The sequence below is a fragment of the Aphis gossypii genome, chromosome 1 (genome assembly GCF_020184175.1).
Source record: "Aphis gossypii isolate Hap1 chromosome 1, ASM2018417v2, whole genome shotgun sequence".
NCBI lineage: Eukaryota > Metazoa > Arthropoda > Insecta > Hemiptera > Aphididae > Aphis > Aphis gossypii.
In genome coordinates this window covers 13,429,783-13,501,871 of record NC_065530.1, presented here as the reverse complement: position 1 = coordinate 13,501,871, position 72,089 = coordinate 13,429,783, and the positions used below count along the sequence as shown (strand labels likewise).

The 72,089-nt window shown below is 28.3% G+C and overlaps 5 protein-coding genes and 1 pseudogene across 5 annotated transcripts; 2 read left to right on the top strand and 4 right to left on the bottom strand.

Annotated features, from left to right (window-relative positions):
- Positions 1–32,155: 32,155 nt before the first annotated feature.
- LOC114126774 (uncharacterized) lies at positions 32,156–34,204 on the top strand. Its single transcript, XM_050198047.1, has 3 exons — positions 32,156–32,168; positions 32,291–33,492; positions 34,121–34,204. The coding sequence occupies exons 1-3, from the start codon at positions 32,156–32,158 to the stop codon at positions 34,202–34,204; spliced, it is 1,299 nt and encodes a 432-aa protein (XP_050054004.1).
- Positions 34,205–40,922: 6,718 nt separating this feature from the next.
- Positions 40,923–41,489, top strand: LOC126549297 (uncharacterized). Its single transcript, XM_050198038.1, has one exon. The coding sequence runs from the start codon at positions 40,923–40,925 to the stop codon at positions 41,487–41,489; it is 567 nt and encodes a 188-aa protein (XP_050053995.1).
- A 2,663-nt stretch (positions 41,490–44,152) lies between these two features.
- On the bottom strand, positions 44,153–45,139 carry LOC126549298 (uncharacterized; annotated as a pseudogene).
- A 4,076-nt stretch (positions 45,140–49,215) lies between these two features.
- LOC126549301 (uncharacterized) lies at positions 49,216–50,022 on the bottom strand. The gene is made up of 3 exons (XM_050198043.1): positions 49,840–50,022; positions 49,617–49,776; positions 49,216–49,470 (listed from the first exon to the last, which is right to left on the bottom strand). Exons 1-3 carry the CDS (start codon positions 50,011–50,013, stop codon positions 49,337–49,339), a joined length of 468 nt encoding a protein of 155 aa, XP_050054000.1. The 5' UTR covers positions 50,014–50,022; the 3' UTR covers positions 49,216–49,336.
- A 3,692-nt stretch (positions 50,023–53,714) lies between these two features.
- On the bottom strand, positions 53,715–59,139 carry LOC126549299 (uncharacterized). The gene is made up of 9 exons (XM_050198041.1): positions 55,416–59,139; positions 55,212–55,334; positions 54,818–54,997; positions 54,649–54,729; positions 54,514–54,555; positions 54,350–54,430; positions 54,204–54,272; positions 53,985–54,053; positions 53,715–53,904 (listed from the first exon to the last, which is right to left on the bottom strand). The coding sequence occupies exons 1-9, from the start codon at positions 55,429–55,431 to the stop codon at positions 53,825–53,827; spliced, it is 741 nt and encodes a 246-aa protein (XP_050053998.1). The 5' UTR covers positions 55,432–59,139; the 3' UTR covers positions 53,715–53,824.
- An 11,345-nt stretch (positions 59,140–70,484) lies between these two features.
- Positions 70,485–71,620, bottom strand: LOC126549300 (uncharacterized). Its single transcript, XM_050198042.1, has 3 exons — positions 71,033–71,620; positions 70,865–70,975; positions 70,485–70,807 (listed from the first exon to the last, which is right to left on the bottom strand). Exons 1-3 carry the CDS (start codon positions 71,100–71,102, stop codon positions 70,485–70,487), a joined length of 504 nt encoding a protein of 167 aa, XP_050053999.1. The 5' UTR covers positions 71,103–71,620.
- Between the last annotated feature and the right edge of the window lie 469 nt (positions 71,621–72,089).

The following is a 72,089-nucleotide window of genomic DNA, read 5'->3' as shown; positions in this document are numbered from 1 at the left end:
TACAAAATGCAATGCTTATAGTAATATAATTTTTTTTCAACTATGACTTTGTTTTCAAACTGTGTTATGAAAAAATAAATTTTACAAAAGTACGAAATTTGCAATATTGCAATGTCAAATGTTATTTAATTTCTATACTCAATTAAAGTGAGTATAATTTAGATTTAGTTAGATTTGTGTAAAATAATTTGTGTGTTTACCAATAATTATTACATTAAATTTAAAGAAAATATTTCAAAACCTAAAAAGACCAGCGGACACTGCAACAACGTATAATAAGTAAATATATAACATGTTGTTCGTCGTATTTGAGATGAAAACGTTAAATGGAAAACATTATGACAGCAAATTTCAGACAGCCATTTAATGTGTTTCATGACTGCTGGAGACTAAAATTAATATTGTAAACTTCTGCGGGATTTATATCTATTTCCGTATGTGTACGACGATATGCAACATTAAAGAAAATAGTTGTTGAGGCAATTCTTGGAGTTTTATACTAAGCTAATTTAAAAAATATATATTTAAATAGATTTTTTTTTAACTAATGGATTTTTATTTTATAATTTAATTAGGCACATGTTCTTTACACTATACATTTTTATTATATTAGATATCTACCTATTTAAGCATTTAGTTTTATCTAAAGTTTAGTTTGAAGATAATTTGCTCATATTATAGGTAGATCAACTTTTTAAGATATAATTTAATATCCAAAGAGTCAACATAAATAAAACATGTATATTATATATATATATATATAATTAGTAATTACCATGCATTACACAGAATAAGTAAATAACTTAATTAAAATTATTATATTAATCTAATAGTATAATTCATAGAAGTTTAATTTTAATGTTATAAATTGTAATAACAGTTAATATAGTAATATAATTGTATAAAATATTATACAACGATTATAAATTATACATTATTAAAAATCAACTAGTTCCAATTTGATATACAATTTTATTGTTAAATATGAGATAGTAACTTTAATTTATGCTGTAATATAAATAAATTTACCTCAAACTTAAAAATTCTAATTTGTGGTAAAATCTTAAGATATGCGTAATAAAAGTAATGTGTAATATACTTTAAATAGGTACCTATTTATCATAAACAAAAATGATAAATATTTAAATTTAAAAATATTGTCTTTCAATTAAAATGCATATTTACTTTTTTATTTTTTAATAAATAGAGTTGTATAAAAGGCAAGTTTAATAATGTAACATTAAATCAGTTTTAAATTGATATAAGAATATTTACGATAAACGAATGGTCTAAAAACAGAATACTTGGAGACCTTGCAGATTCTAATAAAAGGGTGTCTAAAATTTAACATATATGTCTATACCTCTCCAATCAGCAATAAGACATGCACTTTAATTAGAGTCGACATGACCTTGTAAATTCCTTGTGAATCAGTACGTATACAGAGTAAAATACAAGAATTTAAACTTTTATGGAAGGGAATAGATATATTATATTTATAATTGAATTCAACCAGCCATTACCTACACTTTGATGTTGGTTATTTTTTTTTTCAAACTACGGCAATACGACTCATTTTTTTCTGTCGTAAAATATATATTATAATTTAGCTCTAAAATTAAAACTATAATTTTAAACCATGGACTGGAATTAACCTACTTAAATTTAATTCAAATTAATAATGAAATATTTTAGAACATTTATCTAACTTTAATTAAATTTACAATTTATGTATATAAAAAAAAACTATAATAATAAAAACTAGTTTCCATAATACTATGTAATTATGTTAATAATATCTACTTAAAATTGTATTCATGACTTGAAAAGAATCTTAACGATTAAATGTGCCTCTAAAAGTCTGAACTCAGACTGGCCAATTTCTTTGCACAATGGACCGTCAATATGAAATGATATCACAAATCACAATATATTATGCATTAAGTATAGTACCTAAATAGAAACCCTAGAAAAGAGTCAACTATATATATTAATATTATCTAGCTCATTAAACCGTTTCGATCTTATGCAACGGAATACTTGTAATAGAAGCCCTATAACCGTATTAAATAGTCCGACATTTTAATAAATTTACGGTTTAAAGCCGTCTAGAAATGCTTGAACAAACGCGGAATTTGCGAAATAAATTTAGCGCAGGCCACAAACGTACTAAAAATATATTTTACATTCCCGCTATAATAAGATAACTGACGTATTTGTTTTTAAATTACTGTCAAATATTTGATTTTGAATGCAGATAGGTATTGCATGTATAATATCATTAACAACACAATTGACAAAATCACCTCAAGTTACTATCTTACCCAGTCATTATACTGTAATAAAATTATAGGTATGGTTAATTATTTGAACTTTTAAACGTGTGAAATATATAATTTTGCGTTTAAAAGGACACAAAAGCTCGAAGTGAACGTTTGCGCTAGTGTGCGGTAGTTGAAATGGGCGCATATAATTGAAGCGTAAATAGTATTTTCAATTAGCTCATGAATCGAAAAACAGATTTTATGTAGGTACTGTACATAGATACAAATAAATCTCCGCGGTGACTTCAGGATTTGGACTGTTGCCGTACGCCACCGGAGAGGTGTCGCGGTCAATTATATTATAATCAAGATTTAATTGAACGTTATTAATAGTGGATTCCGATAAAAATCATCGGAGGTGGTATTCGGCTAAATCGTTGTCAGTGGGGCTGAAGGGAGGATTGATATAAGAGAGCGCGTCCGACCGACGCACCTGGGCGGCCGCCAGATTATCGTTCCGTGTAAACGCGTACATATTTGTTCGTAATTAATTCGATTTGTCTTGTTACCATACGATTTATTAGAGGGACAATCATTTTCATCAGTAAATTCTTGTTTGTTTTTATTTAAATATACAGTTCCATCGGTTAAAAAATATATTAGGTATAGTGTTTTTATTTTTCAATTTCCTCCACTAATAATATTTAGACTTTTAAATAATGTAGTTATCAGTAAATGTCAATATAGATAAACCGATATAGCAGTATATTATAATAATATGATGGTTAAAAGTTTTGTTAAGTGAAATATATAATAAAAAATAAGGGGTAACTCGCGATATTATCTCCATAATAATTAAATATATATAGGTATATATGTTCATCAAAACAAATAAAATGCTATCAAATATGTATACTGTTGGTTTAATGTACCATATTTTTGATTGGCTGTACAGAAAAATCATCAGTAAAATATTTAGAAAGTGAAATTAAAAATATATAAATCACTGATTAAAAGAAAATAATAATCATGACGAAAATGATTTTAATCATAAATGTAAATCTTATAAAAAAACAATTTTATCAATTTCGATTAGAACAAACTAATTAAAAAAAAAAAAAGTATAAGATAGAAAACGAGTGACATAGCACGTTCAAAAAGTTTAAAATTCATATAATTCGGCAGATTGGGTATAATAGATATACGGGGATAGCACCAGCTGTTGTCGCTGCCGCGCGATCATCTAATTTTATTCGTCGCCTCGATTAAATAATTTTCTCCCTCTCACTCACCCTCTCATGCTCACGCTCTCTCTCTTTAGCATTATTTTGTTCACTCTGAGCTGTCTAGTTGTAGATCGTATCAGAATGGCGACAATCGGAACGCGTTGCCAAAACGGCGCGCAGTTCGGGCGGTAACGAGTACCTACAGCGAAAAATAATAATATATTGCCAAGCACCTCCTAATAACCACATCATTATCCATAATCATATTATTATTATTATTATTATATTACCATGAAGCACCTCCTCAGAAGAAAACGATAATACGATCGGAAAAACATTTAACTTCCCTGGTTGCTGCAGCGCTAGCACTTTGGTCGACAACTTTTACAAAACACGCTGCCGGTTAGTATAGCAAATATTTATAATAATAAATTAAAATCCTTATAATATCACGATCAAGCTTAATAAAATAAATATTAATTAATATACGGGAATATTTATATATGAATTTCTTTGTAAATGTATAATTCGATAAAAGCCAATATAAGTGCTTATAATGTGTAGTTGAATTCATTATTATACACAAATTTAACCCGGTATGAAAAAAAACCAGGAAAGTTACTCCGATGTATTGTATACGTTTTGAATGTACCTCGTCATTGAGTAGGTCACTGTATAATGGTTGTGTTAATTATGAATTCAATGATTAATCAAAATATAATATGTTATTATTTATGCCGAAAATATCAAATTTATTATATTATTAATTATTAATTATTATAATATTATAATATAATTTTTATAATTATTAAATTGTTTAATGAACTGTATGAATAAGTTCAATGTTATATATATTTTGAAAATCATATTTTGTTTAGGTTTAGAAATTTATAATATATGTAATTTTGAAAAGTTCCAAGTCTTACAATTTTTAAACAAGATATTTTTAATTTTTTTTTTTATTTGGATATTTTGACCTAGATTCAAAAATGTATTTGTGTACATCGAAATTGATAACTCGAGTAATATTAAAATGTCTACCATTAATTTTATTTTTTGTATTACAATAAAATAACAACCATTGAATAATAATCATGTGTGAAGAATTCAATATTTTGCGTATGAATATATTATCACATTTAGTAAAATCAGTACATTTATCGCTCCATTAAAAATTTCTGATTAAAATCATTAAAAAGTCTTATCATTTTTTAAATTTTTATGTCATATTATGAGAGTGTTATTTTTTTTATGAAATTTTTACTAACTTTTTCTTTACAAAAATCACTTATACATCAATATAAAATATAAATACATATCAATATAAACTGTAAAATATAATTCAAAAATAAAAAACAATTTTAAAATTGCTTTTCAGACGTACCACAGTGTACACTTTAATCAGTTTAATCAAATCACGAACCGACCTCTCGAAGATCCGCTCTACATGCCCCTTACTAATTACTACCTCACCGCGACCCTTCCCTTCCTCTTCAATCACACGAGCTGTAAAATGTATTTTCACAAAACATCCGCCGCACGAGTATTATGACGCATCCAGGTTTAAATTTATGGTTGTGTTTATTCGACTGCCAGTGAGTTCTGAACCCGCACAGAAATTCGTTGCAAAAATAGCTGTCTAACTTTCGGGACAAAATAATATATAGTTCAGAAACTGGCCCGTTATTATTGGTTAGTTATACTTTAATATGAGATTATTGTACATTTTATACATATTATGACTCTCTCATTTTTAGGTTAAGAATAAAGTTAATAGGTGAATGGAAAACCTATCGTCACTTAAAGAACTACTAATAATTTGTAGAAAATAATATGTTTAATAAAACAAATGTAATATTTTAAAATAATATCCATATAATAAGAATCAAAATTACTTCAACCCTTGTAGAATAAATTTACCCGAATCCCTCATGCACTGAAAAATTATGCCTATCTAGCAATCTAATCTTTTCAATTTGTACATATACCTATTTACAATATAATCTTAACTTACTAGTTAATACAAATATATATTAACCTAATGGTTAATATTTATTAACTATAGTTATCACTAATTTTAAGATATGTAATAAAATATAACAGTCAATGATCATATAGCCGCCGTGATTTTCTTAAAAAAAAAAACAACAACAATATGGATTTAAAATTTAAAAAGTATAAGTTAGTTCAATATATATCTTTATTTATAATATTATATGATTATTCTAAAGGAAAAATAGTTAATATGAAGAAGTTGTCAATATTATATTATAAAATATATTTTAAATAGAAATTTAATTAAATGAAAATTTTTATCTATATTTTAAAAGTTTTAAAATTAAATAGTTGAGAGTACCTTTATAGCCAGAGCGAATACAGTATTATGACTTATGAGGGAAACCTAACTAAATATTAAAACGTCATTTTATGATAATACCTACTTAAAGAAAGGAGCCGCACTTGAGTTTTCTGCTTATATGTTGTGTAATTTTTAAATTGGCATTAAAACAATAACCATATCAAATTCGTAATAATATTTATAGCCTAAATATAATGTATAAATTACCTAAATGTACAACAAAATTAATAACACATATTGACTACTGATAAATGTTTTTAAAAGTGTTACATCTTTTGTATTCTAGGTCAATCGATCAATACATGGTAAACACAGTGCCTTGCGATTGCCAGAATAATCTTAAATTTTCAAATAATATTAACAAAACATTATACTGAAATTGGTTATAATAAACTTGAATAAGCAAATAGACTTTTACCAAGTAGTATCCGTGAAAACATAGGTGGCTAACCCATTATTTAAGGTTTCATATTTCGAATTGTTTTCGACAGTTTTTTTTCAAACGAATTATTTAAAACAATGCATCTTTAAAAATATGTTCGACGTTTTGAAGATATAATAAAAATTAAATAATAAATTTATAATTCAAAAGTAATTAAAGATTGTACAGTTGTACAAACTATTTTATTTAATGTCTTATATAATATTAGAACTAAACCGAAAATAAATAGGTGTCTACCCAAATACCTAATAGTGTAAATAGTGTCGATATAGTAAAATCTCTTGTTAAATCGGTCCATCAAACACCAAATTATGTGTAATCTATTCACATGAATTAAAATCTAATGTAAAATATTTTTGTGATATGTTTTGAATAGTTATGACCATGAATGCTACTACTTTACTAAATTTAACAATTCAATATCATTAGAATGAAAGTTGTGAAAAAGTATTAATAAATACATAATATGAAACTTATTGAAAAATACGCCGGTACCTAGTGTCCTAGTACTAATATAGTATATTAATGTTTGGCGTAACTATGAATGGATTTAGCTGCCAATAATTTACATAAAAATAAACGTTTCCATACATGAAAATATAAAATATGATTAGTCCTTTTTTTTGTTTGAGGAAAATTAAAACTTACATGAGATCGATGTCACAAAATTAATTCAGTTATCTAACCACAATATCAACATATTATGAAAAGAGAATAATATTTTATAATAGCCTGTTGACAATAAATTTATTCAAACTTGATTTACTGGGAATCGAACCTATATTACTCCATAACTAAAAAATCCTAAGTACACTCGCGTTAGCTTATATTTATAAATATGCAAGCATGGTACCTAGTTAATTGTTTTCGTAAAATAAAATATTTTAAAATTAGGATATTATTTATTAACATTTTTCAAAATTTAAATTTATACTAATTTTATCATAATCGTATTTATGTATACACTGTGTACATACGTAACATTAAGTAATTTAAATTTAATTTAACGCGTCGTATACACTTAATTTAATAACGCTATGAGATATATAATATAATAATAACTATTTATAATTTGTATTTAAATTAAAAACCATAGATCTATAGAATAATTTAACGGCATACGTCAACGCTTCACCTTCATCGACTAATCGTTATATAAAACCACATGTGCCTGATTCATTATCTTTAATAATCGCCAATCGCATTACGTAGTATTATGCCAACAAATAATAATTTCGAATTGTATATGCAATATTAATATATGATAATGCAAAATAATTATATATTTTAAAATAATATTTTTTATTCAGGTTTCGGTTTTGTTTCTTGTTATACTAGTACCTAGGATTTTTATCGGTCCGAAATTTGTAAAGTGGAAAATGTATCGAATCGTGCGTAATGAATAGCAAAAAAAAAATAATAATAATAATATAAAATAATTCTGTAGCTATAAACATTATACTTTACACAAAGTCGTATACATTATACATACAGGTGCCCAAATTAATTCGATTCCATTAATTAGTTTCCTTTCAAGTTATCGTCAGCACTGAGCAAACTTTCGGTTGAATAAAAACTATTTTGATAGATAGTTTATTATTTATGATGTATCTGAATTATAGTAATTAAATGATGAATATCTGTTCAAATATTTTAATGATGATAATATAATTAAAATACTGCGTACTTTTATTTATTAATTTATTAATTATAACTAAATATATATTTTATTTTAACTCCTGTAATAATGTATTTTATATACTTACCTAAATTAATAAATATTAATATCGAAAATTAGAATTTAATATATTCCATAAATAACAAAAAAAAGACAAAATGTATACCTAATTACCTAATATGAAATATTAGTGTCACCAATAGAGACCTATAATTGTTTATATTTTAATAATTTTATGTCTGTATCATTCATCCATTATTTGATATTAATTAGATTAATTTAGATTGAAATCTCATTTATTTTATTCCTACATACATCTAGTAAAATTTCCGTAATGGATATTATAATGGGATGATGTATAGTACAATTGGGAAGTATAATAAAATAAAGTTACCAAATCATATCATCGAATAACGAATAATACGTTATAGATAAGGTATTTTATCATAATATTAATTTAATCGACTTACAATCTGATTGTAATGATGATCATTATAGGGCTCGGATTTTAAAGCATAATAAGCAACTAAAAAAGCACACAATTGTTTTAAAAAGTAAAAAAGAAGCATGAACTAGTTATAAAAATAAATTAAAAAATGTCAAACATTCATTAAAAAAAGCGTGGTCAAGTGGATCCGCTCTGCTGTACATTGGTCATTATTATATTTTATGGGTCAAATTTGAATCCAATGATAGGTATCAATGTATCATTGTATACCGAAAACGATTCTAAACGGAGATGATTTGTCAGCCTAGGATATATTTTCCAGTGGGTGATGAAAAATGTGGCTTATGTTTAAATAACCTGAATACCTCAAAATTTAAGTTCTTTTATATAGCATATGTTTAAAAATCCGAGCCCTAATGATCAACAATGAAGAAAATAAACAATAAAATCACAAAAAAAATGAATACGAATGATTTCTGTAAAAAACCTGTTAGATACCAATTTTTATAGATAAAATTACTTCATAAACTATAAATGGTATGCATAGTAAATCGCAGATTATTTTTATATTTAAATATTTAATTGACTATAGAATTTAAAGTATAAAACCTACATAATATTTTAATCGACAATAGTTGTAATAAAATATCTAAGATAGCAAAATCAATCAATTGTTGAAAAATTCATAAAATTATAATTTCACTTTACTTAGGTTTAACAAACACTTATAGATATCATCATATTTAAAAAGTAAAAAAAAAAAAAATATATGAACATGAAAAAAGAAACAGAATGCATTTTTAATTCAAAATCATTTCAATTATTTCAAAAAATACTTTCAAATCAATACAACTATTTGTTTTTGTGAAAAATAAGTTTATTTATCCACTTTTTACAGCAAAAACCTTTATGAATACAGCTGATAAATTTTGCTTGACAAATAAATTCATATATAGAGTATTACGAGTGTAAAATAAGATGGTTTCTTGTACCGCTGGGAATACAATACAAGAGAAACCTTGCAATGTGCATTTTAATATACATTTTATGATATATTGTGTATTATTGATCACCTTGATAAGCTAAGTATCTAACTTTTAGAAAAAATAGAAACATTCGCTCGTCATGTTGAGTTTATAGTTCGATAAATCATATAGCGGACCGATGAAAATCAAATATTGGGATAATTAGGACTGATTACGACTATAATACAACTAAAAAATGTCATATAAAAACATCACTAGGTAATATAATAATATCAGTGCCTAATCAGTGGGATATTTTAGAAGTTATGAGAAGTCTTATAATCCTCCCAAATATTATTTTTAACCACAAATTTTTTGAGATATGTAATACATTATACAATATTATCCAACATCTAACGAATAATGATTATACAGCTACCTACCTATTATACATTCTGTTGTTGTAAATAAAGAAAAATACAAATTTATGTAATTTACTGGTAATAATCATAAACATTCTTTTTTAGTAAATTATTAAGTTAATCACCGGGAATTTACGATAAAAAATGGTACAAATGCGGTTATTGATACTTATATCTATATCATTATGTATAATATAATTAAATTGATTTGTAGTAGAGAGTTAAAAGCGTTATGTAAAGACATCAAGTTAGTTTCGAAATTAATCCTCTTTTCGGAGTGGATAATTTTTTTGACAGTTTACTCAAAGATTTAAATACACTATTATTGTTTCATTTATAACATTAACATTACAATATTTCATTTAAGGTCAGCGCTACTTCGATTTCTTCTACCGAGGTCAATTGCGGAATGAGTCAAATGGAGAATATCAAATAAATTATAGTTTGTCACTTAGTAAAGTACGGTATCATTAACTAGAGGTTTAATGAGTTTATCTTTTCCATTAACAGTTAAAATATCGAACTTAAGTTCCATTATATAATCGTTTATTATTTTATTTTTATCAATCGTATTTAAAGCCAAATTTGATGATCTTAATTGATCTACACGACAGTTTTATTTTACTTTATGATCGATTACTTGTACTTTTACTCTATGATTAAAGGATGTGTGTTCCACGAAAACTTATTTATAGATATTAGAAACTTACCAATATAAAAAAGTGCCATGGAAAAACAAAAAAAAATGTATTATAGTCGAATTTTATTATTATACGCCAATTTCTTTAGAGAATATCGCAATTAATCAATAAATATCGAAATTTTTCATTTTTCATACATGTTTAATATGACAATTTCTGGTTGATTACGTAATTTTCATGTTTTACGTAATTTACCGCAACAAATAATCTATAAAACCAATATCATACATACATTTTAATATACCATGACACTGGCCCATCTAAGGGAAGTGTGCATCCTGTGAAAGGAAAATTAATGTGCACTCTTCTCTAGTTTAGCCAATTTAGGTTAGGTATATAACAGCTATGGATTTTCTAGAGATAACTTTTAATTTTTTCTATACATTATTGTTGATAATTTGTCGTGAATTATTAAACAGAAAATTATTATCAAAAATTTAATATCTGAACTTGGTTGCCCACCTCGTCGACCCCTTAGAACAGCCCTGGATGATCCTATTTATAGATATTACTCATAGACTCAGACATGACTTATGGATCTAGCCAATTACTTTATCGGATGAAAACTGATAAGTAGTTGAAAAAAAATCACAATGCTTTTATTATCACCATCTAAAATGTGCATTATATCTCAAACGTTTATTCAAATATTTCGTTAATCTCAATAAAATATTATAATATTATTTTATATAATATTACTTGCTGTTGTTTTAATTAAGAATTATTGATGTGTGTAGATTCTACACAGTAAAACGATATAAGCTAAAAATAAGTTTGTGTTATAAATTGTTTAAATTAATTTAAATATTTTGAAAATTTATCGTGTACACTGTATAGTAAATCATAATACATTCAATAATGAAAAGTATCAAGTTTCTACCTTTCATATAATTTAAATTGCAAAAAAATAACTAAAATTGTTATTTTTCATTTAAATTACTAATTTCATACAAATGTGACTATGTGAGTAGTGTTGTGATACAATTGAAATCGTATTGTCTACCAAAAAAATTCACGTGACACTATATCTATACTATAATATAATAGTTATTAAAAATATTAGTTACGTTTTACCGAGAAGGATTATGAAATAGAAACTTATTTAAATGCATTTTTTTCCACCCCTACATTGTAACTGTATTATTGAATTTTATTTTATTTTTAAATCTGTTAAAAAATTACGATGTATTATTATTATTTATAAACACCTTTTTAAATTAATTTTTTTTCAAGTAGATATATCAAAAAATTTCCAAAAAAAATAAATAAAATATTTTAACAATCATTATTATTATACATACACTTTTTACAGCTCGTAGTAGACTTTAATGCGTTTTTCATGTTACTATTTAAAATGTTTAATTTATTCGTCTTTTTTATGTTATTCGTGACCCATTAAATTATTATTATTGGTTATATACTTCTATTTTGTATATACTACCCATAAGAGTACTATATCAAATGGAAACTCTATTATTTACTTGTAGTTTTACTCAACAAGTTTAAAATTCTAAGAATAGGTACGCTATTAAAATGCAAATAAAGAAACAAAACTCCGATGATGCTATTTACAGATTACAATATTACTGATACGAAAATACACATATCACTTTAAAACGGAGGTCTTGTAAAAACGTTATTTGTTTTCTAAAATGAACGACTCAGACTTAATAATTAACAAACAAAAATATTATTATTTATATAGAGAGTACCGTTTTATATAAGTCTATAAAAATCAAAGATTCAATTGAAGATAACACGGCGTGTTGTATAGGCAAAACAGGTAGCGGTTGTACCCTAACTAAAGAATATTACTAATATCAGATTTGGTTATACCCGTAGTGTGCGTCTTTAATCCATTTTCTAATTTAGAGTGCATTATTTTAAATTTATGTAACAAGCATATTATCTTAATTCTATTAATCGAATTTATTATTTTACTAATCAAATACATAAACCATGCTAAAACTATATCATATCAATAAAAATAAAAATTAATTAATCAATATTTAGGTAAAAGAAAAAAATGAGAATAATATCCCTTGAAAAAATTGTATATACTTTCTAGTTTCTATAGTTGAAAAACAAAAACTAATATGTAAAATAAAAAATCAAGAAATATTGTAAGAACACTTTATTTAATGCGCCTTTGCTTTATAGTATAATAACATAGCCTGTCGCCTTAACATTAACTGATTTTTAAATACAACAGTTATTGCCGTATTATTAATGCGTATTAAAATATTTAAAACATATAAAAATGTTTTTAAATTTGTATTTTTTTCAAGAGTTTTTATTTCAACGATTTGTATTGATTAATAAAATTATGTGTTGTAGTTTTGCATTATTTTTACGTTTATTTTTGCTTTTCCGTATTTTTTTATTGCATTTTTTATTTATTATTTTTTGTAATACATATTTATTTTTATTTATTAATAACTTACTAGAACTGAAGTTGCGTTTAATTAATATATTTTTTAGTTTTAATTTAATTGAGCTTATAATAGTTTAATAAAGATACAATTCAATTTAATTAAAATGTTAAATGAGTCTCTATTTTTAAGAGTGTAATACGTATCATGGTTTTATTGTGTGGATATACATACATAAATTACTGAACAAATTTTGTACAACTAAATTTCTGTATCCGTTTAGTGAAAAGTTATTCATGATATAATGATGTGTAATTATGCGATGTGTAAAAAATGAAGTTTAATCAGATGAAATGAATGAATTTTCTATCCAATTAATGATACAAAACAGGACGATAAATGAATGTAACATAATATATATAAAAATGTTACCACAATTATAAATTTATACTATACTATAAATATTAAATATATATATTATACATATGGGGAATCAATAGTCAATATAATATATATTTGAATATTATTATAGTATTTTTTTAATAAATTATCTCTTTTCTAAAATTACATAATATATAAATACATTTACATTAATTGCATGTTAGATTTAGAACCTACATTAATATGATTTTTAATTTGATCCGTGATTATTCTAAATATTACAATAGTAAGATTTCTTTTTTCATTTTTATTTGCTGTTACATTTTCAGTAGGTCTACCTACCCATACTCTCTTCAAAATTTAAAACTAAATTCAAACCTACTTTTCTCCTAAAAAATAAAGTTTGTTGCTAAATGATTGGTTAATTAATTGTTTCTGATTTTTAATTGTTATTATTATTTTTTTTTTAATAATTGAATTATTTTTACATAATTATTAGGTAATTTAGATAAGTAGGTAGATATATATGTATCTGTATATTGTATATTAAAACAAAAATAATATAACATATATTAATAAATTATGCAATAATAAATAAAACCTAGATAGTTAAAACATTACACTTGCTGCATAAATTATTTAATAATATGCTGCAAGTCAGTTAAAGATGCACACAATGGGATTTAACCAGATTCTGTGAATGTAGCTCAGTTAAGGTATGTAAATACTAAATACTCAACTGGGTAATCCATGGGTTTGAGTGAACCAACGGTGATAATTTTACAAATTTAACAAAATATTATTTTATAAGCATTTACTAAAATTGTTTTAACTTATTGGTTTGATGTTTGATTTCTCTGTTAACATTTTACTGACAAACATAATTGACTGTTATGACTTGGAACCTACGCACTCTAGTGTTATTTCCATGAATTGTAACAACAGGAACGATATTATTACCACCCATAGCGCATTATATGCACGCTACTTTGAGAACTTTGAAGTTCTTTCAGTGGGAGGATATTTCATTCCGTGAAACATACCTACTTTATATTTTTTTAGTATTTTTGCTTATACGATCTGCTACCACATATTTTTATATTTTATTGAAATATGAATAAATAATAAGAATATAATAATATAATATAACTAAATAATAGTATTTATAATTAAAAAAAGTATACACTTATATATATATATATATATAGTATAACACCATTAATAATATATAAAACTTTAACGCACACGCATATTTTTTACATTATTAATATTTACGTACTTAAAAAATATTATAGTTAAATAAAGTCATTCAAAAGCAGCTACTAAAGTATACCATAATTCGTCCAGTCATAGGTACACTGTATGACTTTACTCACAGTTAATTTTCCTATATAGTATTTTTTTTGTGGTATTCCTAGACTTTAATAATAAGCCAATTTTAACATTTGTGATAATGATAAGCCACTATAATATTACATTTACTTTTTTATCATTGTACAATGTACATGAACGTATAGTGGTATAGCTTTATGGATGGACTACGTTATTTGGGAAGCTTTTTTTGTATATCATATCACAGTTCGGTATTTTATCCATTCTTTGATTAATAAACTTTTTAAAATTTTGAATAATTTTAAATATATAAGTACGATTTAAGTATCGGGTACTAAAAAGAAATACGAACTAAAAAAGGTACCTATTATATAATAAGGTTATATTATCATACTATTAAATAAATTTAACATTATATTTTTATAAATACTATAAAACATTAAAAGTAGTTCCACAGTATAAATAAATAAAAATATCTTAAAATAAATCAAAACATTATCACGTACAGTAAAATTCATAGTAATATAATAAAAATAAAAGATGTTAAGTATAATGTTTTTAAGCTAAAAAAATAAAAAATAATACCTAAAATAATAAATATTTTAATATTTTAATTATACCTAACGGAATAATTAACATTTTCTTTATCGCTTAAATGTTATCTAAATTTTAATTTAAAAATGCCTATAAAAAATAGGTAACTATTTTTACATATTTATTAGATTTTATGATCTACATATAAATTACTTAAGAAGAATCGTATACTAACTTACTAAATATTGAAAATCTAGATACCAACGATAATGTTTATTGTTTTTAACTACAAAATAGTTAGATATTTTCTGTGATTTTAACGAATTTCAACACCAATGTATATTTAATATTTTTATACAAATATAAAAACTTATAATACATTGTTGATCTTGTATTAAATTTGCAAGTACTTTAATCCAGTGAATAAGTCTTTATCAACAATTATAGAAAATTAATCATTTCTATAAATAGCTCAAAAAAAGAAGAGGAAAGATTTTTGAAAATTGTATTATTTTAATTAAAATGATAATACAATCATTTGATAAAAATTTCAAGTACCTATCTAGAAGAATAACTTTTTATCGATGAATTATTTTTATAATAAATGAATAAATTTGTATAAATTTGGAGTTGAAATGGTCATAAAAAATTAATTTAGCTCTTCGATAGAATTTCTTTTTATGAATAGATTAAAAATCTTTTAAAGAATCTTATTCGATTAAAAATTATTTGTGAGGTAGAAATTTTTGATAATGTAATTTAAAGCTCCTCATAAGTTGTCAATTTTTAAATTAAATACTTTCAAAAATTTATAATCACGATATGTTTTTTATAAACCTTAAAAAGTTAGAATCTCGACAAAATTTATACAAATAGTGAAAATAATAATTCTTTTGTAGTTAGAAATTCATAAGCATTTTTTTAATATAATTAAGATTTACAAATTAATTTGAGGTTCTTGATTATAGTTTTCAAACAATACATGGATAAAAAATTCTACCGAAAAGCCAAATTAATTTTTAATAAGCATTTATTTTTAATTCAAATATAAGAGTACATGACATTCAATATTATTAACCTGTTAAATAATTATTTCTCCTCAAACAATTTTTGATATTTTCTTGTAATTCAAATAAAAATTTAAAAGCATGGTCAAGTGGGTACCGTTTTGCAGTACATTAGGTATCATGTAGATCACTTTTATATATAAGAGTGTTAAATTTGAATCCAATGATTCTGAACAGAGATGATTTGTCAGCCAAGAATATATTATTATATATATTTTAAATTGGGTGATGAAAAAGATGTTTTATAATTTAATGAATAAGAGCAACTTATAAGGAACCTTGTATTTAATTTTCAAGTTATTTTATCGACGTTTCAGAAAGAAATCCTTAAAAATCGAAAATTTCAGTTATCTATAAATAACTCAAAAAAGTTAAAATATTTTGAAAATTTAACCATGTATAGATAACGCTAATATAAACATTTGGTTTTTAAAGTATTTACAGTAATTATTTTTTGAGTTACAAAAATATAAAATAAAGCGGGCAAGTGAGTACCACTCTGCTGTACATTAGGTGCCGTATGGATCATTATTATATATTATATGAGTGTTAAATTTGAATCCAATGATAGTTATCATTGTATACGAAAAACGATTCTGAACGAAGATGATTTGTCAGCCTAGGATATAATTTCTAGTGGTTGGTGAAAAAGGTGGTTTATGTTTTAATGGCCTGAATACAACAAAATTTAAGTTCTTTTATAAAAATTGTAAGCTAAACTTATGAAAAACCTTGTGTTAAATTTTCAACTCTTAGCTACTTATACAAAAATTTTTATGAAATATACCTACAAAATAATTTGCAAGTATTCATAGTTTTGACGAATTTTTGTCAATATTTGAACTTCAAATGCTAATAAAAAAAAATTGTGCCTATGTATTCTTATAATTTTTTAATCACTATAATAATAATTTATGAGGAACTTTGCATTAAATTTTCAAGTATTTTGATAGGGCCAAAAAGATTTTATCGACACTTCAAAAATATTTTTTCAGAAAAATTGAAAATTTCAGTTGTCTATAAATAGCTCAAAAAAAGTCAAAATATTTTGAAAATTAAATCACGTAAAGAAAACGTGAATCTTAATAACTGGTAAAATTTTCAAGTATCTACAACTTATACTTTTTGAATAATAACAAATATTTAAAATCGTTTGAGGATAAATCGTTATCGTTACGCTATTTCGTTAAAATTTAAAATTCAAACGCACTAAAAATTTTTCCTATAATGATGCTTCGAGTTTTCTCTATAGATACTTGAAGGTAAACTTATGAAAAACCTTATATTAAATTTTCAACTCTTACCTACTTATACAAAAATTTTTATGAAATATACTTACAAAATAATTTGCAAATATTCATGGTTTTGACGAATTTTTGTCAATATTTGAACTTCAAATGCTAATAAAAAAAAATTGTGCCTATGTATTCTTATAATTTTTTAATCACTATAAGAATAACATATGAGGAACTTTGTATTAAATTTTCAAGTATTTTGATAGGGCCAAAAAAATTTTATCGACACTTCAAAAATATTTTTTCAGAAAAATTGAAAATTTCAGTTGTCTATAAATAGCTCAAAAAAAGTCAAAATATTTTGAAATTTAAATCACGTAAAGAAAACGCGAATCTTAATAACTGGTAAAATTTTCAAGTATCTACGACTTATACTTTTTGAATAATAACAAATATCAAAAATCGTTTGAGGCTAAACTGTTATTTAACGCGGTTTTTGTAAAAATTTAAATTTCAAACACTCATAAAAATTTTTTGTCTGAATCCGGTAGTTTTTTTTACAGATATTCGAAGAAAAATGTATGGAGAACCTTGTACCAAATTTTCAAAACTTAGTTATAAAAGAAAAAAATTTTATGATTTTTCAACTTCAAAATTACTTGCAAATTTTCGCGTTTTCGACAGATTTCGTAAAAATTTGAACTAAAAACGCTTATAAAAAAAAATTGTGACTAACGATTTTTAATTTTTTTTATCTACATTAAAAACAACTCATAAGGAACCTTGTATTAAATTTTCAAAACTTTTTGGTCATCCAAAAATTTTTTATCGACACTTTAAAAAAAATTTCTCAAAAAAATCGAAAATTTCAGTGGTCTATAAATAACTCATAAAAAGTCAAAATTTTTTGAAAATTTTTGAAAACTGTTGGAAAATGTTAACTTTTTACCTCTATAATGCACCAAGGATATTCACTTTTACATCGGAAACCACCCCCATTGTTTGAAATTGGAGCATTATTTCGACTAGTTATGCTGTACACAGACACAAAAAAAAAAAAAAAAAACACACCATTGTAAAATCAATACATTCATCACTTCGTTCAGAATCTAAAAATCTATTGTGTTGAAAATTGGTTTTGCTTATAAATTCCAGTTTTTCCATCATCTTTTTTTATATTTTTCCCAATGTTTTTGAAAAATGTTGGAAAATTCTTACTTTTGATCTGTATAATGCACCAAGGATATTATTATCGGAAACCACCTGAAGTTTGAAATTGAAGCATTATTTCGACAAGTAATACTGTACAGACACAAAAAAAAAAAAATATTGTAAAATCAATACATTCATCACTTCGTTCATAATCTAAAAAAATAATAGATAATTTAAATTATCACCAAATGTTCATATTATCATTTCTATTATACGATAAAATTTTCAAAAAAGTTTTAACGCTTTTTGAGTTATTTATAGACATAAGAAATTTCAATTTTTTAGATTTCTTTATAAAATCGTCGAATAAACCTTATTTACTATAAATAAAAATGCTTGAAAATATAATACAAGATCCCATAAAAACTATTCTTATATCCATGTAAGTATATTAAAAATATATTGTGACACATTTTAGATTCCGAACGAAGTGAAGAATGTATTGATTTTACAATGGTGTGTGTTTTTTTTTTTTTTTTTTTTTTTTTTTGTGTCTGTGTACAGCATAACTAGTCGAAATAATGCTCCAATTTCAAACAATGGGGGTGGTTTCCGATGTAAAATTGAATATCTTTGTTGCATTAAAAGTTAACATTTTCAAACAATTTTCAAAAAAATCGAGAAAAACAAAAAAAAAAAAAACGGAAAAACGGCAATTTTTACGCAAAACCAGTTTTCGACCAAATCGATTTTTTTTTATGGTTGTAATTCAAAAACTAATCACTGAAAACACTTGAAATTTTCACCAAATGTTAATGTCAGTGGTATCCGTATATAGTTAAATTTTCAAAAAATTTTGACTTTTTTTGAGTTATTTATAGACCACTGAAATTTTCAATTTTTTTGAGAAATTTTTTTTAAAGTGTCGATAAAAAATTTTTGGATGACCAAAAAGTTTTGAAAATTTAATACAAGGTTTCTTATGAGTTGTTTTTAATGTAGCTAAAAAAAATTAAAAATCGTTAGTCACAATTTTTTTTTATAAGCGTTTTTAGTTCAAATTTTTACGAAATCTGTCGAAAACGCGAAAATTTGCAAGTAATTTTGAAGTTGAAAAATCATAAAATTTTTTTCTTTTATAACTAAGTTTTGAAAATTTGGTACAAGGTTCTCCATACATTTTTCTTCAAATATCTGTAAAAAAAACTCTACCGGATTCAGACAAAAAATTTTTATGAGTGTTTGAAATTTAAATTTTTACAAAACCGCGTTAAATTACGGTTTAGCGTCAAACGATTTTTGATATTTGTTATTATTCAAAAAGTATAAGTCGTAGATACTTGAAAATTTTACCAGTTATTAAGATTCGCGTTTTCTTTGCGTGATTTAAATTTCAAAATATTTTGACTTTTTTTGAGCTATTTATAGACAACTGAAATTTTCAATTTTTCTGAAAAAATATTTTTGAAGTGTCGATAAATTTTTTTTGGCCCTATCAAAATACTTGAAAATTTAATACAAAGTTCCTCATATGTTATTCTTATAGTGATTAAAAACTTATAAGAATACATAGGCACAATTTTTTTTTATTAGCATTTGAAGTTCAAATATATACAAAAATTCGTCAAAAGCATGAATATTTGCAAATTATTTGAAGTTAAAAAATCATAAAATTTTTTGTGTTTATAACTAAGGATTAAAAATACAACACTAAGTTTTCCATAAGTTTTCCTTCAAGTATCTATAGAGAAAACTCGAAGCATCATTATAGGAAAAATTTTAAGTGCGTTTGAATTTTAAATTTTAACGAAATCGCGTAACGATAACGATTTATCCTCAAACGATTTTAAATATTTGTTATTATTTAAAAAGTATAAGTTGTAGATACTTGAAAATTTTACCAGTTATTAAGATTCGCGTTTTCTTTACGTGATTTAATTTTCAAAATATTTTGACTTTTTTTGAGCTATTTATAGACAACTGAAATTTTCAATTTTTCTGAAAATTGTTTTTTTATGTGTCGATAAAATCTTTTTGGCCCTATCAAAATACTTGAAAATTTAATGCAAAGTTCCTCATAAGTTATTATTATAGTGATTAAAAAATTATAAGAATACATAGGCACAATTTTTTTTTATTAGCATTTGAAGTTCAAATATTGACAAAAATTCGTCAAAACCATGAATATTTGCAAATTATTTTGTAAGTATATTTCATAAAAATTTTTGTATAAGTAGGTAAGAGTTGAAAATTTAATATAAGGTTTTTCATAAGTTTAACTTACAATTATTATAAAAGAACTTAAATTTTGTTGTATTCAGGCCATTAAAACATAAACCACCTTTTTCACCAACCACTAGAAATTATATCCTAGGCTGACAAATCATCTTCGTTCAGAATCGTTTTTCGTATACAATGATAACTATCATTGGATTCAAATTTAACACTCCTATAATATATAATAATGATCCATACGGCACTTAATGTACAGCAGATCGGTACTCACTTGCCCGCTTATTTTTTTTTTTTTTTATATGCATTTTAACTTAGTGTTTTAATGAAATTCTTCAAAATCGAAAATAATTAAAAACTTTTTGTAATATAAAAATCATAAAAACTTTTTTTTTTGTGTCTAAGTTTTAAAAATTTAAAACGAAATTCCTTATAAGTTGTTTATATTAGAACCATAAAATCTAAAACATATTAAGGTCAATTATTTTTTATAGACATTTTAATTCACAATTTAGATGAAATTACTTATACAAACAATAAATAATGATAATGTTAATTATTTTGTTATAATTTAAAAGTATTATTCATGGAAATTTACACTTTTATGTATTTTATATGATTATAAATTTTACTATAGACAATATTTTTTTTAATTTTTTTTTTAAATATTATCTATTTTTATAGGTAGGTACTATTTATATATTTTTTCTATTTTACGGTATTTACAGAAAGATGTTGTTAAATTTTGAGTTCTATAAGTTTATATAATATAGTATAAATGTATATTATTATTATAATTAAGTACTTATATAATACAGGTAATTAACACATAATAATTTCGGTAAAAAAATTTTATTAACCTACTATAATATTAAAAGTAAAACAAATGATTTCAATAGGGTCGTATATCAAAAATTGTTATTACATGGCAACATAGGCTGGTTTAGATAGTTTCCGTTTAGAATTATTTTTCATATACAATGATATACCTTTCATTGAATTCAAATTTAACAGACCTATAATAATATAATAAAACCGAAGCATAGTACTTTATGAACTATTATTGTGTATACAAAAAAATTATATAATTGTAAAATCAATGCACGAATCGCTCCGTTAAGAATTAAAAATTAAGATTTTACACTAACATTAAAACAAAAATAAATTATTTTTATGCTTAAGTAAAATGTAAATAAATATCACAGATAATATTGTTAAAAATTGTTCATTCTTAATTAAATACCAATAAAATACAAAAATAATAAATTTAAATAGTGTAATACTATTTATTTTTTTCATAATATAAAATCTGTGTTATTTAAAAAACAAGAAACCTTAAAATTTATAATGATAAAAAATAATATATGTGATATGTATATATATTAAACGTAATGTTGTCATGATATTAAATTATGTAAAAATGTCATTAAATATTCATTAAGAATTTGCAGCTTAGCAATTAAAGAATTCCCATGTATACTTCACCTTCATATAGTTAGTTAGTTATTTTTTTTTAATATATTAAACAAATAGCTAATAAATAGGTTATAAAAATCGCAAAAAGATTCTCGTTTTTATACTCGTTATTATAATTTATATAGGATAAATATAAAAAATATAGGATCACCAATTGAAACAAATGGGTAAACTGCTGCAGTGTTTACAAATATACGAGTATTTAATTTTAAATTTAAATCGAGTCTAGTCCTCCTGCGGTCTCGATCGAATATCGAGATTCAAAAAAAGTAGACATTTTATCTTTATAGTATAGCATACTTTTAGTACTAATGATATACTATTCACTGATATGTTTATCTGCTTTTTTCCTACAACAATTCATTAAAGTTTTTTTTTAAATGATAAAAAAAATCTCCGTTTTACAAGACATAGATATAAACAATAAACAACTTTCCGAATAAACATAATTTAAATATTTAATATAAAGTTATATATATACAGTACCTATATTATATAAAATATGTGCCTATACTAACAGTTGTTTACCGTTTTAAGAGTGCGAATATCAATTAAGTGGTTATAAACGAATATACAATTTTTAATGTTTATAAAGTCAAAATTATTTTAAAATTAGAAAAAAAATACCGGGAAAGTATTTCTGCTGAATAATAATTAGTAAGTTTTGAGCATGTTTCGAACATTATTGTGTGAGTTACAGTAATGGATGTGTCAAATTTGAACTCAATGATAAATAATTGCACACAAAAACAATTCTGAGCGGAGACAGGCGTTCATTATTTTTAAAGGAATTTTATTATTTAGGTTTTATCTATTGTCATTGTACAGGTGTTATTTTAATACAATAATATTGTGTAACCACAAAAAAAAAACGTGTTTCTTTATTTTTATCATTCATTTTCACAATTTAAAATAATTTAAATACACAGATGTATCAACGAAAAAATCAATTATTTTAATAGTAATAATTATTTTTAATAACAATAAATGGCCATGATACTAATAAATTATTAATATTATTAAATTTAATATTTTTTTTTTTATATAGTAAGATCCTCTACTATCTCAGCTACTATATTACTAATATCAGTATGAACAGTATGATAGACTGGTTAACAAAATGATAATTTCATCTACTTTCAAAATAAATCAAATAATAAATTGACTCTTAGGCCTTTACTCTCAAATGAGCTCCATGAAATAATCAAAGTTGTAACTCTTTATAGCGAGAATGGTCAACTGTCGGCACGCGAGCGGCATGTAGCTCTCGTCATAGTCAGATGTGGTTTGTGTCTTGTTTTATGAAATCAAAATTTATTTATTATTATAACTATGAGTTTAAATTTTTTTGTAAATATTTGTAAAAATGTTTCAAATTATTTAAATTGTATTTAAACATTTTAACTCTTTACATCATTGTGTTTGACCATGTGGCTCAAGAACCCGTTAATGTTGACTACCCCTGCTCAATAGAATACTAAGATCACTTAAAGCATTCTCTAATAGTAAAATAGTTCAATAGGTAAATATAATTCTATATCGACATTTAATGTGAGCTCAAAAAATAAAACTTCAAAGATTTTTTAAATAACAATTAAGTAATATTGTAATAATGACCACTTTTTTTGTAAAAAACACTCAATTTGGATCTAAAAATGCAATCGTGGAGAATGCCAAAAAAAAAAAAGAAAAGATAAATAACTAGATAGTATAATTTCAATTTTAATCAATTAAGTACAATATATAATTTATAGGTATTATATACTATACAGTATACACATAGAGTCTATAGTAGACAGTCATTTTAAAATATTTTATAAACCATAAATTATAAACTAAGAATTATCTTAGTAAAATAAGTGATTAATATAAGCCACATTAAGCCAGGCAAATGAATCAAATGTGATAAAGTCGCAAAATTGTAATTATAATATAAAATATATGTCTGTTCCACCAGGATGTAGGTAGGAGTGTATCTGATGGTGTGAGAAGTGTGTCTTAATTTTAACAAAATGTTTTAGTGTATATTCATTATTTATTTCTAATTGCCGATTGATTTCAACTTAAAATAATACCTTTCTTACTATTTATTTGAAACCGATCTGACACAATTAATTACTGGTCTTTACTTTTTAGGAATTAAAAAAATAGTGAAGTAATCTTGTTATCGACCGTTTGAAACCTAACTGAACTTAACACTACACGTAGTTTTTTACTTTAGATTCTAAAGTAAATTAATTTACTTATTAAACTACTTTTTAGTTACAATAATAATTAATTTAAAAATAATAATTGTTTTATTACACTGGAAAAATTGTACTACATATTTTATTGTATAATAATTTAGACAGACAAGTGATCCAAATCTTTAAGGCATTAAGATTAAAAGAATTTAGTTTTTTTTTAATTTGGTAATTTTGGCTACAATAAATATACAATCTTAGTATCCCTAAAATTTATATAAATTGTCTACCCATGTTGAATAGGGGCGCCATTGATGGTATTAGAATGGTTCCTTTTTTTGGTTACCTCAAACGCTTAAAATGTCAAATACTTGTGTTTATTTATAAACGTTACGCCAATTAAGTAATTCTTAGAAGAACTTGACATTTTAAAAAGATCTCAACTATATGGTTATTGGAATCGTTATTATGATAAATATATGACGGAATGCATATAAAACTAGAAATTAAATTACCTTTGTAAGTTAATAACAAAATCAAAATTTAATAAATTACGTTTCACGAATTTATTACACATCTGAGTGACATAAATGAAAATATTTTGAAATTAAAAATTGTTTTAGGATTGGTTGGGTTATGTTTAACAATTTTTAATGCAGTTTTAACTACATATTATAATAAATTATGAAATACCCACTCATATTTATGATATAATATAATATTTTATTTTACTTTTTACTCCAATTGAATCAAACATTTCCAGGATAAGGACAAGTGTGGAATTTTGGCCTGAAGTCCTACTATCGCATATCATAAATTTCTATAATTTGGCTCATACAATTTACATTTTTAGTCAATTTTTGCAATTTTGCCAACACTTTCTCTCTTTTAATAACATTCTTTCATCTGCTATTTAACACAGGGTGTCTTTTTTTAATGTTTCAAACTAGTACCAGAGTACCTATACATTTCAAATAATATTTTTTATTTTTTTATATTTCATTTTGGAAACTAAACAGCTGAGTATTTATTTAATATCAAACTTGTTACGTATTAATTAAAATTAGTTGGTTTCTGAAGACTGACGAAACAGAAAATAATGGATAGATCTAATAAATTATTAAATTATTCTTCAATAGGTAGTAGTATCTAATTATACAACTAAGTAAACCTATACAGTGTATTCCTCCATAAAAATATTTTCTTTGAGAACTTGAAAGTTAAAGATTACGTTGACGCTTGAAAATTATTTCAATAAATAAACGAAAATATACCATATATTTTTGCCTTTTATATTACACAGATACAATGAAAATAAGTTATCAGAGTCATTATCTAAGATGAATAGTTAAATTACCTAGCTAGGCTAGATCAATTTATTTTGATACAATTTAATGGTATAAATATATGTATTTATATTATAAATAACTATTATATATCCGATCTTAAAATATACAATTTGAACATAATATTAATACAGATTAGGTTAGATTATTTTTAAGTTATGTTATATCATAATACCAAAAACTTGAAAAAATCTTAATGATACACTTCCTGCACACCTTTCGCGTTGATATAGAAGTAAGTGAATGTAATAAAATTCTAATTTTAACAATTATGAAGCCTCTAAGTTGTATATACTTACACGAATAAAATAGGTTTATTTTTTTTTAATCCTATAATATAGGCTATTAATAAACAAATTTTATATAGTAACACAAATTCTAATGGTATTTTCAAGATTTGAGCTCATGATTACTTTTTGGGTTAAAGTTTAAAAACAGTTTCAAACAAATAATTGTGTGGTAAGCATCAAAATCAATTTTTTAAATCACAGTAATAAATTAATATAATAACTATAAATATTGGAATATTTAATGTATATGATTATAGTTTATAAATTAAGTAGGTAGTAACATTATGTCCGATTTTAAATCCATGTAATATAATAATATATAATTATGCACCTATCATATCTGGTACAGTATTTAATATTTATGAACTTGTTTGACATATAATTAAAATAAAATAAATGCTTATCTATAAATTTAATTAAAAAGTTAAGCAGCATTTATTTTTATCTAGATTTAGATAGGCATTTTTTTTTATATTTATCTAGAGCTTTTAAAACGAACTTATCATTACCTATATTAAACTACTTGTAACTGATAAATTATACTTTATAAGTGTAATTTTTAGTTTCTGAGAAAAATTAAATTTAAATCATGAACATCGTTTTAAAAGTATCATCCTATACGTGATAATATGATAATGTTTATATACAATATACTATATTAACGAGAATATATTTCAAAAGCAGTCTTTTTTTAAATGTAAAATAATTTTTAATTGTCAACTAAAACACTTTTAGTCATGTTGTTGTTAACGATGTGATGAGAAATAGTAGGCAGTATAACACCTATCATTGCCCACAATTCAAATTTAAATTTAAAATTGACTTGAAAATGGTGTTGTTTAAACGATTATTATATATATTCCTACTTATATAATAACATCCAAACATTGAAAAAAAATATCCTCGTAATACTATGCATATATACATAATATACTTATAAGTTTTAATATTATTTTATATTATCATACTTGATAAATCACAATTATATATATTATATTATACAATATACCCCCCCTGTACATGTATATAGGTACTATAATTAAATAACACAAATTCAAGCACTGCAACATTTTAATAGACACAGGTGTGAACATACAAGTAGATCAAGGATTATAACCTATAAGTGAATATTAGATTAGTGGTCTATTAAATAATAATAGTTAAAGATTTAAGGTATATAGTTTTAACCGATGTTTCGCGGAACATGGATGTTCTGTCAACTTAGATAAAGTGTTGTAAATTTGAAAATCAGTGAAAAATTAAAAGTACTATAATACAATTATATTATTTTCTATTGAGTGATAAATATAAACTGTTATGTATGCTTTGTTTAAGATAGATTAAGCAATTCATAATATATATTATAATATATTAAGTTTACTATTTTAATACTTGGTAATCATTCGCAAAAAATCTTAAAAAAATATGTTCTGTGATTTTAAAAATATTGAGAGCCACTGCTTTATGTAGTGGGGCTAGTGGAGGATTTACACTAATTTTTCCATAATAATTAATAACTAGCCATTACGCCAAATGTTAACTGTTCACAATCATTCTCTGCATTGAAATTCAATTATTTCGATTGTAATATTTTAAACTTTTTATCACTCAATTGACTTTTACTCTATGATTATCATACGTGTGTATTATTTATTTCAGTTGATAAGATCATATTTTTAAAAGCCGTCGTGTACCTAATAAGTAATAATTAGTGAATAACTAATATCATTAAAACTGAACGACTTCCCATACATAAAAAAAAGTTATTGCTCAACTATTTGTTATCCAAATACATAATGATGTATTGAAATAAGTGGAAATTATGTTATAAATGCAAACATGATTTTAGGCTGTCATTACCATCGTCGACGACGGTCACCACTATGGTGTTTCGATAGAGATAATAACAACGTACCTACTAATATAATGTAATATTATTATTGCGCCCAATCACCCGAAGTTTTATAGTTATAGGTATACATACATCACACAATGCGTCTTCTAATAATATTATTTTGTATATAGGTCTGACCCATTGACATTTTCACGATCGAGCGTCGGTGGACGGTCGTATTATAATATACACGCATTACCCGGTAACACGATCACAGTTGACACGGTTTTTCGCGCCCGTTTATTTTTAAACGTCCGCGTTATTGGCAACGACCGGTACGCTGACAATTATATAGTGCGCCACGCTCGGCATATATGGAATATTACGATATATGATGTAGTGTGATGCATTACGCCATTAATACAAGTCATAATACATAATATTCATCATATACAGGTACATATTATATTTTTAATTATATAGGATTATTAGGCACTTATGCCGGTACAGTTGATATACAAACATAGTGTCTCTCTGTCCTAGATAAAAAAAAACAATCTACTTGATCAAAGTAAATAAGGACACTATATGCATCACAAACCGTGTCGAACAAAAAACTTTTGATTTGCAGTAATATGTACAATTGTAAGACAAAAATCAAAAATTCGTTGGTATTTTAAAAAAAAAAACTGACAGTTTAAACAATTCTAACTGTGCAAAACTCAATTTTTTCAATTTTTGGTTTAGGTACCCTTCTATCGCCTACTCGCCCGCGACCATCAATAATATGCTTATTCGTTCTTCGATAGTTAGGTTTACTTAAATATTATATTATTACATAATATAAACTAACTGTATACCTCCGGGACCTCCCATAGTACAATATTATAGACTATAATAATTAGTAATTATTACCAATTAGAAATTTTATGATATCAAACAATTTAAAAGCTAAAGACAGCAGATCAAAATTTAAAAAATGACAGATTTAGATTAAATTTCTTAGATTATGGTTTTTAAATGATTAACGTTTTGTAAAAAAAACATATTAAAATATATACAAAAGTATAGTGGGTTCGTTATTTGGATTCCTGTAAGTTCTAAGGGTTCTAATGTTCTAAGAAATAACTACAACGAACAGCCGCGTACGAACTATTAGGCGAACCGTGACAAACTGACAAATATTACAATCGAAATGTTGACTTGTAATAATGAGAAAATATCCCGAAATATTTATTACATATTTATAAATATGTTACACATGGTGGGGCAAAATCGTGTCAACCTTGTCAAAAAAACTGTGTCATCGTTATATTATTATTATTATTAAAACTGGCTTAAATAGTATACCCACGTCCCACTTTAACCAATAAACACAAAAATGAGGTTAGGTTTACAACTTTTTTTATATAAATGTGTACATAAATTATTTTTTAAGACCGATTATCTCTTGATTACAACTGTATCTTTCATATCATGAGGACGCCCACAATTTATGATGTTAATATTATAATAATATGATAAAATATGCTAATGCATTACTATATGTTTATTCTAGATTTCAGTCATATACCTATCACTGCAGTGCGATAACCTATGTGTATGTTATTGTCCGCACGGTACGGTTTTGGCAGACGAAATAAAAACTGTAAAAACGAAACTGCCCTTAAACGACGATTAGCAGTTATAGCGAAGTGCATGTGAATTAATGCTTTAAATTTAGTGTTAAAAATGTACTTTTAGTATCTACTTAAGTTCGAACACCGTTGTTTTATAATATTAGGTAGGTTATAATAATACTATAATAATATGCACTCGCCAAGCAATATGTATAAATTATTATGCAGACAACAATATTTAGGAAAAATACAGTATATGGCTGCGTCCTGTTGTATGCCGGAGATTTAGGCCGCCGTCGACGTAAAGATCTATTGTTAGCTTCCGCGACGAGAGCCAAGAATGCGGCGGCGGAACATTTCGATTGCCTTCCGGACGGACACTATAGATGCAGGGCGGGGACGAGTACGAGGACTTTTGCGTACAGTCCCACAAAATCTTCAACCCGATTTTTCACACGTCCCATGGTCACTAATGCCTACCCATTCCCTTTTTCATCTACAACTTAAGGCTATTTGGACGTTTAAAAAACTTAGTAACAATTTTCTTAAAACGCAAGCAAATACAATATCGACCTTCCTACAACGCACTAGTGATTTTTTTATTTTCATGGATTCGTATTATAGAGTGAAAATTCATATCGATATAATATTATTATGTATATTGTATATTCATAATATATTGTCACGGTTACGTCCTATTATTATATTATTATATTATTATTATTATATTCCTAGATTTAAATTTCCAGTGTTCTTATCATATACTACTACAGTATTATAGCACAGTAAACTGCTGTATTCATCAATATTTTTTTTTGCCTACATATTAATTTGTTGTCCATACTTAGTACTTACCTTATACTTTATAGCTTGTACTACTTTAATCTTATTGTAGATCCTTAAGAGGTGTTTTATTCGTATTTCTATTGTGGATAGCTTGATAGGTAATATTTAAGTGTAGGTATTGCTTGAACTTATTATTTTAATTTTAAAGCCACGCCAACCGATCGCTGTATCACATAAATAAAACAAACAACACAATTATAGTTTTCTTAAAATAAAAACAGATTTTTTTTTTTTTTTGGCTCGCAGCTGCAGGTATTTCTAGTTTGCCGTGGCCATCATCGCTGTTTGCGATATCCCACACCGTATAATAATCTATACTTATAAAATCCAAATACCACTCACTCACTGATCACTGTATCTCAAAAACTACTCAACGTACAGACTTGAAATTTAGAATAGGGGTTCTTCTCATATTTTCACCGTGCAATAAGAAAGGATTTTCAAAAATGTTGCGTTTTAGTGGAGTAATTAACAATTATAATTATTCACCGCCAATACGTATTGTGTGGCACGGCGGCCCGCGGGTTTCCAGCTACCTGCAACCTATCCTTTTTGTTCGTCATCTAGAATAATTGTTATTGTTCCCAGAAGTTTATCGATAAAAATAATCTCATGCATCGCGCGTACACCAATACTCCTATTTTATTATAATGAACAATAAAATAAACAATAACATAAACCAATACACATACAAATTCTATTTATTAGTAGACTATTTATTTATAGCACCGTCTCTCATGCGCATAATTTACGGTCAAGTGTCGTACAATACGTTTGTAACAATTGGCAACGGTTTGAACTGTACAGCATGATGCCGTGTAGTAATATTTACAGAAATATTAATGAATATCATGCTCACATGTCCCTTCCTACCACTTATGCCACCCCTTGTGAAATTCACGCTGCTTCTGAAATATACTCGTACCATTTAGTGATATACAGAGATGGCGATGTTATTTTACAGCCGGACGAGTACTTGGAAGAAAAGTTAATATTTCGTTTTAAGTGTAATGGTCCTATGACGAACGCACATTTTGAACCACTTATTCCTCTATATGCCCCTACTACTCCTTCAAATGTACTTACCGTCTGTACTTCATTTGTCTCAGACAGTACTGCCAAACCACATGCAAAATCTGAATGCCAACAGTTGCCATCAGACAACAGTTTTATAGTAATGTAGTAAATCAAAAATAGTTTACTACCCTCTCATGCATATATCTGTACACACATACAGATACATGCATTACAAGGAGTTTTATTATATAATGAATTATCTTACCTTAGCTTGACTGTAGACTTGACAGCAATTGAATGCAGCCAGTGTAGGAAAAGTGGATAGGTATGATGTTAACTCACTCAAATATAATATCAATTAAAATAAAACACAAGTGATACAATATTTACATTGAATTAGATAATAGGTTTATTGTTTTTAAATTAATACACTAATAAACATTTATTTTATATTTACACGAATTGGCTCTCGACGTATGTCCATCACCAAAGGCGCACACAGGGAGAGTGTCGTTGTGTCCCAGTGCCCGATGGTCGATGGGTTTCTCCTTGAGCCGGTGGTGTATTAAAATTGTATAATGGTCAAAGGACATAACAGTGTCTGACCACATATGTTTACCATCGAGTGAATAATTTACTGAACATATGTGCGACTATGTAGTGTAAGGGATTATGATGATGCCACTATATGTGGCCATCATTACAGTAATTAATGAAAAAAGTAGAAAAAGAAAATGCCGCCCAAGGGTAAATGACAGAATTAAGACACAAAAACATAGAGAAGCCGTAAAAAAGTATACAGATAAAAATCCTGAAGTTAATAGGAAGGCTGTTAAAAGATATAACAACACAAATCCTGATATAAATAGAGCTTCTGTTTCTAAGTATTAAAAAACAAAAGAATGCACAAAAAATAGCGATTTCTGTCGCTTCCTCTGGAATAGCAGCTACTTTGTTGGATGGTGGAAAGACCGCTCACTCTGCTTTTAAACTTCCTATCAACTTAAATTTTTCTGAAACTCCTTTATGCAACATTTCAAAGCAAAGTGATGCAGCACATGTACTTAAGGAATGCAAGTTAATTGTTTGGGATGAAGCTACAATGACTCACAAGGGAGGAGTAGAAGCATTGGATAGAACTCTCCAGGACATCAGGAGTAGTAATCGCCTAATGGGGGAGATGGCCGTCTTACTGGCTGGGGACTTCAGGCAAACACTACCTGTTGTTCCTCGAGGAACTCGTGCGGATGAGGTAAGGGCCTGCCTTAAATCATCCTACCTATGGCCTAAGATCCAAGTCAAATCCTTACGAGTCAACATGAGAGTATACCTTAGAGGCGATCCTGAGGCAGAGGATTTTTCCAACTTACTCCTTCAAATAGGAAATGGAGATTTACAAGAATATGATGATAGGAAAGTGAACATTCCAAACAATTTGTGTTCAGTCGTCAAGGATCTAAAAAGTTTGAGTGAGCAAATATATCCGAATTTAAATATTTTACATTCAGAAAACCTGACTTGGCTGAACAAAAGAGCCATTCTTATACCAAAGAATGACACTGCAGCAAGCATCAACGACTCCTTATTGGACCAGCTTCCTACTGAAATGGCGAAATATTCATCTGTAGACTCTGTTGTGGAGTTAGATGATGTAGTTAATTACCCTGTAGAGTTCCTTCACACTTTAAATCCACCAGGAATTCCACCTCACAATCTATGTTTAAAAATTGGAGCTCCAATAACGCTATTGCGTAACCTTATACCTCCAAAACTTTGTAATGGCACACGACTTCGGGTAGAGACCTTACATAAACATGTAATTGAAGCAACTATCTTTACAGGCTGCGGTAGGGGAGAAACAGTTTTTCTACCAAGAATACCTTTAATTCCATCTGACTACCACTTTCAATTCAAACGGCTACAGTTTCCCATAAAGGTATGTTTTGCCATGACAATTAATAAAGCTCAAGGACAGTCTTTGAAAGTGGCCGGAGTGGATTTAAGGAATGACTGCTTCTCCCATGGCCATTTATACGTAGCCTCTTCACGTGTAAGCTCTCCTGATAGTCTGGTAATACTGCTTCCCGAAGGAAGAACCAAAAATATTGTATACAATGAGGTACTATAAAAAATGCGAAAACAACTTTGCATAAAAAAATAGTTAGCACACAACAATGTTACCCATAACATTTTAAATATGAAAAAAATATACACACGGATGAAGTAGGATAATTATAAAAAAAAAGCAAAAACAATTGACTAAGCATAACAAATATATAGCACTCAACAATATCACCCATATAATTACACATGTGGCTACAAATTTAAATATTATATAATTTACATTTAAAAAGACAATCTTCTTTTCGACAACGCTTCCAGAGTGTTTTTCACCTCATAGGAGTTTTTTCGGGCAACGCCGGGTAATTCAGCGATATCCCACACCGTATAATAATATATTATATACCCGTGTTTACTTGTTGTACCTATAAGGTAATGCACGAAAAATACCATGACGAATTTTTTCAAAATCTAAATGATGATATATTTCAATAGATACCACAGTTTTCTTGTGTCATACATAGATATTTGGTTTGAGAAGATTTCCACCTCTACCCCTCAAAAAACACGTTTTTTTTTTTAAATGTAGTCATTGGATAATTATAATAAAACAATTAATTTACATTACATTTTATTAGAACCAGAGGTTAATTTCAATGGATACACTTTCACCCCCTGACATTATGTATAGCAGATGCAAAGTGTGCGTTGGTATCTGCTGAAACAAACTGAACTCAAAATTCAAATTCTATGAAAATATAATTATTAATTAATAATAATATATTATCCATGTAGAAATACCAATTTTTCAACTGATCCAGAACTAAGTCTCTGTCTAGTTTTCCTAAAATTGATTCCCGTTGCAATAAATAAGATAAAAAAAATAGCAGTTAATATAGGTACGCGGGCTCTAATAGTCTAATTATTCTTAAAAAGTCACAATCTATTTTTTTAAATAACTATTATTATGATGAGTTCTAGTAAAAAATCAGTATACTTAGTTAAAGTTAGTTTTCATATTTGTTTGTCATTGAATGAAAATAAATTAAGTGTGTGAGCGAGGCGAGCTTTGAATATGATTTTTTGATTGTTGGACCTATGATGAAAACTTTGCACCTGCTGAAATTTAATGGGATTATGTCATTTATTAGAACTCAACAGTTATTTTGATACTGTAGGATTTATATTTTATATTTTGATGTACGTGGGTTTTTCTGGTGATCGGCGTTATCGACCGTCGCTCGTATCTAGACCGGTCGATACGATATTTATATATTATTAATTAATTGTATTGTATATGTGTGTGCGTGTATGTCGATCGGCCAGACGACCCGCGTATAGATATGTTTTCATTATTATATTGTAGTTAGTCTCGAGATACGCGTCGCAATGAGCGTTTCTCTCTCAATAAAGAAAAATTAAAGTTATAAAGGAAAATATTTCTTTTGTTGGTTGATTATTGCGTTTTATACAGACCTCTCCTTACAGTTTTTCAGAAGTGGGATATGAATCGTACGCATATAAAAAAAAATTTTTTTTTTTTTGAATGTCAGTGTTAATTTGAATGCTTAATTATTAATTGTGAAAGTATAATTACGGAAATGCCGAATGCTAACAATACCGACGGTATGTGTACTCGTTCACGCGCAAGTGAAACCAAGAAGAATGGGGAACGTAATATAGGAAACTCGAACATCAACATAGGTACTGCAATACAGAACGAAAATGTACAGAGTGTCGAGGCACTGGTTAAGGAAAATTCACAGCATAATACGCCTATCAACGAGAAGGTACTAGGTGTACAAAATGATTCGGAAAAAACATCGCAAAATAAATCGAACGTCGAGAACGTGAATGTGGTCGATACAAACACTGTGCTCAATACGCTGATGGTGCAAAATAATATGCTTATGGAATTATTGAAATTGCAGCAAAATAAACCGCTCAACGATATAACCATTGCCCCAGATTTAAATAAGGCGATACCGACTTTTGATGGACTCAACACTGGTTATCAGGCGTTAGACTGGTTGCGGACCGTAAATGGAGTTGCTAATCTACATAGGTGGCCCGATAATTTTAAGCTACAATCCGTACGCGCAAACTTGGAAGGTGCTGCTCGACATTGGTATGCGTCACGTGACATCGAAAACTGGCTGGACTTCGAAAGACAATTCCACAAAACTTTCGTCGGTACCGTCATGACTGGTGACCGGTGGAAAGAAATGTCTCGCCGTATTCAAGTCCGCAACGAAAACATACTAGAATACTTCCACGAGAAAGTACACCTATGTAAGATGGTCGGAATGTCCTTTTACGAAATGAAAATACAAATATTGGAAGGTTTATACTCTAAAGATTTGTGTGTCTACTTGTTAAGTCGTAACCACGAGGACGAGGATGAACTGTTGAGCGACGTAGTCGAATATGGACGCTTGGATGCATCCCGGTCGAGTCGCATTCGTCATACATTGGATACCAAGGAAAAAGACATGCAAAAGTCAGGTGCAGCCCGACCGATGGCTGTAGCCATGCCAAAAAAGGATCAGATAAAAACCATGACCGGAGCACTAACTATGCGCTCGTGTTATAACTGCGGGTCGAAAGATCACATTTCGCCGTCATGTACGAAGCCGAGAAGGGAGAAAGGTGCGTGCTACGAATGCGCGGCCACGGATCATCAAGTAGGAGCCTGTCCGACACGGAAAATACGAGTTGGTGATGACGGAAAATGTAAGTCTGCTGGTTTGATGAACATCGACGTGGAGAGCGACAGCGGGCCAACACATGAGTACCCGATGCCGTACGAAGTTCAATGCGAATTCAATATACCAGTGGAGGAAGGGGAGGAGTGTCATGTCAGGTTCAACGCGGTGGTCGAGACAGGAAGCCCGGTAAGTTTACTTAAAAGCGAATTTATTCCGAATAATAATTTTGTACTTAAGTCCGCGGACGATTGTAATTTTTCGGGGATTAATGGCGCAAAAGTCGACGTTTTAGGGGTGTTTGAAACAAAATTGTTAGTAAATAATAACATGATAAATATTACATTCTACGTTGTATCAAATAATACTATGAGTACGAGCGCGATTTTAGGTAGAGACCTTTTAACAAAGCCAGGATATAAAATTGAATTTATAAATAATGAGATAAATATAATTAAGCTGAACGATGACGAGACTATGGAAGAGGCAAGTGATAATTGGAACGAAATATTATGTATCGATTTTAACCCAGATGTAAATGCGCGTAAAGATATAGTGAATGTAAATCCCGAATTATACTGCGATGTGAATAACGAATTTATTAAAATTTATAATGTCGAATACCTAGCGAGAATAAATGTAGAACCACAGAGTGATGATCATGACAATTTTGAAATGAAAATAGTTTTGAAGCACGAGCAACCTATTTCTTTCCGGCCGAGAAGATTGTCATACAGTGAGCAAGGCACTTTACGTAATATTATTGACGAGTTATTGGCCGAAAACATAATTAGACCAAGTAATAGCCCCTATAGTAGTCCGATCGTGCTAGTGAAAAAATCTAAAGGTTTTAGGTTGTGTGTAGATTACCGAGAATTAAACAAAATAACTGTGAAAGACAATTTTCCAGCGCCTTTAATAGATGACCAATTAGACCGTTTAAAAGGGAAAAAAATATTTACTTCGTTAGACCTGAAAAACGGATTCCATCATGTACGCATGAACGAAACCTCTATTCCATACGACCTTTGTCACGCCCATAGGACAATACGAATATTTAAGAATGCCATTTGGTTTGTCAAATTCGCCTCGAGTATTCAATCGGTATATTCAATTTATATTTCATGACCTAATTAGTCGGGGGGACTTGCTCGTATATTTAGACGACATGTTAATCGCAACACGGAGTTTCCCCGAACATTTTAAAATATTATCTGAAGTTTTCCGTTTAGCTGCAAAACATAAATTACATTTTAACTTTGATAAATGTTCCTTTGGTTACTGTGAGGTAGAGTATCTCGGATATATAGTAAATGAGCATGGTATACGACCTAGTACCAAACATATAGACGCAATGCTTACTTACCCGATTCCAAAAAATCAAAAACAGGTCAGGCAGTTTTTAGGCCTAGCTAGTTATTTTCGACGCTTTATTAATAATTTCTCGATAATAGCTAAACCCCTATATGATCTCGTTAAAAAAAATGTCGATTTTGTTTTCGGTGAACAAGAACAGGAAACATTTAAATATTTAACTTCAGTGTTAACAAAGGCACCCGTATTAGCCATATATTCGCCCACGGCGGAAACGGAGCTGCATTGCGATGCGAGTTTGTCCGGTTTTGGGGCAATTTTACTTCAAAAACAGCCCGATAACAAATTTAAACCCGTGTTTTACTTTAGTCAACGCACATCTCCCGTTGAATCAAAATATCATAGTTTCGAGCTAGAGTGTCTGGCGGTCGTATATGCGATAAAACGTTTCCATGTATACCTATGTATACTATACGGTATATCGTTTAAAGTAATGACGGATTGCGATAGTTTCAGATTAACATTAAATAAACAGGACGTAAATACTCGAATTTCCCGGTGGGCTTTATTTTTGGAAAATTACGATTTCAGTATTTTCCACCGTCCTAATAAAAATATGCAACACGTCGACGCATTTAGCCGTTGCCATGCAATTCTCGTTTTAGAATCAAATACATTTGAACAGGTACTTGCCGTTCGACAAAGCACGGACGACGATATTATACATATTAAAGATAAATTGCTAACGAGCGATAACAAATTTTATGAATTACGTAATGGTTTGATTTATCGCAAAGAAAACAAGCGCATTAGATTTTATGTTCCGAAATCAATGGAGAATAATGTAATACGTACATGTCATGACGATATGGCCCATGTAGGTTTACGGAAAGTTATTGAAAATATATCTCTCGTGTATTGGTTTCCTGATATGAAAAATAAAGTACGGCGATACATAGATAACTGTTTAAAATGTATCGAATTTTCTAAACCTTGTGGAAGAAAAGAAGGTTTTTTATTCAGTATCCCGAAAGGAGACAAACCATTTGTTACCTTACATAGAGACCATTTAGGCCCATTAGAAAAAACAAGTTATAAAAATAAATTCATTCTTGTGATAATCGATGCTTTTAGTAAATTCGTACGCCTTTATCCGTGTCGCACTACCAAATCCGATGAAGTAATTAAACATTTGTCCAATTATTTCCAAACTTATTCCAAACCTTGGCAAATAATTAGCGATCGGGGTACATTTTTTACGGCTACTAATTTTAAAGAGTTTTTAAAAAACGAATCAGTGAAATTGACGTTGGTCGCATCAGGTACACCCAGAGCTAACGGTCAAGTAGAAATAGTGAATAAATCTATAGTACCAATGCTATAGTCCGTTTCACAACACTAGATATTCGATTGCAGCGCGACCCGTGGAAAATTTTCTTCAGGGTTTCCTAAAGTGTTCGAATAAAAGGGCGCCAAATTTAAAAAAAAATAAAAACACCTGTTATGTATACTTGACATTTTAGTTACCAATGTATATTTCAACACAGCAGCTGCTATTATATCCAAGCATTTTGCTTATAGTCAACTCACGTGCTCGTATATACGTCATACTGAGTTATACAAAACGGAAGAGGGCAGCTGCAGCTGTCGACTACAACCTTGATCCGTTGCGCATTGTTGTATTATAATACCTTATTTTTTTTTCACATTCTTCAATTCTAGTTTTCGAACTAACTTTGTGACGTACGCACGTATTCCCGCTCTGACTATCTGTGATTTGAATTTATTATTTAATCATTTTCACTGCAGTTTTCAGTTTTTTTTTTAAAAATTATTTTGCCATTTACTGTGAATAATTTATCATGTCTATTCGTCCTGACATTCACTCTCAAACTAAAAAAACAATTTTTAGTGTTTATAAATATTTTAAAAAATTGTCAAATGACAAATCGAATCCTGAAGTGGCTAATTTTTTTAAACAAGCTCAGCAAATTACTGCGGAGGCATGTGAAGTGAGTATTGCGACTGTGAGGCGTATAACTAGTGAGGCATCTAAGTCTTCATGTTCTGAATCCGAGTCAGAACCGAAATTTACGTCTCCCCGGAAAACATTCAAACGTGTGAAGTATGCGACTGATATTGACGATTTTGACGTGGATATTGTACGGAGGACTGTGCATGAGTTTTATGACAACCGTGAGTACCCAACTACACAAAAAATTGTAGCTTCATATAAAGAAAAAACGGGTTATAGTGGGTCTAGAACTTCAATGTGGCGAATTTTAAGATCATTAAATTTTAAATATAAAAAATGTAATGACGGCAGACGATTTCTCATGGAAAGGAATGATATTGTTGCTATGCGCGTTAAATTTTTACGTAAAATGTGTAACCTTCGTCAAAGTAATGACACTCGACCTGTAGTTTACTTGGACGAGACTTGGGTCAACCAAAATCATTCACGCGGTCAAATTTGGCAAAATGCCCAAAATACGGAAGGATTAAAGGTACCGACTGGGAAAGGAGGTCGATTGCTTATTTGTCATGCTGGTTCAAGTAAATTTGGTTTTGTAAATGGTTCTAAATTAGTATTACGCTGTAAATCAAGTGCTACACATCCAGATTACCACACCCAAATGAATGCCACTATATTTAAGAAATGGTTTATTGATATGTTAAATAATTTGGAAGAACCTTGCGTTATAGTAATGGATAATGCAAGTTACCATTCTGTTTATTCTGTCAATTATCCAAAATCAAATGCTATTAAATCAAGTGTTCAACAATGGCTCAGAGAAAACGGAGTAGATTTTTTTCCATTGGAAACACTGAGTGAATTACGTGAACGTGTTAAGTCATTAATACCTAAAGAAAAAAAATATGAACTTGATGAAATCGCACTTCAAATGGGCCATGAAGTTGTACGTTTGCCGCCATACCATTGCCAATATAATCCTATTGAGCTAATATGGGCACAGGTGAAAGGAGAAGTCGCTAAAAACAATACTACCTTTAAATTTGACGATGTCGAAAAATTGCTAAATGATGCATTGGACTCAGTAACTGTTGACAATTGGAAAAAATGTACCGATCACTGCCATAACCTACAAGAAGAAGATTTCATAAAAGAAGGTTTAAGAGACGAAATTTTGACACCAATAATACTGACAATCAATCCCGATGACAGTAGTGATAGCGAGAGCGACAGCGAAGAATTTTAATTTTTTTAAATTAAAAATGACTGAAAATATTTTGATTTATTATATAAAATAAATACTTTAGTTTACATTTATAATATTTTATCTACTTAATAAATTGTATTTTAATAAACTGTAAAAAAAAAAATGTGTTCGTTATTTAAGAAATAAATATAAAATATGATACTATTTTTTAAATTGGCGCACATTTGGGAAACAATGGTATGTCAAACCTAGTCCACGGGGCGCGCTGCAATCGAATATCTAGTGTTGTGAAACGGACTATAGCTAAATTGACGGAATTAGCAGGTAGATGGGATCGAGTGTTACAAAAGGTAGAATTCGCTATTAATAACACAATACACAGCTCCACGGGTCAAAGTCCTAGCATGTTATTGTTTGGTGTGCACCAAGTAGGCGAAATTAATGACGAAGTGCGAAGGATACTAGAAAATTCCATGACCGATAATCCGCGCGAAATGGAGGAACTGAGAGCTAAGGCGGCTGAACGAATAATTAGATCCCAAGAATCGAATGTAATCCAATATAATGCAAAGCGTAAGGAACCGACGATTTACAAGGAAGGCGACTATGTGATGATAACAAATGTGGATGTGACGGTAGGACAAAATAAAAAGTTAATACCAAAATTCCGAGGACCGTACGTGGTAAAGAAAGTGTTGGACCGAGATAGATACATAGTAGGTGATATAGAGGGGTTTCAATTAACTCAGCGTCCGTACGAAGGTATTGTTGGACCGGACCGGATGAGAATGTGGATTCGTGTTTGAAGTACATTATTTATTATTATGTTACTAGGTACATTTTTACATTTACTACAAATCTAATATAATATAATATATCAATTAATTTATTGTTTATTGTTACAATTTATTTCTTTTCTCGTTCATTTTTGGCACATGTAAACTATAATATACGAATGTATTTATAAAACAAATATTAATTTATGTTCGATGTAATTTTAATTTTATATAATGTTCCGCAATATTATACTGTTTATGTGTTGAATATCTTTATATCTGTGTATATTATTTTTTTTTTTTCTTCTGTTTGTATGAAGTTAAGAATTTAAGTTTGTCATTATATTACTATATATAAAAGAAAAAAAAAAAAAGAATTTTGTTCGAGACGAACAAAGGTCAGAATGGCCGAACTGTAGGATTTATATTTTATATTTTGATGTACGTGGGTTTTTCTGGTGATCGGCGTTATCGACCGTCGCTCGTATCTAGACCGGTCGATACGATATTTATATATTATTAATTAATTGTATTGTATATGTGTGTGCGGGTATGTCGATCGGCCAGACGACCCGCGTTTAGATATGTTTTCATTATTATATTGTAGTTAGTCTCGATATACGCGTCGCAATGAGCGTTTCTCTCTCAATAAAGAAAAATTAAAGTTATAAAGGAAAATATTTCTTTTGTTGGTTGATTATTGCGTTTTATACAGACCTATCCTTACAATACTATAATCTATACTTATAAAATCCAAATACCACTCACTCACTGATCACTGTATCTCAAAAACTACTCAACGTATAACAGACTTGAAATTTGGAATAGGGGTTCTTCTCATATTTTCACCGTGCAATAAGAAAGGATTTTTCAAAATCCACATTTTAAAGGGTTGCTCAAACGGAGATTTTGAGATTTACGATGGAAATTTTGTTTATAAATGGTTGCTATAACAACCTGATTTATGTGTTAACACATTTATCACTTTATTATTACAGCTTATTATTATGTATAAAAACATGATAACATGAAGTCGTAAAATACCCTACGCATTTACGCATACACGAGGACAAGGTGTTTTACTTATTATTTTCGAATATTAATTATTAATGCGTCTTCGTATACGCACCCCAGTTTAGGTACGGTTATTTCTAATTTTTATCTAAAATTGTTTAAATTCTTACAAATTAATAGGGTTGTGTCGAATGTGAGCTGGTGGCAGCCGGACAATTATTTTTGGTATTTATTGAGGTGTACCTCAATGATGAACTGTATGAAAAATTTGGATCAGAAAGGAACCAAGATTGCAAGTTAAAGCTCTGCACAAAAATGTAATAGACGCTATACTTATCACTGGGAAAGCTAGAGGAGATATAGTTTTAATCCCGAGAATAACGTTGAATCCAACTGATTATCCCTTTGAATTAAAAAGAATACAATTCTCACTCAAAGTTTGCTTTGTTATGACTATTAATAAGTCTCAAGGACAATCATTGAGCATGACAGGGATAGACTTGAGAGAAGAATGTTTTTCACATGGACAGTTCTATATCACATGTTCTAGAGTTAGCTCTGCCAGTAGTTTGGTTATTTTAGCCCCAAAAGGCAGTACCAAAAATACTGTTTATAAAGAGTTATTGAGATGAATAAAATATTTCAATATAAATATTTTTTTAACACCATAATGTAAAGTAATTTTTTTCCGACAAATTATAATATTACAATACAAGGGCAACCAAGGATAAACATAACATCTAAAAGCAGACTGTAATAAATATAAAAACTGATAAAATAAAAGTTATAGTAGGTAACACAAAAAAATGTACACGGGCAAAGCCGGGTTATTCAAGATTTTTGAGAATCAAAACCACAGGTAGATTGCCTACCTGATAATATGCTGCTGCGAATCAAAATTTTTATTCCATCGAATATTAAATAACGTATTGAACAAGGTCTGAGTCATATAGAATTGGTATTTTTAACGGGCAACGAAGTGCAAAACGAAGTAAGCAATACGAAGTCTGTCGGGTCAGCTATTATTATTATTAATATAATATAAAAAAATCTCGGTTTTCACTTAAGGTGATTTTTGCGCGGGCAACGCCGGGTGGGACAGCTAGTACCATAATAATATAATATATTATATAAGTAATATGCAAAAGCATTGCACGCAGATACACCAGCTAGGCCATTTATGATGACTAAAAATCAAGGAGACCGTCTTTATATTTATATTTATTGAAGTAATTATAATTTATTTACAAATATTTGTATGATATTTATAATATGAATAATATTATAAATATATAATTGTTAACTATTATTTAATACATTAATATTTTTCATATTTAAGTAATTATGTAAACATACCCAGTGGCGCCGAAGTACAAAATGGAATGTATGGCAAGGAACTTAAACAACCACCCCCCCCACCAAAAACTGACCCCTTCCTACTAATCAAATTTGAAACCTGTTACAAACAATTTGCCACAAATTTTATTTATATCTAATTATCTTTCTCCCTTTTCCAACCAATACATAAGTAATAATTAACACATTTAATTACCTGCAACAATAATATGTATAAGTATTTAAAGATAATATAAAATACAAAAATATAAACAAAATGCAACCTTTTATATTATATTACATAATATACAATATTATAAGTATTAAATAATGTACTAATAAATTTAATAAATCAAACATTTAGTTAGAACACTACTTTTAGCTGCAAATAACAAAATTACATTTTCATTATTAATAATTATATCTTGCTCACATGATATTTTCATCAAATTCTCGAGACGATCTTGGGACATAATTGTTCTTAGCTTTGTTTTTATAAGTTTCAATTTAGAAAATGTTCTCTCTACACTACAGCTGGTTACAGGTAATGTTATAGATAGTTTTAAAACTAAGTATAAATTTGGAAAAATATTAGCTAGTTTAGCCAAACAAAATAACTTAAATAGTTCCCTAGTACTTGCTATATTATGATTAACAATTTTTACAGAATCATCTTGCATACTATTATCACTATATGCGTTTAACTGTAGGGAATCATCATAATCAACTGTTACATTTTTGTTAAAATACTTAGGAAGTACAATACTGTTTTCTATTTCTGTAAAATTTTTAAATATAATTATAATTATAATTTAATCGTTTTTATCGATTTGTGTGTACATGGAACACAAAGCGTCAAAGGCATCACAAGGTACAATGTGTGGATTAGTTTGAACTTCTCGAATACGTATAGATGAAAGAAGAGATAAGTCTCTAAGGGGTCCTATGTTGGTGCTTTCAAAACGTTCACTTAATTCTGTTAATAGAATATCCATTATGACATTGTATATATCAATTTTAAATTTTTTCATTGGACATGATACAATTTCATCCCGAGATAGTTCACCTGAAATTAATATTATACTTTGTAATTTAGAACAAATAAACTTTCTTAATAATTATAAAAATAAATGATATTATTTTGAAAATATTATATACCTGATTTTCTTGGAACACGTTTCAGTCGACTAGATACAAGAGGTAAAAAGTCAACAATACTATTTTCAGCAAACTCATCTGTCCTTTTTAGTAATTTTTTAAATGAACAATCTAAGTTCTTTAATTTGGCAAATAATATTATCTAAAATATTTGTGGCCATAAGCATATCCATTTCTTGTGATTGTAGTTGGTGGGTAACAGGTTCAAGTATATCAAATATAGTTTTAAATACTAATGCTGTTAGAAGAAAACGTTGAGATGTAAGATATGATATCAAACCACTACAACTTGCTAACTATAACTACTACATCAGCAGTTCCTTCGGTATCTTTAATTTGGTTTAATGTTTTTAAAACCTCATTGTGAAATTTTAAAACTACATTTAATGCTGCTGAATAAGAACTCCATCGAGTTGTGCTAACTCTCTGAACAGCATGCAACGGATTTTTTTTACCTTCCATATTATTACATTCAATTTGAATTTCTCTGAAAATCGCTGCTCTTTTTTTTTGAACACCAAAGAAACACATAGAGTTTCTAAATTCCCAAATAAATCAACTGCGTTAGAGTTACAAGATACTGCTTGTTTTACTACTAAAGCCAAGCGATGGGAGTGACACCAAACAAATAACGCTCGCGGGTTTTCTGCTTTAATATGAGCTTAGAGACCTGTATAATTACCACCCATATTACTAGCTCCGTCATAAGATTGACCAACCAACTCTTCTTTCCAATTCAAATTTTCAGCTTCCATTACGTTTACAAAAATATCAAATAAATTTTTTCCAGATGTAACTGGTGATTCTTTTACTGCTAATAGCCTTTCATGAACCTCGCCAGTAACTTCATCAGCATTAATGTTTTTTCTTTTGGTGGTCGTTGAAGACTTTTGACCATTTCTTTTTTAGACTCAACACTGACACGAGAATCGAAAAAAGAAAGCCCAACTAAATGTTCGGAAAAATACCAGAGGTGGCGATGAAATGCTTTTGAAGCAGCGCTACCGATCGTTTGATTAGGATAATTTTTTATCTGTTGAATGAGATTGGCATCGTTCAGAGGGGCTCTTTCGGCTATTGGGGCTTCGTTCCAATAACGACAATATACGAGACTTACAAATAAGCTTATTTCAGTTACGCCCTTTTTCTCTGATTTAGTAAGAATAGTTTGGTCCTGGAACATATAAATTTTTAGGCAATAAATTGCCTTTGCCATCCAACGAGCTTGATGCAAGGCTCCTGGTGCACGAAATCGAACTTCAGTTTTTTCAGGTTTTCCGAGAAATATCTGACACAGTTTAAGCAATTCGAAGTAGTCGTCTCTAGGCTGTTGAGTTTTAATAGCATCAATGTAGTACTTTTGCATATCTTGGCGAAGTTTAAGAAGGTTTTTGGTATTAAAAAAGTTGTCGTGACCTATTATAAAATTTTCTTGATCTATTTCCAGCCATTTTTTGCCATCTATGCATTTAACTAATGTAACAGAAAACGCGCGCGTACGATACATCGCGCGTATGATACGCGTCCATGTGAAACGGGCCCATAGATATAAACGCGTGTCACATAAGTTCACTATTTATACGACAGCTAATAATGCCGATAAGATAAGGCAGATAAGTAAAATACAATACATTTCTGTTAAAATCACAGTATGTTATTGTAATGACAATTCATTATCGACGGTAATGTTGAAAACAACAATTATTATTGATAAATTTCACAAATTTTATTTTACTTACATATACTAGCGACCTCTAAATATACTTAAAATGGGCTAGTTTTTAGTATACATATTTCTTTTTGGTAAAGGAACAAAAAAGTGTTTGTGGAGAGCAAGCAAAAAACATTTTTTTTTAACCTATATGAATTGGACCACCCTAACGCACATACATAACAGCTTCACATACATTAAACCTTTTCAAACATACTTTGTCCATAACAAACCCATAATGAGGGATGTGGTATCCCTGTCACCAAGTCCGTTCCAAATACAAACCTGTACAGACCTGCAGAGTCATATTCCAGTATTGTCGATGAATAAAAAAGTAGTGCATGAAGCAAAATGAAATCAGTCCATGTACTACCCTTCAAGTGTCAAATCGTGTTGATTCAGAGTTCCTAAGTTCCTAACTATTTTAACATCGTAAGTATTTTTTTTCACAATAAAAATTTACAAATTTATTAGATAAAATATTCATAATCAAATTAATAATAAATAATACTATTTTCAGGTTCAAATATTATAATCCAACAACAACCAATCATAACCAAGCGAGAAATTCAAGATTTTTTTAAACCAGCTGAACAAATTTACGATTATGATGGTAAATATATTATTCATAACTTTATAATATATATAACATAGGTTCTTATTTTATTTTATAAAAAATAGAACAATTAATAAAATATACAAAGTTGTATAAAATCATGGAAAACATATAATAATTTAGATAAAATCCTGATAAATCCCATAATTATTATAGTTAATCCCGTTAAGACGATATATATATATGTTGAAAATGTTCATAAAATTGTTCAATAATTTTGATAAATTCATGTAGTCATATATTAATTGATAATATTTCCATACGATTATTATCATAACGCTATTAAAACATACATAAATAATTTTAATTTATTATATTTTTAAGTATAAACAGATATTTTAATAAATAGGTATATTTGATCATATTATACATAATATATAATAATAAAACATGAATATCTTATTTTTTGTGAAAAACATATACACATTTAATATATAATACCAATAAAAACATAAATAGGCATACTATTTATCTAAAGATCTTAATAAACCATTACGAACACACCAGCCTATATTACTACCTACTTCATTTTATTATGTATATTTTTAAAAATCGTATTTTCCATATGATAAACACATCACCAATATTTTATTTTTAAATTCTTTATTTTCTTCAGGTATTTTTACTAAAAACGTTTATATTTCTAACAACAATTTATCTTTTCTTTCTCATTAAAAACTTTATAGATTTTCAAACTGTTACATGCATTTCCATAGTTTTTAGCAATACAATAGTAATTTTTTTTCAGTTCAATCTCGCAATGGTCATAAGCGCTCATATCATAAGGAAAATTCAAACGAAGCAGCAAATGCTAAAAAAGCAAGTTTACTTCTTGTACACTCCCCAGGCTTTACCGAAATTTTGTCTTCTGCAAATAGAAAAGTTGTTTGGTATTACGTGAATATTTCGAAAATATTCAAAACTATATCGAATTTTTTAATTCGATTAAATCTGAATTAGCCGTGTTGCTAAAATCACTTGCTTCTAAACATCCGATCAAGTTTAATTTAAAGCTGGAAGCTACGTACAATATTCCGAATGTTGATAATTCAACAGAGAACCGTTCATTTAAGACCTCAGCCAGACCAATTTTTTCCGAAACTGGTGTACGGGAAATTGTTGAAGAAGGCATTATAAAATTAATGGCTGAGCACGACGAATATTTTAGCAAGGGAAGTGGTTATACGCTGCATTGTATTGACGGATTATTATTAGGAGTATATAAATATACGCATATGAGCGCTTCATCTTATATTCCGTTGACCGTTACCGGACTTCATCGAAAAGAAAAAAGCTGTAATCAACCCGCAAAACTCAGACCAACAGTACCACACAGCATAGAAATATTTAATAAAAGCCTATTGAATATTAAATATTGAATTAAGAAATATTAAATCAACATTTAAAATCTTTGAATAAATGTTTACTAAAGCTTAATTAAAGTTTAAATTTCATTGTTTAAACCCTTTTGTAATGTTGAACTAACTTTAAAAACTAAACTTTATTTAAAATTGCTTTGTAATACCTCAACAATATTATATTTTAATATTGCATTAAACATAGATCTTATAGATATGTATTCATTTATTGTATAGAAAATACAATATTATATTGTTATAAATACATATAATACTAACAAGTACCTTAGAAGGGGTTTTTGGGGTGCAAGCCCCCCTCAAAAATTTGTCTCGTATTATGCACTTGGAAATTATTTTTTTCATCGTTATTATTATTATACAGTATCCACCATTTATTAAGATTTGTATAACCCCCCCCCCCCCCCACTACCATACTGAACACTAATACATTATAATATTATAAATAAATATTTTACTAGAAAATTGAAGAGTTGGATTTAGGAATATACAATTATAATACTTTGATGTATGAACAATTTATTATATATTAATTATATACTCATGAATATAATAAAATTATAATAATATAAAAAGAAAAAACTGTAACTTATGGTATATTTGTTGCTAATATAAAATTATAAGATCAATGAAAAAAAAAGTTATTACAGAAAATACTGATAAACAACTAATTATATATTTCAATTATTTTGTCATTTAATCTTTTTACACTAAATGGAGCTTGTGCTAAATGGTATTTTAATCGTTCCTCCATTTCATTTTGGTCGACGTTCTTTACTTTGTTTTGATTTTTAACAGCATCTATAAGCAATTACAATTATCTGTAAGTTAAGTTATAATCTAGAACTGCTACCTCATCAACAGTGGTGTTGCATTAATAGATTTTAATGTTTAGTTCAAATTATATTATATATTAATAATTAGATACCTAACGGTATTATTCTTACCAAAAATAACTGAACATAAATTTAATTTACAAAACTTCTGTTTTCCCTTTTTGCCAGTAAATGAAAAATTGGATAGTAAGACATCAGTAAATAATTTATAAACTATTCTTTTTATAATAGCTTTTATAGAATTTCCTCCCAAATGTGACAAATCAATTACCTAAAACAAATATTTCATTGTTTATTTTTATGTATAAAAAATTTCAATTAATTATTTGCATACCAAATAGTTACGCATATCTTTATCTCTTATTTTTTCTTCAATAACTTCAAGATATCCAAGATCGTTTATTGGCCAGTTGAAGTCGTCTAAGAATTCATTGTTAGATGAACACTTAATGCTGTTTTTTAACATTGATTTACTATCTAATTTAGATAGAATTTCTTTTTGTTGCATACTTAGATCATTGATTAAATATACAAAGATAGCCCAAGTTAATGGGTATAATAGAAACTAGAAAATTAATAGCGTAATGTGTCAATAGAGAGCGGATAGTGTCACGATTTACCAATTTAATTAATATTAACCAAAAAAAGTAGACGTCAGTGGTCAGTCCAAAGTCCACTGTTCATTCGTGCAGTTCGTGGAAATCTCAGTTCGAGTAAAAATAATTTACGATAAGATACTATAATTATCGATTAAATAATTACTATATTTAATCAATGTTATAAGCTCAAATCATTATATATCGTTATATTTTGTTATTATTTGATATTTATTATATTATTAATTTTTATTTTTCGTAAAAATTGCAATTTAATAATTGGACTAAGATGATAATATCAATGCACTGTTTCTTTAATAAATGCATTTACGTAGAATCATTTTTAGAACTTCAGGGTTGGTTTCCGATGGCAAAGATAATATCTTTGATAATCCTTTATGGAGGTCAAAAGTAAGAATTTTCCAAAATCTTTGAAAAAAATCGGTAAAAACAAAAGAAAAGTGATGAAAAAACAGGAATTTTTACCAAAAATCAGTTTTCGACAAAATCAATTTTTTTGTATGGTTGTAACTCAAAAACGAATCACTATTAAATGCTTGGAATTTTCACCAAATATTTATATTAGTGTTTCATATATATTGCTAAATTTTCAAAATATTTTGCCTTTTTTGAGTTATTTATAGTATTTATAGACAACTAAAATTTTCGATTTTTCTAAGAATTTTTTTTCAAAGTATAGATAAAACAATTTTGGGAGCCCAAAAAAACTTGAAAATTTAATACGTTTCTTACAAGTTTTTAGATTCTGAACGAAGTGATGAATGTATTGATTTTACAATGATGTGTGTTTTTTTTTTTTTTTTTTTTTTTTATTTTTGTGTCTGTCACCACGTTTTGGAGCAGTAAAAGTGCTCCGATTTTAAAAAGTGGACCCTGTTTCGGATAGGAAAGTGAATGTAGTTTGTACTTTGGGGGGTCAAAAGTAAAAAATTTCCAATAGTTTTCAAAAGCGCCGGGAAAAACCAAAAAAAAATGACGGAAAAACGGGAATTTTTACGCAAAACCAGTTTTCGACCAAATCGATTTTTTTTTATGGTTGTAATTCAAAAACTAATCACTGAAAATACTTGAAATTTTCACCAAATGTTAATGTCAGTGGTATCCGTATATAGTTAAATTTTCAAAAAATTTTGACTTTTTTTGAGTTATTTATAGACCACTGAAATTTTCGATTTTTTTGAGAAATTTTTTTTAAAGTGTCGATAAAAAATTTTTGGATGACCAAAAAGTTTTGAAAATTTAATACAAGGTTCCTTATGAGTTGTTTTTATTGTAGCTAAAAAAAATTAAAAATCGTTAGTCATAATTTTTTTTTATAAGAGTTTATAGTTCAAATTTTTACGAAATCAGTCGAAAACGCGAAAATTTGCAAGTAATTTTGAAGTTGAAAAATCATAAAATTTTTTTCTTTTATAACTAAGTTTTGAAAATTTGGTACAAGGTTCTCCATACATTTTTCTTCAAATATCTGTAAAAAAAACTCTACCGGATTCAGACAAAAAATTTTTATGAGTGTTTGAAATTTAAATTTTTACAAAACCGCGCTAAATAACGGTTTAGCCTCAAACGATTTTTGATATTTGTTATAATTCAAAAAGTATAAGTCGTAGATACTTGAAAATTTTACCAGTTATTTAGATTGGCATTTTATTTACTTGATTTAATTTTCGAAATACTTTGAGTTTTTTTGAGCTATTTATAGACAACTGAAATTTTCAATTTTTCTGAAAAATTTTTTTTGAAGGGTCGATAAAATTTTTTTGGCCCTATCAAAATACTTGAAAATTTAATACAAAGTTACTCATAAGTTATTCTTATAGTGATTAAAAAATTATAAGAATACATAGGCACAATTTTTTTTTATTAGCATTTGAAGTTTAAATATTGACAAAAATTCGTCAAAACCATGAATATTTGCAAATTATTTTGTAAGTATATTTCATAAAAATTTTTGTATAAGTAGGTAAGAGTTGAAAATTTAATATAAGGTTTTTCATAAGTTTACCTTCAAGTATCTATAGAGAAAACTCGAAGCATCATTATAGGAAAAATTTTTAGTGCGTTTGAATTTTAAATTTTAACGAAATAGCGTAACGATTACGATTTATCCTCAAACGATTTTAAATATTTGTTATTATTCAAAAAGTATAAGTTGTAGATAGTTGAAAATTTTACCAATTATTAAGATTCGCGTTTTCTTTACGTGATTTAATTTTCAAAATATTTTTAATTTTTTTGAGCTATTTATAGACAACTGAAATTTTCAATTTTTCTGAAAATTGTTTTTTTATGTGTCGATAAAATCTTTTTGGCCCTATCAAAATACTTGAAAATTTAATGCAAAGTTCCTCATAAATTATTATTATAGTGATTAAAAAATTATAAGAATACATAGGCACAATTTTTTTTATTAGCATTTGAAGTTCAAATATTGACAAAAATTCGTCAAAACTATGAATACTTGCAAATTATTTTGTAGGTATATTTTATAAACATTTTTGTATAAGTAGCTAAGAAGTTGAAAATTTAATACAAGATTTTTCATAAGTTTAGCTTACAATTATTATAAAAGAACTTAAATTTTGTTGTATTCAGGCCATTAAAACATAAACCACCTTTTTCACCAACCACTAGGAATTATATCCTAGGCTGACAAATCATCTTCGTTCAGAATCGTTTTTCGTATACAATGATAACTATCATTGGATTCAAATTTAACACTCCTATAATATATAATAATGATCCATACGGCACCTAATGTACAGCAGAGCGGTACTCACTTGCCCGCTTTTTTTTTATTATAGTTAAAAAAATCAAAAATCGTCGCAAATTTTTTTTATAAGCATTTACGAAATATATCAAAATAGCAAAAATTTGCAAGTAATTTTGTAGTTGAAAATTCATAAAATTGTTTGTATTTATTTTCTTTCTAAGATTAAAAACACTAAGTTTTCTTTTAAATAGGTATAGAGAAAATTCTCTATAGGAAAAATGTTATGAGTGTTTGAATTTTAAATTTTTACGAAATCGCAGACCGATAACGATTTTCAATATTTGTTATAATTCAAAAACTATAAATCGTAGATACTTGAAATTACACCAGTTATTTAGATTGGCATATTCTTTACATAATTCAATTTTCAAAAAAATTCGCTTATTTGAAGTCTATTTAAAGGCACTTGAAATATTCGTTATTGTTTATTATTTTTTTTATAAATATTGATAAAAACACTACTATGTGTACCTAATAGTGACACACACAGCACCTAATGTACCATGTACAGCAAAGCGGTATTTACTTGACCTCGCTTTTTTTTTTATATATTTGAGTTCTCTATGAGTAAAATTACCCATTACAAAAACGATTGAGAATATTTTTGAGGGTATGACATAATATCTATTTGTCTAAATATTGTCTCAAAACAATTTAAACACAATGAATTTACAAAAAATTAATTTTTATTTTTTATAATAACACATGACAAATATAGCATTTTAAAAGGAGTTATAATAATTTAATATTAATAAACATAAAATAATATAACTTAACAAATTAACATAATGTTTTACAATACTGATAAATCTACTAAATCTAGTGAAATTAATTATTCTTTAATATATTTAATTTACTTTTAGCTTTTTCCGCCCTTTTTGTTTTAAAGTTTTTGGATTTCCAGTTAAAATCTCTTAAAAGCTGTATATTTAATCAATGCTTAGATGTTTAATGTCAGTTTGAATATATACCATATTTCTTAGTATAGACTTCAATATTTTTTGAGTACCTATAACAAGTTTGAAGTTTAAAGTAATATAGTTCTAATTGCTAGTGGGTATTGATATATCTATTACGCTATAAACTAACCATTATCAACTGCTGAATTACTACAGTTTCGAGAACCACTGTCAATTATTGTTTGTAATAGTGTACAACCTATAATAATACAATTGAAAAATCACTATAATATCACTATAGAAAATCAGATATTTTTGTATGTAAAAAGTTAACTAGTATATATAACCACGGGCTTAGTAGATCTTATAAGGCCGTGAATATAACTTATTATAATATTCTTGTTTTTACTTTTTTTTCTGTCATTGGTATTGGACTTTGTAGATGTTTGTTCATAATTATTTGTAACTTTGCTTATAACTAGAAACAACAAATAAATAAATAATAATAATATTATATATCCAATAATTGATTTCAAATAATTCGCATAAACCTACATGGAGAATCTTTATTTTTCATAATTGATGTTTCAAAAGATTCTTCATCTGACAGCATGTCAAAATTTATTTTGTTGTTGTCTGTAAATTAAAAGAAAAATGTATATAGTAGGCACCTAAAGCTTATAATAATATATACAAATATACCACACTAATATATTTACATGATTTGTTTTTATCATCACCAAATTCAAGTTTTCTTGAAACTAAAAAGAAAATCAATTGAAATATTTAAACTATTTGCACACTTTGGTAGCTATAAATTGTTTATTGTTTAATACTGATATTTTGGAACATACCTGTACTGGAGATAACTTTTTTAGTACATGAATCAATTGTTTTTAATGATATTTTATCAATAGATGCACTTCTTATGTGGTCTATATTAATCAAAGTTAAAAGTTTAGTATCTATTTATAGAAAATTTATTTAGAAATGCTTATTAGCTATCATTTTATAATAAGTTACCTTTAGCAGCAGCTTTTAGAGGTGATGGTGACCAACCACTAATTGAAACAGGTGACTTATCAACTGAAGGCTGCTTGGAAGCTGCAAAATGTTGATGAACTTCAGTTTTGCATTTCTTTTTATTATTTCCAGGGAAATGTAGAGACTTTTCGGGCAGATTATCAGGGGCAATATAATTTTCTATAAATAATTAATCATACATACAGTATTATGATTTATTTTAGTAATTAAAATGCAGATAGTATAATTCATATTAGCAGGTATATTATATTGATATACATTAGAACACTATATAGCTATTTCAATAGATAGTATATAGATAACCTTGTACAAATGGATTATATATTATTATCTTAATAAATAATATTAGTTTATTATTTGCTATAATATTTACCTGAAAAAACAGGGCAATCAATTGACGATTTAAGTTTTTTTGTCTTAGGTTTAATTTCATCTTCATCAAGATCGGAAATGTACATTGCCTTTTTAGCCTTTTGTTTTGCTATTGCTAAAGATTCTAAACAAAATTAAAAATCACACATTCACACATAATATATTATAACTTAATACATTATATTTGTAATTACACAATTATTACCTATTCCTGAGCTCATTACTCTTGCTTCTAAATACTCATATTCAATTTTATTTGGTATGCTACACTGCTCGATCAATCTTTTGGTATTGTGAGGTTTTTTTGGCCATGCGCAAGTACCATTTTTATCTGAATACCAAAATCTTGGAACAGCTGCTACACTATTATCTCCAAAAAAAATGGACAACAGAAAATGTTGCCATTTTCAATGTTTGGGAAAACTAAAAACAACTTAAGTTATTTAAATTAACAAAAATAGTAGCAGGTATGAAAAATTAATCATATCAACTTTAAATAAAATTTAAAATTTTTAAATATAAATATTAGGAACAAATTAAAAATACCAATATCCTTTTAAAAAATTTAATGCTTAAAATAACAAAACATAATAAGTACCTATTCAAGTTCAACCACTTATAGGGTAATAAAGTATTTCATCATATTATAATTATTGGTATTGAAAATAATTTAATTACAATATTTAAAATTAAGAACATACATATTTACAAAAAGACTAAATTATATAATACAGACAATTAACTACAATGTCTTAATTAAAGTACTAATTATTTGATGAATGTAAAATAGGAAAAGCAACTTTACCAAGACTATTGTTTAGAATAATATATTTTGAAAAATTACATGTTTCTATATCAATTGTAATAAGGTGATTAGACAGTTCATTCACAATAGCAATACCTATTTTCATACTATTAATTGGTTTTTCATAAAACGGATGAATTGTGTTGAATGATTGAGCTACAAATACTTTTTTCTTACTACTTTTATGAACACATATATTAACAACTTTAAAAATATTAAGTTTGCCTCCAAAAGTATAACCTATGTAAGCATCAGAAAATGATTTTACATTAATTTTTATATTATCTTTTATAGCAATTTTAAATTCCGGTTTTATGCAGTCTTCGGGCAATGGTCCACCACTATATATTTTTAAATATTTTATATTGATACTAGACCTAGACCTTGTATTCAATTCATACTCACCAAACATTTGAAATTCATGGTATCGTTTTACAACCTGCTCCAATGGTTTCTCATGTTTTCGTATCATTTTTTTTAGAGTTTTCATATAGGTAGTTTTCAAATGGAAAACATGAGCAACTATCGAGGGAACCAAACTTTTTGTAGTCATCAACAATGTGCAATAAGTTGTGTACATTAAGTGATATAAATTCTTTACCATATATTTCACAAAATTTGTCAACAAAATATTTTAATATTTTTTCAACAAAATTAACAAGGTCTGTGCTAACATTTGGTGCTAAAAGAATTCGAAAACTAACATGTAAACATAGAAAATGTAAGTAGTATTCATTATTTAAAAAGGTTTGTAAGACAACTGGGCCTGTATAAAGTAGAAATTGCCTTCCACCTAACAACTTCATTCAGCTCCCGAAGAACTCTAGAAAAATCACTACATACTGAAAGTCTCAAAGCTAAAAGTTCTTTAGTAATATCATTGACTTTTTTACTCAGCAATCTAACCGAAACAGGAGAATTTTTAATGCAACCAAGCCACAACAAAATTAATTTTTTTGTAACTCCTAAGCAAACTAGATGCATGTAGTCAATGCTAATACTATTTACTATATCTATACCAGGTATTTCAGTTATGATAGAAACCTCATCAGTCATATGGAATTCTTCATCAGTTCTATTTAAAAAATCTATGAGTTCTCTTAGTAATGCAATCTGTACCGGGAAAACAGACTCTATGTTCAAAATAAAAACCACTTATTAAACACCTAGTACACGAATAATAACCAGTATGTCCTTTAGTTTTTAAGATGAAACTCTTTGCTGGTAAATCACAACATATAACATCTATAATTACTTGTTTTATACCAAATGCTGTTTGAAACCCTGTTTGATATAATTCTTGTGTTTCGTTCACAAATTCTAACAAAAAAGAATTGCAGTTTAGAGGCTTTTCTTTACCCCAGTACAACCCAATTAAAAAAAACGTGAGGTTTATAAACAGGATGACGAACATATCCAAGTATTGGCCAAAAACAGCTAGATGAACTTTTGGTCAAGGGCAGACCATCAATCCCTACAACTATTTTGATTTTATCTTCAACAAAATATTCATGGTCAGAGTTAGAAATACTCTTCAAACTATTATGTATTGAGAAATAATAAAAACTACCGGGTATCACTGTCTGTATTTGTAAAGGTTGGACAGATGATTTAGTTTTTAATATAGTTCTGGCATCTACAGGAAAATAATTATGACACTTATGTATTTTTAAAACCTTCAATAGCAACTCAAAGCAACTTGAGAAATATTATAAGATACAGCCCATTTAGCCAAATTATTTAAAATTGATGAATCCGTTTCATTATCTATGGAGTGATGTTCATTTGGATATTCATTAGTATTACTTATTTTATCCTCATCCTCAATATCAGAATTGGACGAAAAACTAATTGCATCATATTCATCATTACACATATTATTTATTGTACCATCAAGGTGGAGTAAATTATGAACCAGCAAAGAGTTTGATTCGGAATTTAGATCTAAACTGGCACTATAACTAGATACATTTGGTTGATCAATACTTTCTAGTTCACTATGAATACTTTCATTATCCAATTCTATTAATTCTAATTCCTCTAAATACCTTCTGCGCTTAGTAGATTTGCTAATGGTTGAGTATGACATAATAAAGTATAGAATATGCTTTAAAAAAAATACAATTAGAAGTTCTAATACAATGAATTTCAAATAAAACTATAAAAGTAATAGTGAATTAAGGAACATAGAATACAGAGTTCAATACCTAACAATCTGCAATTAGACTTAATAAAATACAAGCATAGCAGATATACCCAAAACATTTTAAAATATAATACAAAACTGATAAAATAGGTAATTATTATACTACCATGTTTAACATTAGATACCTACCTACATAATATTATAATTTAAAGTGTATAATACAAGTACAACTAAAAATGCCTATATTAAGTACTAACAGTATAATATATTTGAAAATCAAACTATTATAGGTTATAGGCAGGTATAAATAAATAAGCGTTTGCCAAAAATCAAAATACCTACATAAGTATTATAGGTACTGAATATACATTATATTATATAAGTATAATAGGTACTAGGTACTTATTACTTAATAACTGTAACTTACCGTATTTTCGATGATATAATTCCACAAAAAATAAAATAACGCACTGAACGCAGCATGTAATCACAACTCACAAATCCCAACGACGTAGTGAAATGAAAAAAAAACCGTTTATAGTGTTATAGTGTATATTATTATTATTATTGTATATTATAGTGTATAATGGAGTAATGGGCATCGCGCGCGGTATCATCGACATTTGAGGGTCGGGCCACACTACGGTATTTTCGCCGTTGAGAAAAAGCGGTTTCGCCGTCGGCGCTAGAAAAACCGTTCGAGTGGCTGCGCCACACTAGAACGGCAAAACCGTTTGGTGTTTCTGTTTTCGTTTTATTTCCATTTGGATTTTGGTGATGTACACACTTAATTTGTTTCTCATCTAAATAATCTAAATAGCTATCCTACAAATACAGTTTTTTATAGTTGATTAATACCTAAATTGATTTCAATTAAAAACAAAATGCAAAGTGGAAATAATATGTAAGTATTAAAAATATTATGGGTGTTACTTATTAATGTTATTATAGTTAATACTTATATTTAATTAGAATGAATTTTAAGCAAGCTGTTTACCATTACAATTTAATAAAAGTCATTGCGATTGCTGAAGCTTGTGGAGAACTTGATCCACCCAAGCAAGATAGGAAATACTGGGTACATCCGATAAATTCAGATCGCGAAGAAGCAAATAAATTCAATATGTTTTATGAAAATATAAGATGTTATTCAGATAAATTTTTTGAATATTACAGAATGACCATTAGTTCTTTTGATGAACTATTGGAAAAAATACGTCCATTTATAAAAAAAGAAAATACTGTATTTCGTAACGCCATAAGTCCAGAAGAACGACTCACCATTACATTGAGGTAATCAAAAGTAGATTAAAGCAATATTTATTTCAAAAAACTTTAATTAAACAAATATATTTAACTATAAAATGAAAAATATTATGTGTTATTTCTGAGTAAATAATGAGCTATTAAAAAATTTAACAAGGTAATTTCAGATAAAAGTAGATATATTTAAATATAATATAAAATATTGACAACTGGATTTAAATAAAATAAAAAAAAGCGGGCAAGTGGGTACCGCTCTGCTGTACATTAGGGGGTTGGGTGGACCTCGGACTAGGGTAGGTTAAATTTGAATGCAATGATAGGTATCATTGTATACGAAAAACGATTCTGAACGGAGATGATTTGTCAGTCTAGGATATATTATATTTAAAAATTGTCATATATTCTATTTTGAAACAAATATTTTATTTTTCAATTAGGTAGGACCAGGGGCGGACGCAGAAAATTTTTTTTTGGGGGGGGGGGGGGAGTTTGAACAAATTATTTTTTTTTGAAGATTTATTAGTGAGAATAACTACGTTTGAAATTAATCATCCATTCATTTCGGAGGGGTTTGAACCCCCCCCCCTCCGCGTCCGCCACTAGGTAGGACACATTTGCATAAGGCATGGTCACGGAATAAGATAAGTCCGTGGGCATTGTTAATCAATTTTTCCAATACATTGCATGTAGTTATCATATAATTCACATAAACGTCCTGGTATACAAGCATGATTGTAGCTAGGATTGTAGTTATCTCATATTATATTATATTATATATTATTATCTACAATCGTGGTTTACACAAAAAGGAATACCATAATATTATGTAGTTTGTATAGTACACGGAATTAGATATAATCACATATTATTATAATATTGTCATAGATAATAAAGATCTTTATTTTAATAAGAATCTTTATTATCTATGAATATTGTACAACAGCTGCCGATATAGATAATAAACTTTATCTATATCTGTGATATTTTATGTTTTGTTTACATTCCGTATGTTGACGTTGTTGGTTGATTACGGTTTTTAAAATGTTATTTCTATTATGAATTAACCATGTATTAATAATTGTAATCGTTTTAAATTAATATAATTCTACGTCGTGTTGATTTCTTGTGTAACAATTACATATTAACATCAAGACGAGCCATTTCCTAAAGATTTCATTAATGTAAGTTTAATAAGTACCTATCACATTAAATTACTTAATATTTACTTATAATTATGTATTTTGTTTATTGTTTAGATATTACTAATGGCTGAATTGTATCATCAAATGTGCATATTATTATAGTGTAACCAAGCTCAGCTGATGTTATACTCAGTGAATTGTAGTACAAATTGTTATTTGCCTCTCAACTGGTAGACTTTAGTATAGAGGTATTGCAAATAAATTTGACCAGATTACTATGGACTATTTACAATATTAATAATTCAAATTAAATCATTAAATAAAGAATTTTTTTTTTTATATATATTTTATTATATTTCATAAAATTAACAGTGGATTAATACATTTGTTTAATTTTAAGTTCAATAGATACAGAATTGTGTAAGAGTTTTGTATCACACAGCACATTGTGTAATAACAACGTGGTATAATATGGACCCAGATTAACGATTTCAAAAAAACTTACATCAATCGCATGACTGACCAATATTTTATTCTCAAACATAAATTATTATTAAGCAACTACCTACGTTGATAAATTAAACCAATCACTTGGTTATTTAGTATTCTAACTAACAATTTAAACAATATTATGTAATAAAAACAACTGCGGCGTAATTAATTAAAAAAAAAAAAAAAAAAAAAATAGAAGTTCAACTCACGAGGAATTAGAAAACAATACCTAATTACAGTTCCCCATTCGGTAATATAAAATATTATATAGTATGCAAGAAATGTGTTAACCTAACCTAACTTTTAACGTAAGTATTAATTGATAGTTGATAACATAGAAAAGAATAGTGAATGGTGAATACCAATGTTCTTTTTCTATTGTTGAAACCACGGACCAAGATAAACATATACATATATATATATATATCTTAGTCCGTGGTTGAAACTAGGGTCTATACATAGATATATAATATAAACTATATATTTATTATATATATCTATATATTTATTTATATTACATATTTATGGGTCTATACTCTATGTCTATAGTACATTCCTCCATATAATTATACAATATAATATTTTGGAATTAACGATTGTCAGCATAAACAAACTTGCTTGTTCCCTCGTTATCACTGCCCACTATCAGACATAACTCACATGGTTCCGGAGGGAAATTAAAGCGGCAATTCAAATATTCAAGATTCTAACTATACTCGCGGATTTTTAGACAATGAGTAAAAAAAAGAAAATTCAAACATTTAAGTAAAAGATTCAAGGTCCTACGATCAGTAAATTTTTAAAAATAACAAAAATCGAAAAATTTTTAGTAGTAAAAAGTTATTTGACACGTTAATTTTTGATTTCAAATTAAAACCTAACTTAACTTAAATTTAATCACTCCTAACATTTTTTTAATTGAATTATCCTCAAACTTTTTTATAATTGTTCTAAGCTTAACTTATGGACAGCATAGTATTACATTTTCAATTCTTAGCTTTTGATAGTAAGTAAAACATTTATAAATTTTTAACTACCAAATAGTTAACAAATATTCATGATTTCAAATTTCAGTTGTCTATAAATAGCTCAAAAAAAGTCAAAATATTTTGAAAATTAAATCACGTAAAGGAAATGCCAATCTTAATAACTGGTAAAATTTTTCAAGTATCTACGACTTATACTTTTTGAATTATAACAAATATCAAAAATCGTTTGAGGCTAAACCGTTATTTAACGCGGTTTTGTAAAAATTTAAATTTCAAACACTCATAAAAACTTTTTGTCTGAATTCGGTAGAGTTTTTTTTACAGATATTTGTAGAAAAATTTATGGAGAACCTTGTACCAGATTTTCAAAACTTAGTTATAAAAGAAAAAAATTTTATGATTTTTCAACTTCAAAATTACTTGAAATTTTCGCGTTTTCGACAGATTTCGTAAAAATTTGAACTATAAACGCTTATAAAAAAAAATTGTGACTAACGATTTTTAATTTTTTTTAACTACATTAAAAACAACTCATAAGGAACCTTGTATTAAATTTTCAAAACTTTTTGGTTATCCAAAAATTTTTTATCGACACTTTAAAAAAAATTTCTCAAAAAAATCGAAAATTTCAGTGGTCTATAAATAACTCAAAAAAAAGTCAAAATTTTTTGAAAATTTAACTATATACGGATACCACTGACATTAACATTTGGTGAAAATTCAAGTATTTTCAGTGATTAGTTTTTGAATTACAACCATAAAAAAAAATCGATTTGGTCGAAAACTGGTTTTGCGTAAAAATTCCCGTTTTTCCGTCATTTTTTTTTGGTTTTTCCCGGCGCTTTTGAAAACTATTGGAAATTTTTTACTTTTGACCCCCCAAAGTACAAACTACATTCACTTTCCTATCCGAAACAGGGTCCACTTTTTAAAATCGGAGCACTTTTACTGCTCCAAAACGTGGTGACAGACACAAAAATAAAAAAAAAAAAAAAAAAAAAAACACACATCATTGTAAAATCAATACATTCATCACTTCGTTCAGAATCTAAAAGTGAATACGTTTTTTAGATTCTGAACGAAGTGATGAATGTATTGATTTTACAATGGTGTGTGTTTTTTTGTTTTTGTGTCTGTGTACAGCATAACTAGTCGAAATAATGCTCCAATTTCAAACAATGGGGGTGGTTTCCGATGTAAAAGTGAATATCCTTGGTGCATTATAGAGGTAAAAAGTTAACATTTTCCAACAGTTTTCAAAAAAATCGAGAAAAACAAAAAAAAAATGACCGAAAAACGGCAATTTTTACGCAAAACCAGTTTTCGACCAAATCGATTTTTTTTTATGGTTGTAATTCAAAAACTAATCACTGAAAATACTTGAAATTTTCACCAAATGTTAATGTCAGTGGTATCCGTATATAGTTAAATTTTCAAAAAATTTTGACTTTTTTTGAGTTATTTATAGACCACTGAAATTTTCGATTTTTTTGAGAAATTTTTTTTAAAGTGTCGATAAAAAATTTTTGGATGACCAAAAAGTTTTGAAAATTTGGTACAAGGTTCTCCATACATTTTTCTTCAAATATCTGTAAAAAAAACTCTACCGGATTCAGACAAAAAATTTTTATGAGTGTTTGAAATTTAAATTTTTACAAAAACCGCGTTAAATAACAGTTTAGCCTCAAACGATTTTTGATATTTGTTATTATTCAAAAAGTATAAGTTGTAGATACTTGAAAATTTTACCAGTTATTAAGATTCACGTTTTCTTTACGTGATTTAATTTTCAAAATATTTTGACTTTTTTTGAGCTATTTATAGACAACTGAAATTTTCAATTTTTCTGAAAAAATATTTTTGAAGTGTCGATAAAATCTTTTTGTCCCTATCAAAATACTTGAAAATTTAATGCAAAGTTCCTCATAAGTTATTATTATAGTGATTAAAAAATTATAAGAATACATAGGCACAATTTTTTTTTATTAGCATTTGAAGTTTAAATATTGACAAAAATTCGTAAAAAGCATGAATATATGCAAATTATTTTGTAGGTATATTTCATAAAAATGTTTGTATAAGTAGCTAACAGTTGAAAATTTAATACAAGGTTTTTCATAAGTTTAGCTTACAATTATTAAAAGAACTTAAATTTTGTTGTATTCAGGCCATTAAAACATAAACCACCTTTTTTCACCAACCACTAGAAATTATATCCTAGGCTGACAAATCATCTTCGTTCAGAATCGTTTTTCGTATACAATGATAACTATCATTGGATTCAAATTTAACACTCCTATAATATATAATAATGATCCATACGGCACCTAATGTACAGCAGAACGGTACCCACTTGCCCACTTATTTTTTTAAAATTAAAAATATTTAACCATCTTTGAAATACTTACTAATACTATATAAAATGTCCGTACTTATATAAAAGTAAAAATAAAAAACAAAAAATATAACTATACATCATATTATATTATTAAGTATAGGTACCTAGGTATAAGTCAATCAGCCTTTGAAATGTACTTATAGTAGGAACGATAAGGCAGTTTATGGACATTTAATAAAAATTAAATTGATCGCTATTAGATTGCTCAAGACTTTGAGTTTGTGGTGATTGTGAGTATGCATTCTGAATAAGTGGTTCTGGAAATGCATATGTAGTTCTGGTGGGCGATCCTATAGATCTACTATAGTTGTAAGGATATGGAAAAGCTGGAGTCATACTATTTGAATTTGAAGGAATATTAAAGACGTTTTGATGTTGAGATGTAGATTGTGATATGCTTCTGAGGGATTGAAAAAATTGAAATTTTAATTCCATTTTTTGCTGATCATTTAATTTCTTAATATCAGGTAAGAATGAAAGTAAAAACGCTTTATCGGGGTCATCAACTTCAGGCGGTGTTTGAAAGTATAATGGAGGGTTTGTTATTGCGTCTAGTAGAGCATCCTGGAATGAAGTAGTTTGTACCTTTTTTTTTTTAGTGCTTGACGACAACTGCAGTTGTTTAGAAACAGTACTTTCCAATGATGAATTTTCTAAAATTAACGAATTACTTTCCACGTCAATATCGTTACTATTTGACGATACGTCTAATACGTCTAATAAATTGTCCATAGTATCATTTATAATTATATTCCCAGTAGTCCTAAAAACATATTATAAAATCAGACCTAGTAAATCTACATAGATAACAACGTATATAATTTTGATAATAATAATTTCGGAGGTGTTGCCCACTCCTTAGCATGTTGTATATTGTTTATGTTACCCACAATATGATATTATTAGCCATTAGGTGTGTGTGTGTGTGTTACATATGTACGGATTCATTTATATTTCAGTAAATATAAATCTGAACCATCATAAGGTTTTTGACATTCACACTCTCTCTTCAACAAGTTTTCGCAAAATGAATAAAACATAAAATACTGTTGCTGGAAAATTTAATTTTTTGAGTTCAGATTGTCATGAAAATGTGTAGTGAAATATTACAATATCTACTCTAGATACTAAATATTGGCTAAATAAAATATCCAACACTTAATTTTATGCACTACCGGTATATGTTGAAAATTTAAATTTAAAAATTGTAATTATTTATTAATAATATTACTAATAATTTTACTTATTTTAGGTACTTACTTTCTTTTTTTAACAACAGGACGTAAGAACGATAAAACGTCTGCACTCTGCATATGCGTATTTCTGTTTTTTTTTGGCGCTTCGGAGCCACTTACAATTCGTCTTGATTCATTTACATCCCTTGTATAATTATCCCGAATGTTTTTCCATTTTTTTTTTAACTCTTCAACTAAATTATAAATTATAAGCTAATAACTGTATTTTATTTAAGTTTTTTTTTTAAATTATTATCGATTATAAAAATTTTGCTCGGTCAAAATACATTACGATAAGACAGTAATTTTTAACAATATTTAGTGAAATATTTTGAAAATTAAATTATATAAAATAATATCAATATAAATAACTACAATATATACTTTTTGAATAATTACAAATATTGAAAATCAATTGAGGATAAATCGTTATCGTTACGTGATTTCGTAAAGGAAAACACAAAGAAAACTTAGTGTAGAATTTTAAATTTTCTAACCTTAGATATATATAAAAAAAAAATGTATGCATTTTCAACTACAAAAATACTTTTCTTAACTACAATAAGAAAAACTTATAAGAAACCTTGTATTAAATTTTCAAGTTTTTCAAAAAATTTTTACCGAAATTTTGAGTTAATATAATTCATATAGATGTCTTAATAATTAATAAACCTAACATTTGAAAATTGTATACTAAGTTACTTATAGTTCTAAATCTAAGAAATATATTGACACTTTTTTTTGCTATAGATATTTAAGTTTGAATAAATTGTGTTATATTACAGATTTTTGTCTGTTGGCCTGAATTTTGTTGCTCTGAAATATGAATTTTCACTTGGTAGAAGTACAATAAGTAAAATTATTAAAGAGACGTGTGAAGTAATTTGGAATATTCTGCAGACAGCTGAAATGCCAAAACCAAGTCCCGAACAGTGGCGTAATGTAGCAGACAAGTTTTTTACAAAAACCCAATTTCCCAACTGTGTGGGAGCTGTTGACGGAAAGCACATACGATGCGTTAATCCAAAAAATTCGGGATCAATTTATTTTAATTATAAAAAATTTTTCTCGATAGTTTTAATGGCAGTAGTGGATGCAGAATACTGCTTTATATCTATTGATGTAGGTGCATACGGACGAGAAAGCGATCCCACAGTTTTTAAGGAATCTCCCTTCGGAAAACTTTTATATTCGGAACAACTTGGATTACCGGCACCTGTTTGTTTGCTAAATACCAGTGACAACGCTCAGCCATTTGTTATAATTGGAGATGAAGCATTTGGTCTTCATAAAAATTTACTAAGGCCTTTTCCGGGACGTGGTATTGACCAAAGAAAACGAATTTTTAATTATAGATTGTCCAGAGCGAGAAGGTATGTAGAGTGTTCTTTTGGCATACTGGCAAATAAATGGCGAGTTTTACATACAGCAATAAATGTAGAACCGGATTTTGCCGATATAATTGTTAAAGCGTGTTGTATACTTCACAATTTTGTTAGAAGAAGAGACGGTGTTAATTTTGAAGATACGCTAAGCAATAGCTTAGGTGATTTAGAAGAGCATCAGAATGATACTGGAGGTCGTTCACAAGGCAAAGATGTGAGGGACTTTTGCAAATTATTTTTTAGAAGCTGCATCTGTTCCATTTCAGTACAGATTTGTATAATTATTTTAATCTTATATTTATTTTTAAATAATTTGTTTAAACAATAAAATTATAAAATTATAAAAAATATTATAAAATATTATTATATTATATTATATTATATTAAAATATTTTAATTATTATATATTAATACTATTATTATTATACCTATGTATTCTACCATGTCCAAAGTAAATGCGTTCGATGCGTCGACAAACAATAGCTTGTATTTCGCCTCATCGGACGCAATTTATTGAAACATGCTGTTTAGAATAGAATTCGCACGCATTGGATGCATTTATTTTGGGCACGGTGTTATTCAACTTACTTTTCTCTTCGTGTTCAGTTTTTGAAAATGTTTCCCAATTTTTATACATGTTAATTCCAACTTCAATCCATGATTTTCTTTTTACGTCCCTATCCATGAAAGCTTTGCTGGTGGTTTTCCAGAGACATTCATGCTTTTCGATCTCCACGATTAAACACTCCACGTCAATCATTTTGATGTAGTGTATTATTATAAATAAAATATAGAAAAAAAATGCACAATACAAAAATAAATATGCAAAAATAAGCAAATTTTTTTAGAAATTGAACATAAAATTGTATTCAAACCGTTGGAATGGCACCGCAGTGTGACACTTGTCATTTGAAATAGTGTAATATTTAAGGAAACGGCGCAACGGCATCGCCGTTCGACCGCTGCATGCAGCGGCATGCAACGGTGGCGAACGGCGACGAACGGCGAAACCGGTATCTATGGCGCGCTAAATTTAAACATGTATGTTTTTCATGAACGGTAAAACCGTTGCGGCAAAACCGTTCGCACTGAACGGCGAAAATACCGCAGTGTGGCCCGACCACACTACTTACATTTTCAAAAACGCGCCGCCGAGAAAAACAATTAATGGACATGGAAAAAGTCCTCGATACCGCAAATATAAACACGAAAGGAAAGTGGTTGTGGTGTGTAAAAATGTCCCAGAAGGCTAACCGGTCCTCGGACGTTGTTTTTTACATGCATAAATTGGCAGTGTGCGGTGACCCTATGACCAAGGATGAGGAAAAGTTGTTGGAGGCGGCGTACAAGCACTTGTTGGACACGTTACAGTCGTCCTGGAGGACGCTGATGACGATCAAACAAAAGGACGGCATCGCGTCCTGGAAGGCCACGATGGCCCGGGAGTATCGCGCGCACGTCGACGAAGACTTGCACTTGCTGTGCGTCAAGGCGCAGAACGTGTTCGAAGTGTGGTTAGCGTCCGACTGGTCGGACGCCTCGGACCCGGCCACCGCCGAGGACCAGACCGCGGCCAACGCCGAGGACCAGACCGCGGCCGTCGACGCCGGGACGGACGACCCGCAGAACGACCTCGATCGTCAACCATACATGCAGTACAACGCCGCCGAATGTGCGCTGAGGAGAAAATTGTACGTGGAAAAAGTGCTCGACGGCATATCAATAAAATCGAAGGAAGGCAGGTTGTGGAAGGTGAAAATGGCGCAGGAAGCGAACCGGTTCGAGGACGTGGCCCGGTACATGAGAGACGTGGCCGTGGGATGCCAAGGTACACTCAGGGAGCTCATGACCAAGGACGAGGACAGGATACTGGCGGCAGCACACAAGCACGTGATGGACATGAAACTGTCGTCCAGGCGAACGCTGATGACAATCGAGAAAAAGGACGGCATCGCGTCCTGGAAGGCCGCGATGGCCCGGCATTATCGCGCGCGCGTCGACCGCGAGTTGTGCGCGCTGTACACCGATTTGCTGAACGTGGTCGACTGGAGGATGACGCCCGAATTTACAGCCTCGAACCCGGCCACCGACGTGTTTTATTTGAAGCTGCGCGCCGACTACAACCGGTACAAGGCCGAGATCATCGACGACCCGGGCGAGCGGGCGGTCCTGTTGGCTGTGTCCAGGAATTCGTACAGATGGGGCGAATACTTAGGCCGCGGCGTGTTCCGGCCCATCGACCCGGTCTGGCTCGAGCACATACTCAACTACTCCGTGATCTTGTACCAAATGCGTGAGCAGCGCCAGCAGGGCATCGACCTGGCCAGGCGCGCGTACGACGAAGCCGTGGCCGAGATCGACGCCATCGACGATACTGTGTACGACGACTCGAAGCTCATCCTGCAGAACATCCGCGACAACCTGAACATATGGTTCCAAGAGAACTAACCACGCAGAACCCTCCGCCCCCTACGTTAAGTACTTTTACCCAACACCATCACCAGATCCTACACGTAACCGGCATATATTTTATACCTTCTCCTTCAAACCCCCTACCTTTTGAAGAAAAATAATATATATAATATTCTGATTTCGACTAAATATGACACCTGACCATCAAATATTTTTCCCCTTCCCAATCAATTATATTTCTTCCCCTTTTATTTACACACACACACATAACATATTTACCAACCCATACATACTAAACGCAATACACACACATATTACATAAGTAATCTTACATCACACACACACACACGCACACATACGTCATACATATATACATACACAACAACCAAACATATTATATATAGTTAATACATCGATACCAATTTTATTCATTTACGAATAAGCACCTAGCTAAATCATACGTTATGCATAGGAATGTTTCACACACACACACACACACACACACACACACACACACACACACACACACACACACACACACACACACACACACACACACACACACACACACACACACGCACGTCGCACATACATAACAGCTTCACATACATTAAACCTTTTCAAACATACTTTGTCCATAACAAACCCATAATGAGGGATGTGGTATCCCTGTCACCAAGTCCGTTCCAAATACAAACCTGTACAGACCTGCAGAGTCATATTCCAGTATTGTCGATGAAATATTGAAATATTAAAATATTGAAATCAAGTAGTGCATGAAGCAAAATGAAATCAGTCCATGTACTACCCTTCAAGTGTCAAATCGTGTTGATTCAGAGTTCCTAAGTTCCTAACTATTTTAACATCGTAATTATTTTGCTGCTTTTTTTCGCATATCTGTGTTTAGTGCTATGTATGGAGCCAGTCATGGCGATTGATTAAACTGAAGTACTCTATGAACCTATAATAAAAAATAATTATATTATAAATGTAAAATAAAATATTTATACATTTACTTTTTCAACTATGAGTCCATTGGCTATAGCTTGTTGGAGGTTTCGGTAATGAATAATATAGTTTTTTTTCGACTGAAGTGTTGCCATGAGTTTTTTAACTTTTGAACCAGCTGGGATACCGTTTTGTGGTAGGAAAGGTAAGTCGTTGTGTTTATCATGGAGTTCTTTCGGATAAGTAATGTCAACTTCATGTATCCGTCCGATGGGTGATGCATCGTTCAAATCATTCAACCCTTCTAGTTTAGGTTCAACCCACTTAAAACCACCATAGGGCATGTGTTGTGACATTGCCCAACCGTACAGATTATTACCTAAAAAAATAAATTAATATTAAAAAATAATTAAAATATATGTATATGTATACTTACAATCTTGATAAATTAACCATGATTTGGACTTTGTTGGATCATAATCTGGAGTCTTTTCATTATTAGCTTTAGCATACCTCATACTTGCTTGTGTCAAACCACCTCGAATTCCTATAAAAAATGTATATATTATGTATGTAAATTTTTATATATAATTATTATAATTACCCTTTTCAATCATCAACAGCATATCATACTCTGTGAGTAACTCTAATTTGACTCTGGTATATTTTAACATACAATCAAAGGAGAATCCTGATGCTGTATAGTAAAAAGATGGGTCCAAACAGTATGTGGTTAAACATAGGTCTCTGAAGTTCTCAAACACGTCAGCCAACAATAAAACATCAATTTTCAGATATAGATCACTGTATTCACCCAAAGTCTTGCATCCAAAGTGACTCCAAACAGTTTTTGCATGTTCATAATCTTCTTCTTGTATATTTGATTCTGTTAGTGTAGTGTAGAAATCTGCTTTCTCTGGTAAATTGGTTTGCTCCAGCTTGTTCCAACCATCCGTATACTCATAAGGGTAAACACCTTTACGAGTAACAAGTCTGCGGTATTAAAATGTTTAGCTGTTTCTCTAAACTTTTCGAACCCTGGTGTTAATAAATTTTCCGAGAGTGTTGATAAACTTGAAACCATAAATCTTAATGTGTCGATGAACCGTATTGAAAAGTTGTTGGAAACGTGTTTTGAAAATGAGATGAATTTTTCTTCACTGTTTGGTATTACAGAAATTCTTTTCACATCGAGACCGAGTTCAGTTACAATAAAATGTGCATCATAATTCGATAAATTGTGAAAAAAACATGGTACAAAATTTGGTGTTTGAAGCTTGAGGTTGCAGGTATTACACAATGTTTGTCGAAATTTACCCGATAAGTGACAGTGATCAGCAACTTTATGGTTTCCCACAGAGAAACCGTTTTTACATAAATTATGTGCTTGTTGTTGTTCTGTAGTAAAGGTTATTGGTATGTTGGTTTGTAGTAATTTTTCAATGTTTTCGGCTATTTCAACGATACTCTTCACAAAATGTTCACCCACATTCTGATTATCTTCATCGCCACGAAAAATTATAGGTGAAGTTGGAATATTAAATTGTTCAAGCAGTTCTGCGGGAACGTCGTTATTTGCTTTAACCATAAAACCATAACTCATGGCCTCGTGTTTTTGAATAGCTTTTGTATTGTTCCCACATTTTTCATCGGATTTTCTT

Excerpts from the sequence above, each read along its gene's own strand:
- LOC126549297 (XM_050198038.1), top strand. The coding sequence starts at position 40,923 with ATGTCAAACCTAGTCCACGGGGCGCGCTGCAATCGAATATCTAGTGTT.
- LOC114126774 (XM_050198047.1), top strand. Across the intron at positions 33,493-34,120 it reads TAAGCTCTCCTGATAGTCTG|AACCAGAGGTTAATTTCAAT; the intron begins GTAATACTGCTT and ends ACATTTTATTAG.
- LOC126549300 (XM_050198042.1), bottom strand. The coding sequence starts at position 71,102 with ATGTTAAAATATACCAGAGTCAAATTAGAGTTACTCACAGAGTATGAT. Across the intron at positions 70,976-71,032 it reads GCTGTTGATGATTGAAAAGG|GAATTCGAGGTGGTTTGACA; the intron begins GTAATTATAATA and ends CATTTTTTATAG. Across the intron at positions 70,808-70,864 it reads ATGGTTAATTTATCAAGATT|GTAATAATCTGTACGGTTGG; the intron begins GTAAGTATACAT and ends TTATTTTTTTAG.
- LOC126549301 (XM_050198043.1), bottom strand. The coding sequence starts at position 50,013 with ATGCAACAAAAAGAAATTCTATCTAAATTAGATAGTAAATCAATGTTA. Across the intron at positions 49,777-49,839 it reads AAGATATGCGTAACTATTTG|GTAATTGATTTGTCACATTT; the intron begins GTATGCAAATAA and ends TATTTGTTTTAG. Across the intron at positions 49,471-49,616 it reads TTTATGTTCAGTTATTTTTG|ATGCTGTTAAAAATCAAAAC; the intron begins GTAAGAATAATA and ends AATTGCTTATAG.
- LOC126549299 (XM_050198041.1), bottom strand. Across the intron at positions 54,273-54,349 it reads GAAAAATAAAGATTCTCCAT|TTATAAGCAAAGTTACAAAT; the intron begins GTAGGTTTATGC and ends TGTTGTTTCTAG. Across the intron at positions 54,054-54,203 it reads TACCAATGACAGAAAAAAAA|GTTGTACACTATTACAAACA; the intron begins GTAAAAACAAGA and ends GTATTATTATAG.